This window comes from Solea solea, chromosome 9, assembly GCF_958295425.1.
Source record: "Solea solea chromosome 9, fSolSol10.1, whole genome shotgun sequence".
Lineage (NCBI taxonomy): Eukaryota > Metazoa > Chordata > Actinopteri > Pleuronectiformes > Soleidae > Solea > Solea solea.
Genome location: NC_081142.1, coordinates 26371233 through 26443321, shown reverse-complemented (window position 1 = coordinate 26443321; position 72089 = coordinate 26371233). Strand labels below are relative to the sequence as shown.

Below are 72089 nucleotides of genomic sequence, written 5' to 3'. Positions count from 1 at the left end.
GGGTTAGTCACTTAAGATCCTAAAAAAGAAGTCTAAATACAGAAGTTTTCAGGTTCAGAACATCATAAAATCACGATTTTGTGAAATATATATTTAAATACAAGCATTTGAGTGTGGTCGACAACGGACTTTCAAGTCAAAGAAAGTAAATGAAATAATGTTTTAGCTCTTCTTTTGTCAGAGATCAGTAATAGGGCTCATAAAACTACACTTAAAACAAAACTGAATCGTCCCTTTAACTAATGAGGCATAACCATAAGAGCTTTATTGACTCCTTAAATCAGCAAACAAAAGGTGAGCTGGAACAGCTCTCAAAAAAGGCTAAACGCTAAGCTAAACTTGACCTTTAACTGAGAAACAAACAAAAACCTTAGCGAGACTATCACAACAAAAGATCTCTTTCTTTGTTGGGAACCTGAAGTGGCACAAACGCTGACAACACACGTAAGACACTCTGGCAACAGGAAATGGGAGCAGGGACTATATGTAGGGAGTGAGGGTAAGGAGCACCAGGTGAAACCCCTTACCAAAATAAAACAGGAAGTGACACTGAACTAAAACTAACTAACACAACTGACGGTGCATGACAAGTCTGAGAGTCTCACTCGAGAAAAAAAGCACTTCATATTTAAGTTTTTTTTTACAATTAACTGCAGAATTATAAATATAAAGCAAAAATAAAGAAGAAATAAATGTTTTTTTCTCATGTTGGCCTCTACACTCAAAAAAAGACTCAACAAAACTATCAAGTGGAGGATAAAGTGTTAAAAAACCAACCTTATCTGTCCCTGAACTAACGAAGTATAACCATAAATATAACAGTCCAAAAACGGCAGAGACTAAACCTCCTAAACTCGAGGATTTACCGTTGTTTTATAAACAAAATGAGGCCGAGGACGAATCCTTGGGGAACTCCTGTGTTAACGAGCAGCGTTTGGTTCAGTCTGAGATTCTCAGTCCAGCGTCAGTGTTGTTGTCTTTGACTTTGAGAACATGTGGGGGGCGAGTGTGTGATGACAGACGTCGACTCGGGGCCAAACAGAACGGACACGCGGCCCCGGCTCGTGACACGGATGAGAGGATGACAGACGCTGACGGCGGGACCTCGTGTAGACACACTCGTCGAAGACAGTGTCAATCATCGCGGCAGATTAGAGCCGGGGCTATTAGTGGACTCAGAGATCCTTCATCTCTCCTTCAGCAGCAACTTCGGCTCTAATTGAAGAGCCGCAGGACTGAAGCGACCCGCGCACAACACGCCGATAAATCACCACAGATTACGAGAGACACTGGTGATGTAGAGCCGCAGTAACTCAGAGATAAAAGTTTTAATGAGACAGCGCTCGGCAGAGAGCAGACCAAGGCCAAACAGTTAGCCTTTAGCTTCACTTCCATTATTGCTCTGAGTGGATGACAGAATATTTTACGGGAGGGGAAGACAGAGTTTGTTCTGACACCACAGGAAACATGGAGTCATCAACGCGACATGAGCAGACATAAGTTTTCTGTGTTTGTGCTCACAGTCAAACATCATGACATTCCAACTGATTTATAAATGACACGCTGAAATCCTGTGATTACAGCGGAAAACAGACACTTAACAAAAGACCAAATCTACAATATCTTAAGAACAATTTCACGTGTTTATCTCACTGTTAGACACACTTTTCAACAGGAAACTGAAGTTTGTAAACCACTCACGCTCCCACACCAAAGTCCAGAGACAAAACCAGCGATTTTCACATCACACACACACACACACACACACACACACACACAGAATCCTTTGTTCAGATTGACCTCAGTGACACAAAGTGACCACACGAGGCAGCAGAGAAGCAGCAGCTGCTGTATCCCCGCAACTTAAATCACTGATTTTCTCTGTGGACTGGTGTGGGAGAGTGAGTGGTTTACATAGGGCAGCCTTTTTCAAACTGGGGGGCGAGCCCCCCTGGGGGGGCGTGGAGACTCTCCGGGGGCGCGAGTTCTGCGGAACTTTTGGTCTCGCTGTAAGCTGGACTCATTTAAGTGACGTACCACAACAAAACCTACACTGGTGACAAGGTTTGGATAATAGAGAAGATTCTGAGGGGCAAAAAGAAAACTGTGCAACTAACAACAAGCCAATGTCAGCAGAAACGGAACAATGATTCACGACGACCAAAACCCAAGACCAGAAAATGCCATCAAAGACCTCTGTAAGTGTTGTGTCTCAAAACATTGGCAGGGGACAGCATTTGTATTGTTAAAACAAATAAATTAATTGCACAGCAAATGATTGATATTTGTAAAGTATTCTTTGTTATCCAAATGTATTTATTGTTTAAAAAATGACGCTATTATAGTTATAATTGCACATTTCATATTTTTATTTGAAAATTGCTTTCTCACAAAGCAATATTGAGGTTATTTGTATTGCTAAAGCAAAAATGTCAAGGGGCCCCCGGGAAATGTCTTCCTCCAAAGGGGGGCCCAACAGAAAAAGTTTGGGAACCACTGACATAGGGACATACAATTTAGTTAAATGTTGGGAAATTATGCAAGAAAAGTGTTTAAAAACAAAACAACGGTTTAAAAATGTTGATGGCTGGACAATTGTTACCAAGGTGACTGCATCTTTCCCTGTGTACAGACATTTGCAGTGAAAAATATTCACATACATGCACATAAATACGTAATAAAAATATATATGGTCATCCTGACAGTGACAGAACACGACACAAATTTAACTAATGTTTCGGGATAAACATGGGACTGGACACAGGTAAGCAGAGGTAAGCAGAGTCACAGATTCACACACGTGCAGATAAATCCACTGGTCAAATAACAGTACGAGACGAAGCGGCGCGCTCAACAAACGCATTAACTCAGTGACGGACAAAGATGAACTCACAACCAGACAAAGGAAGAGGGAGTGGTTATATACACTGAGGAATAAGGAAGACGACGAACAGCTGAGATGAACAAGACACAGGTGTAACAGGTTGAGTAATCACAGAGGGGAAAAGTAAAGTGCACACAGACAAGGGACGAAAAGGACTTCAAAATAAGAGGGAATTTCACAATAAGATGACACGGACAACAGAACATGACAGTTTCTCACATTAGTTTGAACACGACTGCAGGTTTGTGGCAGGTCTGGACGAGCGTCGACTGTTCACAAGGAACATTCTGTGTATTATGATGTAATGGTTGAAAAGTCACGGCCACAGTGTGTGTGTGTGTGTGTGTGAGTGATCTTATTTCATGTTGTCACACATCACATCCACCAAAGTTTAAATAAAACCACCATGTTTCTGTGTTTCAGGGAAATTCCACCCCCGCAGCTTTTTGTGAGTGTTTCGCTGAATTAAATCCCTTATTTTTGTTTCACTCATTTAATCTGAGCGACAGATTAGATGCTGTGAATGTTGGGCCATGAAATCATGCAGGCGGGTTGTGTTGTTTTTGTGACGTGAGCTGCAGCTCGTGAGTGTCCGCTTTGTTTTAATGTCGGGTAGAATAAACTGTTCATGTGTGTGTGATGATGTCATCACAGCAACCGCCACCACAAACCAAATGTGAGCCCACATGACAGTAAATAAAGTTAAATGATGTCAAAAGGTTGTTGTAATCACATTTGGTTTGATTATCTCGATTTTTATTGCTGCCATGCGCACACACACACACACACACACACACACACACAGTTATTCTTCTTGACTTCCATTCATTTGAACAGAATAAACAAAGTCTTAACGCTAACGTAACCACAATTCAAGTCCAAACTTAACCATCTCCACGAGGACAGGTGGTCCTGGTCCTGACAAGGCCAGTGTTTCTGTAAGGTCCTGAAGAGATGACAAATACAAGCAGATGGATAACAGTGCAGTACCACCAGAAATCATAGAGGGGCAGTGTGGGCAAAAGTTTCGGGGAGACGACCTCTTCTGTATTTGTTTTCAGGAACTCGTGACTCTGCACTGCCCTCTAGTGAAACAGTTCTCAACCTTTTCAAACTGAGACCCATCAAATCAACCAGTGTTGGTGGATGGGACGTGAACATGGACGTGAACGTGGACGTGGACGTGGACGTGGACATGGATGTGGACATGGACATGAGAACATGAACATGAGCGTGGACGTGGACGTGGACGTGGACGTGGACATGAGCATGGACATGGACATGGACATGGACATGGACATGGACGTAGATGTAGATGTAGATGTAGACGTAGACGTGGACGTGGACTTGTGTTTGTCAGTGTGATGATTAAGCAGTAAACAATGGATGTTTCTGTACTGACTGTAGGGGGAGCTCCAGAGAGAAAAGGCAAAGAAGCGACCAGACTTAAGCCCGTGGTACACTTCTGCACACGTGCCACATGCGCGTGTCTCACTTCACCATCAGGTGGCCGTAAAGGGAATAGGACACAGAAGAAGAGAACAATGCTGCAGCTCCCTCAGACACGGGTGTCCGGGTGTCAGCCAGGTCGAGGCTCGGATGATTGTCTTTGACGACTTCTTCTTCTTCTGCTCGGTGAGCGGAGCTTAATACTCCACCTGCAGGAGGGGTGGAGGTTTACCAGGGCCTTCACAAACAGTGATCAGAACAACAGAAATAATGTGTATCGTGGGTCGTCATCATCGTTTTAAGGGTTAATGATGAAAACATCTGCATAAATTAGTCTTTATTCTCTTGACTCTTTGCTGCCAAATTTCCACAGAGTGGAGCGAGAGTGGAGTCAGTGCGGCAGCGGCGCGTTTACGTTCAAAAACAAACACTGACATTCCTGAGCCTCTGGAGGTTCCTCTCTCCTCCTCTGTAGATATACGATCCAGTGCTTATTAAACAGAGCTTACTTGTAATTAAGCGTCCCAGATGGTTCTGCTTGAGGTTCAGGCAAAGCCTTGCTCCCTCTCTCTGCTCGTCCATGTTAGATGATGAGGAGAAGAACAAATGACAGACTGTTGAAAAACGAGAGCGTGAGTACAACATGTGTGCTGCTGTCCTGAAATCACCACTGTCCTGAAATCACCTCTGACCTGAAATCACATCTGACCTGAAATCAGATCTGTCCTGAAATCACCACTGTCCTGAAATCACTTCTGACCTGAAATCACCACTGACCTGACCTGAAATCACCTCTGTCATGAAATCACCACTGTCCTAAAATCACCACTGTCCTAAAATCACCACTGACCTGAAATCCCATCTGACCTGAAATCACCACTGTCCTAAAATCACCACTGTCCTAAAATCACCACTGTCCTAAAATCACCACTGACCTGAAATCCCATCTGACCTGAAATCACCACTGACCATGAAATCACCACTGTCCTAAAATCACCACTGACCTGAAATCACATCTGACCTGAAATCACCACTGACCGGAAATCACCTCCGACCCGAAATCACCACTGACCTCTGACCTGAAATCACATCTGTCCTAAAATCACATCTGACCGGAAATCACCTCCGACCTGAAATCACCACTGACCTCTGACCTGAAATCACATCTGTCCTAAAATCACATCTGACCGGAAATCACCTCCGACCTGAAATCACCACTGACCTCTGACCTGAAATCACATCTGACCTGAAATCCCCACGTTCCGGTTGGATTTCCACCTGTGTGTGTGTGTGTGTGTGTGTGAAAACAAGACTCGTTGCTGCCTTTTGTTCGACTCACGCCAACATAAGAGAGAGAGAGACGAACACGGCGCAGCGAGCAGCTGTGACGCAGTGAACGCCAGGTGTCCCAGCGGTGGCGGAGCGGGCCAGGAATGTGACGCACCAGGACTCTGACACCTCGCCGTGGAACTGCAAACATGTCAGTGTCTGCACTCTGTGGCCAATTAGTGTTCACAACACACACACACCGACACACAGAGACACACACTCACTCACACACACGCACACACACACACACACACACACACACACACACAAAGCGACATAAAAACATGAAAAGAAACCAATTTAAAAAAGTTTTAAACATGGAGTTTATTTTAACAGTCTCCAGCTGGAGAGAGGGAGAGAGAGGAGAGGAGAGGAGAGAGAGGGAGAGGAGAGAGAGGAGAGAGGGAAAGGACAGAAGAGAGGAGAGAGGGAGAGGAGAGAGGAGAGAGTGAGAGGAGAGAGAGGAGAGAGGGAGAGGAGAGAAGAGAGAAGAGAGAGGGAGAGGAGAGAAGAGAGGAGAGATGGAGGAGGTGCGGGTGTGCTTTGATCAGCGGCAGCGTCTGATTGGCCGACAGAGCGGAGATAAAACAAACCGTCCATGTGACCACAGGAGATAAAACAAGGCTCATCTTCACAGGTCGTACATCAACATTATACCAGCTGACGCCAGGAAGCAGCAAAGCATGCTGGGTGGATGACACACACACACACACACACAAATGATCTGTGTGTATATTTAAACACGTGGGAAGTTCAGAGGAGAAACCAAAGATTGTCTTTAATCTCATGTTGTATGGTCACAGTGTGAGAGGCGGGGTCACAGTGGGAGAGGCGGGGTCACAGTGTGAGAGGCAGGGTCACAGTCATCACATACACACTCAATGTGAAGTCTCCTTAACCTTGGACTGTGTGAAGAACCTGGAGGACCTGGAGAACCTTGAGGACATGGAGGACCTGAAGGATATGGAGAACCTGGAGGACCTGGAGAACCTGGAGGACCTGGAGAAAACCCACACGCACATGTGGAGAACATGCAAACTCCATATACATATACAGTCAGACAAGGTCATGAACCCAGGTCTTGCTGCAAGGCAGCGGTGCTGGCCACTACTCCCCCGTTGGACAAGGTAGTGTCTATAAGATGAAGGCAGTGATCGTTTTATTTCAGACGTTCATCGAGGCGAAAAACAAGCAGAGAAAACAGGAAACGACCGAGCGAGGACAACACGAGTAAACGTCACAGCAGGTTTTTGTAAATGACGAGAACTGCAAAACAGAGAAGCATGAAAAAAGGATGCCGACCTGCATGGACGTGGACGTGGATGTGGACGTGGACACGTTTGAATTAGTTTTCTAAAGAAAATGACCAAAGTCTTCACCTTGTTTGCCAGAACAAATCTGTCAAAGACCTGTGTTGATATGCATGTTAACCCCTTAACCTAACCTTAACCACCACAACTAAAGACTTAACCCTTAACCTAAATCTACATCTAACCCTGAAACCAAGTCTCCCCACTTTTTGGGGTTTTGGGGGTTTAACCCTAAAACCCCTAAAAGTGCTGAGGACCAGGCTAAATGTCCTCACACACACACACACACACTCTGAGTGAATGAGACAAACACTTGACATCAGAGTGGATCCGTCTCTCCTCGGTTCCTCCTCCAGTTCTCAGCCCTTCAAAGGCGATTAAGCGTGATTGGTGTGTTATCCTCACAACATGCCTGAGCCACCTGTCATCCCTCTCTCCACTTAACTCAATGTGGTTTTCATCTCTAACGTGGCTTAGGTTTCTCCTCTGAGCTGAAGCCGCCTGCCTCCCTCTCCCTCCCTCTCCCTCCCTCTCTGTGCTGACGGTGGTGTTTGATGCCCTCTTGATCAGGCTGTTTATTTGGAGACTCGGCTCAAACTGTCTCAACAACCTTCCAGTCAAGTGTGTCGCCGCCGCCGCAAGCTTTAATTACTGCAGTCTGAAATGAGGCTCCATTAAAATGAATGACCTTCATTACAGCGGTATTAAGGGACAGATGCCTGGGACGGTGGAGGCGAACGCACTTGACCAGACGCACAAGTGCCTGAATAAACAGCTCAGCAGGTTTTTCTGCGACCGCCAGTGAGATTACAACCACCTGGCTGCTGTCCCGCTCGCCCGCTGCCCCAAACATTTTAATCATGGATGAAATTCATTTATATGTTGCGATAATTGTGCCTAATTGTTTCTTTGAAGGCCCGGCAGCATCTGGACCACATGTGTCCTGATTGTTGTGAGAGTGACTGTGTGCACAGCAGGAAACTGCGGCCCCGATCGACTGCCGATCGCCCGACAGCGCTGTGGTCCCAGTGGTGCTTTCTGGGTAATGAGGCTGAGCCGGCGGCTGAGATGGAGGAGTGAGCGAGAGGCCGGAGCCTCCTGCACACATGTTCCATCCCCACTGAAGGTGTCGCAGGTTCCTTGTGCAGGAATTCTCCAGCTGGGCTGCCAGGTTCTCTTTGGTTGCTCAGTACAAACAAACATGTGTTCCACAGACGCTGGGATGTTCAAACCCACAGAGATGCTCACTTTTACCTTCATTAAATAAAACACTGAAGTCAATTTGACTGAACTTGTCCAGAGGGATTTATGTGAGAAAGCTGCTCTGCACATTTTCTTCTACACTCAGAAAATGAGTTCATTTAAGAAGAAAAACCTCAGTTCTCCTCACACATGAACATGTCAGGTCCAGAAAACAGATGAACACTGTTGATACATTTATGTCGCGACATGATGAGGAAACAAACTCATTTACTCAACACTTTCTTTCTTGGACTGATTTGATTGGTTTAGTCATTTTTGCAGAACATTTACCGTCTAAGGTTCAGCACTCACCGAAACCTAACTATGGATCGTATGCAGGAACTACGACCCACAGGTACGTGTTTTTAATAAGCGCCCCCTAGTGGTAGTATAAATACCAGCAATCTGGTACCGTGGGTTTGTCGTCATCAAGCAGCTTTGAAGTTTCAGTGAAATAGAAAAAGAGTCATAAATGAAAAAGGGAAACCAGAAGACGAGTTTTTGAAAGTCCACATCAGGAAGAATGAGTTTTTGTTTGCTTCTCTTTCTCCGTTTGGTCCTAGCTGTCACAGTTTGTATTTGTGGACTATGCATGTTAGCATCAGGCTAACATCTTGTAGTAGCAGTGTGTTGTTTTTTTGCTGATTCATTGTCTCTAAAATGTCTGTAGATTGGTCAGATTGTTCAAAAGACTTCTATGACTTCTATTCTATGCTTATAACTGTGATACATTAGCATGCTGCGCTACTAAAGTGCTACGTGGAGCCTGTAGAGTCCCGCCCACTTTAAGACCGTCACATAAAAAAATGAAACCAAGCTGAAATAAAAAATGTATCAGGTTTTCCAACAAAAATGACCCCACTTTGTATTTGCATGTGTGCAGAGAACAGTGTTGACGTGTTTCAAAGCCCATTTTTAAGCAGTTTTATTATTTAAATCCTGGCTCTTTTGTAGCGGATATGCATCGTATGAAGCAGAAGTTCTCTGAGGACGGTCATCGACCGCCTGATCGTCGACCGTCTCTCCAGAACGTTGGAGAGATGAGTGAAAATGTCTTGTTTTGCTAACAACCATATTTCCATGAATATTTCAAGTACTTTTTGAAGCTTAACCGAAACCAAACACGCTTCATATCTGACTCTGGCACAGAACACGGGCTGAGGTTTCTGTGGAGCCCATGCTGGTTTCATTCCCAGCGTGCACAGACGAGCTAAGAAATATTCTGCTCTCCGGTGATTAAAGGATGCACATACATGAGCGAGTGTGTGTCTCTCTCACACACACACACACACACACACGTCGACCACAAAACACATGTTGTCACTGAATCATGAACCCGAGTGAAGTCAATTCACACGTAAACACAAGCTGCTCTCAAAGTGTCTGAAGACACAAACACAGGTCCCATTGAAAAGATGATTATTTTTTCCCATTGCGCTCTTGAGTGATGTTCTCATTCACGCTGAGAGCCTGTCAGTCAGTCAAACCGCTGACCCCGCCCCCCGTCCAAACATCCCCATGTCTTCACTGAGTGTCGTTGATGCTGACATGACACATCTGGAACCTCTTCCCCTGCAAATGCTGCATAGACATTTGTGTGTTCGCTCTCCTGCGTTCCCAGGAGACCTGATGCTGAAGCTCCTGTAACCATGTGAAAAAGGAGACTGAGATTTCAACACAGCAGTTCTGGACTAATGAATGCATTCTGGACACTTTCCACCCCCGATGTTACGGGATCAGTTTCTGCCAAACGTGGAGAATAAAGCGCAGATTTAAATGGGAGCAATTTTCTGCAAAGTCCCCGAGTCTTTAACACCTCGTTTGTTCTGAGAGCTTCTTTGTGTGCAGTGTCAGAAAAGAGAAGTCTGGTTTGAGCTGACAGGGATGAGACGCTCTGTGGTGGAGCTCCACACGGGTGCAGAACTTTGTGCCCAAAACCGCAAAGACCATGAAGGTTTCTACCCAAACTGGACCCACCTGGACGGAGGAACCTGACCTGAGCAGAACTGAGAAATGCTCGGTCCAGGCCTCTTTTTATATCAGGACAGAGTAAATATGAAAGAGAGAGACATTTAGTAAAAGGCAACACAACAGAAATCATGGACAAACGTCATGGACAAACATGTGACTTTGCTAACTCTGCTGTCAGTCTATTGTAGAAACCAAATTTGTTCTTCTCATGTGCAAAAACGTTGAGGCCATTGGGGGGAAAAATACTAATAATAAATCCAAGAAGAACAAAAGATGTTCAGGCTACAAAACCTGGACTATTAACGATAACATGTTCAGACTTGGAGAAATTACTATAAAGATGGTTTTGAACCAGTTTAGGTCTCAGATCGGGTTTTGGGTCTCACGATTACAGGATGGACCCGGCATCAGGTGTCCAGCAAACATTTTCGAGCTCTAACGATGTCCTCAAAGACGTTTGTTGGACACTTGGCGCTCGTTGGCGTCGCCTCCTGCGTTTCCTGTGGAAAATATATGCTAGGTTTGCTGCTGCTGCTGCTGCTGCTGCTGCTGCTGCTGCTCATTTTACAGGCCAGGGTGTTTCCTTGGCAGGAAGTGAGAATGAAATAATCATTAATATGTCTGAAGGGTAAATGATGTCATGCACGGTGGATGTTCTGTAAGACTGTGTGCAGAGAAAGTGACACTTTGGGCTATTGTGTTTCACACACACGCACGCACACACACACACACACTGTAACACACTGTAATACACGCAGCAACACACACACACACACACACTGTAACACACTATAACACACTGTAATACATGCAGCGCAACACACACACACACACACACACACACACACACACACACACTCACACACTGTAACACACTGTAATACACACAGTAACACCCACACACTGTAACACACGCAGTAACACACACACACACACACACACACACACAGTTAGACACTGTAACACACGCAGTAACACACACACACACACTGTTACACACACACACATGCAGTAACACACACACACACAGTACCACACTGTAATACACGCAGTAACACACACACACTGTAACACACTGTAACACACGCAGTAACACACACACACACTGTAACACACACACACACACACACGCAGTAACACACACGTACACACTGTAACACACACACTGTAACACACTGTAATACACGCAGTAACACACTGTAACAGACTGTAATACATGCAGTAACACACACACAGAGTAACACACACACACTGTAACACACACACACACACATGCAGTAACACACACACACACTGTAACACACTGTAATACACGCAGTAACACACACACACAGTAACACACACACACACTGTAACACACTGTAACACACGCAGTAACACACACACACACACACACGCAGTAACACACACACACACACACACTGTAACACACGCAGTAACACACACACACACACACACACAGTAACACACACACTGTAACACACACAGTAACACACACACACTGTAACACGCTCAGTACCACACACGCAGTAACACACTGTAACACATTGTAACACACTGTAACACACACACACACACGCAGTAACACACACACACCGTAACACACGCAGTAACACACACACACACACACACAGTAACACACACAGTAACACACACACACTGTAACATGCTCAGTACCACACACACGCAGTAACACACTGTAACACATTGTAACACACTGTAACACACACACACACACACACACGTGGCCGTTGATAAAGCTTTGGGCGATCTGCTTCCAGTTAGCTTGCGCGCTGTTCCTGTTAGCCGCGTGTACAAAGACGTGGCTCTGATTTCAGAACATGTTTTTAATGAAAGTCAAAGTGAAACACGTTGTGATTGAGAACAAAGAATGAAAAGCCGCTGCAGAGGTGACCTGAGCGAAACAACAGCACCTGACAAACACACACACACACACGCTCTCGGTTTGTTTTGAAAACTGTGACATATGGATAAACTACAATTTAGTCTCACTTATGACTTCCAGAGGAGTAAAGAGCAAACACTGAGGCTACTGAAGCCATGGAGAGCTTTGAAGATGAAAAACATCTCAATTTCAAACATCTGCCGTCTTACGTAGGAAAAACCATGAGAGTCAAAAACACCAACATATATACTTCTCTGTTAAGAAATAGTTGAATCCCATCGACCATTATTTATCCTGCATATGCTCTGAGGTTAACTTTACTGTTGTAGTTACTACTTTAATCGTTACACTGACAATAAAGGAATCTAATCTACAATTTCACTATTTATACGTGCAGCTACTTCCTGTCACAGCTAATGTTTGACAACAGTTGTGAAATGATTTTATATCTCATATCAAATGTGTATTATACTATTTACAGGGTGAAAGGAGTGGTTATGTCAGAGAGAAAAGATAAACGTTATTTTCTAGGCATAACTACGAAAAGTGTAATAGTATTTTATTAAATAATACCAAAAGCTGTCATAAATCTTTCAGACAGGAAGTAGCCTGGTAGCGACACAGCTGTTAGCTTAGCCGTTAGCCCCACTAAAACTAGCAGTTAAGATAAAATGATCATCAAAAACATGTTGAGTCATAGAGAATAAACCAGACTTTAATTTTGGGCTAATGCTAGTATTTAGGGGAGAGCAGGATACAATATTACTAGTTTTAGTTTGTTGCCGATTTCCTTTCCAAAAAAAACAATATATCTGAACTCTTTTCAAAATAAAAGCACTGAAATGTATCAGTTCCTTGCTTCTGAATGCTTTTATTATGAAACCTTTGCAGGAGCAACAGATGTGCAGCTTCACACTGAAGAGTACAAAGGAGTACTTGAGATACTTAAGAGTTTGTTTTTAAGATCATTTTCAAAGGCAAATCCCAGTGGGAACAAATAAACCCACGCTGTGGGGGGCGTGGCTACAATCAGCTCCAGTCAAACAACGGCAAAATTGCTTCCTCCTTTTTACATTAACTCAGAACACAGGGCCACAGTGAGAGCACAAATCGCCTTCAAATGGTCCGCGTCCAGGACGACCAGGTGGAAGGTCCATTAGTCTCCCCACAGGACGCCAGTGTTCGGTGGTCAGTCACCCGGAGGTCTCTGAGCCCTGGCCTGCACCTGTGGACACTCGCGTCCGCGGCTACAGCAAAGAAAACAAACACAGTAAATAACTGGCCCTCTGCTTAATGGAGCCTGAGAGCGCCCGCGCTCATTCGCCGTGAATAGCAGCGAGCCTTCAGAGCACAATGGCTCCAGAGCAGCGAGCCTTCAGAGCAGAGAGCCTTCAGAGAAGCTAGCCTTCAGAGAAGCAAGCCTTCAGGAAAGCAAGCCTTCAGAGCAGCGAGCCTTCAGAGCAGAGAGCCTCCAGAGAAGCTAGCCTTCAGAGAAGCAAGCCTTCAGGGCAGCGAGCCCTCAGAGCACAATGGCTCCCAGATAGAGCTTCAGAGCCGCGAGTCACCTCAAGCTCTGTGTGCATGAGTAACCGCGTGATGGTATCAGATGTGAGAGCAGCCACTGCAGAGGTTTGGTGCTGAGCTCAAATATACGGGTCGCCCACATTTACCAGGAGAAACGAGCGGAAAGTCCAACACAAACATCATTGTGTGCTGGTGAAGCACAACGACACATGGAGGCGGACTGTCTCACAGCCAACACCAGCAAACCTGCTTTATCTGATTCAACATGTAAAGCTTCAATATTAGAAACGGTCCTAACACTGAGCCCTGTGGGACACCAACAAAATAATAAATGGTGGAATCTTATTTGTAACTCGGTTGCATTGTCTTCTTAACATGAAACAATGGACGATTTTGAATAAATATCCAAGAGTTCAGGAAGTCACACTTTTCTACGATATTATACATACAGTAAATATAAATCATTATTCCTGCATTAATAACAACTGTCTAAGAGCCTGAAACAGTCAGACAATAAATGCAACAAAGTATAATTATAATAATAATAATAATAATAATAATAATAATAATAATAATAATAATAATACTATATATAATGTATAATATAAAGCCTTTCTTAGATAAAGCAGGTCTGGTATTAAATTCAAACCAGTTCCTCATTGTTTAATAAGAGAAGTCTGGACAAACAGCACAGTCATTGATTATTGTATTACTTTCATTCTAAATCAGAAAATGATTTATGACGTCATGAGACTGTGAGAACTCCAACTCTAACCTCAGCTAATACAACGATTATCGGCCTTAAAGTCTGGGCTCACTTTTCTTCACCTCCTTCTCTTTCTTCTTCAACTCCTTCTCTTCATTCTTCACCTCCTTCTCTTTGTTCTTCAACTCCTTCTCTTTATTCTTCACCTCCTTCTCTTTCTTCTTCACCTCCTTCTTTTCATTCTTCACCTCCTTCTCTTTCTTCTTCACCTTCTTCTTTTCATTCTTCACCTCCTTTTTCTTCATTCTTCACCTCCTCTTTCTTCTTCACCTCCTTCTTTTCATTCTTCACCTCCTTCTCTTTCTTCTTCACCTCCTTCTCTTTCTTCTTCACCTCCTTTTATTTCTTCTTCACCTCCTTCTCTTCATTCTTCTTCTCGTTCTTTCTTCTTCATCTCCTTCTATTTCTTCTTCACCTCCTTCTCTTCATTCTTCTTCTCGTTCTTTCTTCTTCATCTCCTTCTATTCCTTCTTCACCCCCTTCTCTTCATTCTTCACCTCCTTCTCTTTCTTCTTCACCTCATTCTCTTCTTCCCCTCCTTCTCTTTCTTCTTCACCTACTTCTCTTTGTTCTTCACCTACTGCTCTTTGTTCTTCACCTCCTTCTCTTTCTTCTTCACCTCCTTCTCTTTGTTTTTCACCTCCTTCTCTTACCTCTTCACCTCCTTCTCTTTCTTCTTCACCTCCTTCTCTTTGTTCTTCACCTCCTTCTCTTCATTCTTCACCTCCTTCTCTTTCTTCTTCACCTCCTTCTTTTCATTCTTCACCTCCTTTTTCTTTATTCTTCCTCTCCTTCTCTTTCTTCTTCACCTCGTTCTCTTTCTTCTTCACCTCCTTCTCTTTCCTCTTCACCTCCTTCTCTTTGTTCTTCACCTCGTTCTTTCTTCTTCACCTCCTCTTACCTCTTCTCCTTCTCTTCATTCTTCACCTCCTTCTCTTTGTTCTTCACCTCGTTCTCTTTCTTCTTCACCTCCTTCTCTTTGTTCTTCACCTCGTTCTCTTTCTTCTTCACCTCCTCTTACCTCTTCTCCTCCTTCTCTTCATTCTTCACCTCCTTCTCTTTCTTCTTCACCTCCTTCTCTTTCTTCTTCACCTCCTTCTCTTCTTCCCCTCCTTCTCTTTGTTCTTCACCTCCTTCTCTTTGTTCTTCACCTCCTTATCTTTCATTCTTCACCTCCTCTTTCTTCTTCACCTCCTTCTCTTTCTTCTTCACCTCCTTCTCTTACCTCTTCACCTACTTCTCTTTCATTCTTCACCTACTTCTCTTTCATTCTTCACCTCCTTCTCTTACCTCTTCACCTCCTTCTCTTTCATTCTTCACCTCCTTCTCTTTCTTCTTCACCTCCTTCTCTTACCTCTTCACCTATTTCTCTTAATTCTTCACCTCCTTCTCTTACCTCTTCACCTCCTTCTCTTTCATTCTTCACCTCCTCTTTATTCTTGACCTCCTTCTCTTTCTTCTTCACCTCCTTCTCTTTCATTCTTCACCTCCTCTTTATTCTTGACCTCCTTCTCTTAATTCTTCACCTCCTTCTCTTACCTCTTCACCTCCTTCTCTTTCATTCTTCACCTCCTTCTCTTTCTTCTTCACCTCCTTCTATTACCTCTTCACCTCCTTCTCTTTCATTCTTCACGTCCTCTTTCTTCTCCACCTCCTTCTCTTTCATTCTTCACCTCCTTCTCTTTCTTCTTCACCTCCTTCTCTTTCTTCTTCACCTCCTTCTCTTCTTCCCCTCCTTCTCTTTGTTCTTCACCTACTTCTCTTTGTTCTTCACCTCCTTCTCTTTGTTCTTCACCTACTTCTCTTTCATTCTTCACCTACTTCTCTTTCATTCTTCACCTCCTGCTCTTACCTCTTCACCTCCTTCTCTTTCATTCTTCACCTCCTTCTCTTTCTTCTTCACCTCCTGCTCTTACCTCTTCACCTCCTTCTCTTTCATTCTTCACCTCCTCTTTATTCTTGACCTCCTTCTCTTTCATTCTTCACCTCCTCTTTATTCTTGACCTCCTTCTCTTAATTCTTCACCTCCTTCTCTTACCTCTTCACCTCCTTCTCTTTCATTCTTCACCTCCTTCTCTTTCTTCTTCACCTCCTTCTCTTTCTTCTTCACCTCCTTCTATTACCTCTTCACCTCCTTCTCTTTCATTCTTCACCTCCTCTTTCTTCTTCACCTCCTTCTCTTTCTTCTTCACCTCCTTCTCTTACCTCTTCACCTACTTCTCTTTCATTCTTCACCTACTTCTCTTTCATTCTTCACCTCCTGCTCTTACCTCTTCACCTCCTTCTCTTTCATTCTTCACCTCCTTCTCTTTCTTCTTCACCTCCTTCTCTTACCTCTTCACCTACTTCTCTTAATTCTTCACCTCCTTCTCTTACCTCTTCACCTCCTTCTCTTTCATTCTTCACCTCCTCTTTATTCTTGACCTCCTTCTCTTTCATTCTTCACCTCCTCTTTATTCTTGACCTCCTTCTCTTAATTCTTCACCTCCTTCTCTTACCTCTTCACCTCCTTCTCTTTCATTCTTCACCTCCTTCTCTTTCTTCTTCACCTCCTTCTATTACCTCTTCACCTCCTTCTCTTTCATTCTTCACATCCTCTTTCTTCTTCACCTCCTTCTCTTACCTCTTCACCTCCTTCTCTTTCATTCTTCACCTCCTTCTCTTTCATTCTTCACCTCCTTCTCTTTCTTCTTCACCTCCTTCTCTTTCTTCTTCACCTCCTTCTATTACCTCTTCACCTCCTTCTCTTTCATTCTTCACATCCTCTTTCTTCTTCACCTCCTTCTCTTACCTCTTCACCTCCTTCTCTTTCATTCTTCACCTCCGTCTCTTTCATTCTTCACCTCCTTCTTTCTGGTGCTCTCTGTGGACGAGACTTTATTAATAAGGAGGTCAGTGTATGAGGAGAACGATGGGGCCCTCAGTCGTGGGCTCATTCTTCAGCGTGACAGCGCTGCTCCTGGTGGAGTCGTGGGATCAAGGCTGAAGTCTCCCGGAGCAGAGCTCGTGCACGTCTTTATTTAATCAGCTATAAATCACCAGCTGCTGATGACAGCGCAGAGTCACATGTGCTCTTTTTTTACTCATCTTTATAGAAACGTAGCGTGACGTTAGCTCGCCGCTGCACCTGCACACTCGCCACTAATTGGCTGTTCTCTGTCTCCTGTCTCGTTGCTCTGGGGGTTTTTCCTTTTCCTGCACCTTCCACAAGCTCAGCTGATATGTGTTGATCGTGAAGACCCAGAAACATCTGGAGCTCAGTGAAAACATGAGAAACAATCGAGAAAAATCAGAGTTCATAAAATCTCTGTCAGTTTAAGTTTACCACTTCACCGTTAAGACTCTTTTTTGACTGGTTTTTAAGCTGCTTACTTTCCCACACCAGAGTCAGTGATTGGATCATCACAGCACACAGGAGTTGTTGATCCACAAAGTGACCACACGAGGCAGCAGAGGAGCTGCAGCTGGTTCAGAGCGGTGAAGAGAGAGTGTTTCTGGTGGTTTTCTGGTTCAGGTTTTTGCAGCTTGTTTGAAACACAGCGGTGAGTTTAGTTTAGTTTAGTTCAGAGAAAGCAAACACCACAGTGAGGGTCTGTTTCCTGTCAGAGCACCAGCACCACAGAAGCACCGCGCAGACACACACCTTTCATGTGCTGATGATTTAGGCCTCGCTCCAATGAGCAGCCACACACACACACACACACACACACACACACACAAGGACACTAAGGCCCCCAGTGTCTGAAGTGTGAGGTGGGACCAGGATTTGTGTCTGGTCCTGTGAATGAACCACGCTGAACTTTCTAACCTGGACCACACACACACACACACACACACACAGACACACACATGCTCTGAATGATAATTTCCCTCCACACACAGGAGCATCATGGGAGGAGCCACCGTTGTCAGAGCGAAGAACAGCTGCTGGAGACAAACACGCCTCCTCCACAGGAAGTTAGTGTTCAAACAACCTGTTGTTTTGTTGACTGTCACACACACACGCACACACATGCACACACGCACACACATGCACACATGTTTGAAATCCAACGTTCAGATTGATGACAGTGACACAAAGTGACCACACGAGGCAGCAGAGGAGCAGCAGCTGCTGTGTTTTCTCAGTGGACTTTGGTGTGTGAGAGTGAGTGCTTTACCGACGATAAAGTCTACTTATTTTTATTGCATAAAAAATATTGGTGTGTTCCAACAAAAAAAAGTAACTGAGTCATTCACCTATCATGTCCGAAAAAGTGTTGGACAGTTCTATCTTTAACAGACAGACAGTCAGACAGACAGACAGACAGACAGACATTAGCTGATATGTTTGTCCATCATCTTTCCATTTAATTTCACTCAGCTGGACGTTGTTTTGAGCCGAGTGTAAAACACAGTTCTGCAAACATGAGAGAGAAGAGACAATAAGAGGAGGAGGAGCAAGACGAGGAGGAAGAGGAGGAGGAGGACGACAATGACACCAAGAGCAAAGACACAAGCAAGGAGCTCTGTCTCGTCTCTCGTCACATTTGTCCAAATGTTTTGGCAACAGTTTAGTTCAGTCTCCTCTGTCGTCACTAATCACAACACAGTAAATCAGACGCTGACTAGTTTATGTGAGAGATGAGTTTGGATGAAGCCTTCACGGCCCCTCATACTCAAGCATTTGACCTCTTGTTGGTTTTCTGTGTCAGAGTTTGTTTTTTTTATTTAGGGGGTTGCACAGACTCCACCGTCTGTTTCCATGGAAACGTGGTTTTAAAGGCAGCGTCCGTCACCGCTCTTAGCGTAAAAAACCCCCCAGAATACCCAAACACACGGACACACCCAGCCGCTCCGGTCAGTCGTCCTCCGGGCACACACTCCCCTCGTTACTCCTGTCAGGGGGAAAGTGAATGGAGAGGCTGGATCTGTTGCCACGGCAACGCCGCTGCCAAACACGGAGGTTCGGACAAGCGTGTCCGTGGCGTTCCTAACGTGACAGTGGTTTGCCACAGACCCGGGGGCCGGGGTGGTAATGATACTCCTCATCGTGGGCGTGGCCGACGTTTTCGGCTCAGTTTGGTCACACTCACACAACTGAGGAGGAAACACAGGAAACTGAGGCTGCCAGTAAAAACATGTCATTAGCAACGCACACACACACACACACACACACACACAACACACACACACGCACACACAACACACACACACGCACACACAACACACACACGCACACACAACACACACGCTCACAATTTGGAATTTTGTAAAGGAATGGTTTACTCTGTGAAACTCGAGCGTCCTCTGTGAAGACACGAGCGTCCTCTGTGAAGACATCAGCGTCCTCTGTGAAGACATCAGCGTCCTCTGTGAAGACACAAGTGCCCTCGGCCGAGGTCGTACGACAATGAGGACGTTTGATTGACGTCAACAGCGCTTGACAAACACTAAATGAGAGCGAGCAGAGGAAGTGGATGTTTGCTCGCTGATGAAGGTTCATGTGTTCATGTGTTCATAATTCAGACGTGTGAAGTGATGACTCACAGTCGACAAAGCAGCGGAAACAACGCTACACTCAGTAAAACTGCTGCTCTCACACCTGCACTGGAACCAGAGCTCGAGTTTAAGTTACGTCTTTGAGCTTGAGTTTAAGTTATGTCTTTGAGCTTGAGTTTAAGTTACGTCTTTGAACTTGAGTTTAAGTTATGTCTTTGAGCTTGAGTTTAAGTTACGTCTTTGAGCTTGAGTTTAATTTACGTCTTTGAGCTTGAGTTTAAGTTATGTCTTTAAACTTGAGTTTAAGTTATGTCTTTAAGCTTGAGTTTAAGTTATGTCTTTAAGCTTGAGTTTAAGTTACGTCTTTGAGCTTGAGTTTAAGTTAAGTCTCAGGTCTTTGAGCTTGAGTTAAAGTTACGTTTTTAATCTTGACTTTAAGTTACGTCTTTGAGCTTGAGTTTAAGTCTCAGTCTTTCAACTTCAGTCAAGTTTTTTTGAGCTTAAAGACTTAAGACTTAACTTAGCTCAAGCTTGTTTAACGTTAAGTCCCTTTTGTGTTTTTGCTAACATTGATACAAACGTTGGTTTTATTTTTTTACATCAGTAAAATAGTGTCAGAATGAACAGTTAAATAACAGTTAGTAAAGTTTAACACATTTTTAAACATTACTAACATTAGTTTTCTGGTTACACATGTTTTTTAAACACTAGTTACATTTTTATTTTATTACATTATTCTCCAACATGTGTTGGTAAATTGACTTACTTACTCAACCCGTTTCTGTGCATTAATGAGCCATGAAGCTGCCGGCATGTCAGTGAGTGATCGACAGACAGGTAATTATCAAATTTTTGTTTATTTTACTTTTATTGATCGAAGAAATGACAAAAATCAGAAAAGCAGTAAACAAAGACAAACTGGGATGAATGATGATGAATAAAGAACGATGTAAACGTGCACAGCAGCCATGTTGACAGCTTTAAATAATGACATGAAGAACGACTGCGTTTCATTTCATCCTGGAACGTTAGCGTGATCACAAACACCGCGCGTCTCCTGCTGAAACCAGTTAAAATGGCTGCTGTGGAAAAGGAATTTTACATCAAATAATAAACAAAAGTCATTTTCTAAAACCGTTAAATGAAAAAAGAAAAATATGAAATGATTCCATGTGCTGAGGATTTTCTGGAACAAGGACGAACATTAGGTCAATAAATAAACTTGTGGTTTATGAGTTTTCAGATTCTTTAAAAACGGTAAAACACATTTTTAACGTACGCTTTCAAAAAAACACACAAAGAAGAAGGAGGAGAAAGAAACGTGTAAACGTGTTTTTGAAGGAGAAAAAGTGCAGAAAGTTTTTCTCTGTTTTTTCTTTACAGTAAAATGACGGCAACTAAAGTCCGGACAGTAACAGACAATCGTAGCCTCATGTAGCTTTGTGTCAAACCTTCAAATATTCAAATTAAAGGAATAATTCAGTTTTCTTCAGTGTTCACTTCCATCTCAGTGAAAACTAGAAAAAAAACAACTTTAGTTACTAAACCAAAATCTACGTCATTTTAACTTTACAATGTCTTTAGAACATGTTCACACACACACACACACTCAAATGTCTTATTTTGTCACTTCAGTGTTTGAAATGTTCAGATTGACGTCAGTGACACAAAGTGACCACACGAGGCAGCAGAGGACCAGCAGCTGCTGTGTTTTCTCTCTGGACTTTGGTGTGGGAGAGTGAGTGAGGTCTGGTTGCGGGGGCCAGACTTCCCTCACCCTGGCCACGTCGTCCAGCTCTTCCAGGACAAAACCAAGAGACACTGACTCTCCAGTGAGTCCTGGTTCTTCCCCGGGTCGTCCTCCCAGTGGGACGTGCCCTTACCAGGGAGGAGTCCTCACCAGGTGCCCGAGCTTCACCCTCTCTCTCTCCCAGACGCTCTGCAGAGGAAACTCATTTCAGCTGCTTGTATCCACAGCTCGTGACCGCAGGTGAGGATATGAACGTAGATCCAGCGCTAAACCATGACAGAGCATCACTGCAGACGCTGCACTGATCCCCGAGATACTCAAACCTGGGGCAGGATCTCACCCCCCACCTACAGAGGGCACTCCACCCTTTTCCAGTTGAGGATCATGGTTTCAGATTCTCATCCCAGCCGTGTTCAGTGAACCGCTGCAGTGAGAGTTGAAGATCTCGGCCTGATGAAGCAAACATGACCGCATCATCTCACCAAACCGGACTCCCTGCGTCTACAAATTGTGTCCATGCAGGTTATGAACAGAATCAGTGACAAAGGGCAGAGTCCAGTTCTTCCCCATTCTCCTGGAGAACTCCCCACAGGATGGAACACCTGCTCCAGGTCCTCAAAGCACCATCCAGAACTCTGCTGAGAGTGTGGAGCGTGTGACGCAGACATAAACTTATACTGACGTAGATTTTATTGTTTTTTTTTAAGCAGTTTTACAAACTTCATTTTCAAGCAACGTGACACACTGTGGAGGCGGAGCTCCAAACAAATGTTTTCAAAAAGTTTCAAAAACAGTGACGGGAATTACAAATGTACAGTGTGTGTGTGTGTGTGTGTGTGTGAGTGTGTGTGTGCATGTGTGTGTGAGTGCGGACATGTGTGTGTGTGTGTGTGTGTGTCTAACTCTCCGTCTCCCCGTGAACGTTCTCCATGTGAACTTTGAGGTAGTCGTTCCTGGTGAACTTCTTATGGCAGAGCTGACACTCGGCCATCGGTCGGTTTGGATTGTGAGTGAGTTTGTGTCGACTGAGCATCTTCTTCAGACTGAACGACAGGTCACACACCTGTAACACACACACACACACACACACACACACAAAGGTCACACACCTGAAACAATCTTAACCCTTATGAGAAACATATACCTCAATATCATCTGGTCTTGGTCTTGGTTTAGGCGTACTTGACTACAAGTCAAGTTAATTGGGGAGTTCCACAGGGCTCAGTGCTTGGGCCTATACTTTTTACCTAAACGTCCTTTAGGGAACTTTATTAGAAAGTACAACATACACTTTCATTGTTATGCAGATGACACACAACTCACTCACTCACTCACATCATTCACTCAGTCACTCACATCATGCATTCACTCACTCACATCATGCATTCACTTGCTCACTCACATCATTCTCTCACTCACTCACTCACTAACATCATTCACTCACTCACACGTCTTTTCATTCGACATTAGGAGAAAGGTGGGGTTAAGTGTTGGGAATCAAACCCACGACCTTCCAGTTGAAATCCATTGCGTTGTTTCTGGAATGTTATGAACGTAAATATTTACAGATTTATCGGATTTTCTGCTGTTTTCAGTCAAATTAAACGCAGCTCTGATGATTCACAGAAATGGGCATCGAGAGCGCGGGGCCCCCCGGTGAATGTGGGCCCCCCGTGTGTCTTTGTGAAACCCAGATGTTTGTTGATGCTCGACAACATTTTTAATCCAGTCATGACTGAGAATCCTTGTCTGACTCACACAAACTCACTGCACATGTTCCTTCTTTGCTCTTTGACACATTTTAGGGCTGGAACGTTTCCTCGGAGTTAAAAAGAATCCAGATGAGCGCAGCTCGACCAGCGCTGACAGCGAGCGCGACTCGTAAACAACAACAACAACTGTGGATGATTCTCAGAGGACAGCGACGCCGTTTCCCGCAGACTGGAGCTCATTCAAAATAAAAATCACAGAATGATGATTTCTAATTCAGAAGTATTTGTTCTTCTTATTCTTCCAACATGAATCGCCTTCCCATTCCCCAAAACTTGTGGATTTTTGCGACACCATCAGACCTGGTGAAAATTTACGACGTTCAGCGAATGCGTGTCAAAAATGGGATGTGGGAGGGGCAAATAAGTGTGCCGCCCACTGTCTAAATTTGCCCTGAACAGCAGGTTTATTGTACATGCACGAAAATCGGTACACGTGTGTAGAACGTGGAGATGAAGAAAAAAATAACCCAACAGGAAGTCAGCCATATTGGATTGAATGTATACTTTTTTGGCGATTTTGCACCAATGATTATTTGAACAAACTTCTCGTCGTTGTGTTTATTTTGTGACTTCATCCACACAGAAGCAGAAGAACTGTCTTCATACACCGCACACTGACTCTAAACACTGTAGTACATATGTCAGGCCTGTATGTGGCGCTGTAACACTGCCACAAAAATACTTTTTATATCTATTTAAATAAATCTTTAGTTCAAACAGAGACCAAGAAGGAAGGAAGTGTTGGACGAATAAGGAAAGAAGAAAGTTTTACGTAAGAAACACACACAATGAAGAGCGAGAGAGAGGCGGAGCTATGACATCATCTTTTTCCCAAAAGAAGAGAAATAAAACTGCTGTAACGATATTATATAATAATGTAATTATTGTTCTAACATTTCTTCAGAGGTGAAATGACTTCAACATGAAACACACGCACACACACGTATGCACACGCACACACACAAACGCACGCACGCACACATGCACTGCTAATGCAGAAAGTTACCAGATGGTGGCATGTAGCGTTTTGGGGGCGGAGCATTTTTGTGTAGCATTAGCATGTTTTTGTTAGCTTTTCGAAACTTACTGAGCCAAACTTTAAGTAACTTTTTGTTTGTGGTAACTTCTCCTTAACTTTACTTTCATACATCACAGTTATTATTATTATTATTATTATTATTATAATAATAATTATTATTATTATTATCATTTTCATTTATATAGATGTTTGTGTCTGTCTGAGGAGAATTATAAACACTGAACTATTTCTGCTGCTGATGGTCTGTGTGTTTACGTGAGATGAGTCTGCTCGGCCCCTGAAGACAAACAAGATCACTATCACACTCACAACTCTCAAACCTCCACGTCACAGTGAAGATGTCTCTACTTTTATAAACTGCTGACATTTAAATCAAAAACAGGTTACAACCAGGATATTTGTTTTATCTTAAATAAATGTCAAAATAAGTTGTACGTATTGTTTGTATTTACGTTGTTTTTTTCCCAAATATAAATGACAGCATAAGCAGCAGCAGCAGTAAAAGCAGCAGCAGCAGTAGTAAAAGCAGCAGAAGCAGTAAAAGCAGCAGCAGCAGCAGTAACAGTAAAAGCAGCAGCAGCAGTAAAAGCAGCAGCAGCAGCAGTAAAAGATGCAGCAGCAGTAACAGCAGCAGTAAAAGCAGCAGCAGTAACAGCAGCAGATTCATGAAATCCACTTGCACACGTCAGTAGCGTACTCCCATCATGCCTTTCACTGTTCCTGGACGCGCCGAGCAAGTCGAGAACGTGGACGGCTCGTTCACATAGATGAAAGGCATTATGGGTAACACGACTGCACATGCTCTATGGACCGCACAACCCGGAAATAAACCAGGAAGTCAGAAACTTTTTTTGGCATATGAGCCGAGTGAGCAACGGAGCCAAAGGGGCGGAGCTCTATCCAGTTCTTATAATACATCCATGGTATTATGGGATGTGACTCACAGGACACATGGTCCACGATACAACGGGACAGTCATAGAACGATAAATCTGTCTAACTGAAGAGAAGAAACATTTCTGTTTATTCAGAAAGGTCAAAGGTCATAAAGTCTGTGTATTGAACGTGGGCGGAGCATCTCTTACCCCCTCATTCATTTGAGCAGCGCCACCATGAGGAGACATGAAGTAGTGAAACTGACAGAGACTTCATTTGTTCAGATTCGTCTTTGGTGAATCGATTATCACGTGGAAGCTCACTCGAGCAGATGTCACGTGACACGGGGTGGCGAGGAGGAGGAAGAGGAGGAGGAGAAGCAGGAAGGGGAGGAGGAGGAGGCGGCAAATACTTACGTCACACTGGAACGGCTTCTCTCCTGTGTGTGTCCTCATGTGCTCGTCCAACCCTCGTTTCTGACTGAAGGCTTTGTTACACTCACTGCAGTTATATGGCTTCTCCTACACACACGCACACACACACACACACACACACTGACAGTTTAAAGAAGGAACTCTGAATCTGACGATACATAAAACAAGACTTCCTGCTTTTATCACATGTGGACAAAACCTGAAGGAAAAGTGTGTAATCGTCGACATACAGTGTGACCACACACACACACACACACGCGCGCGCGAGTGTCGGGAGGAAGTGAGCGGTGCAAGGACCATCAGAACACACCATGTGCGACTGTCCGTCACATCACTGATACGTTTAACACTGAAGTGACAAAATAAGACATTAGAACTTAGTGATGGAGGCAGCAGTGTGTGTGTGTGTGTGTGTGTGTGTGTGTCTCAGAGTCGGAGGGGAAACAGCGGCGACACCGAAAACACAGAAACCAGCAGAGTGAAGATAGTGTGGAGCTGTTTCCCTGTGTGTGTGTGTGTGTGTGTGTGTGTCACTCTTTGTGTGGCTGTTTTTGACAAATCTGGCTGATAGCAAGCGCTCTACCCATTTAAAGCTTAGTTGTCATGGGAACGGGGTGAATGCAGGAAGTAAGGGTCCTGGGAAAGGCGCTATCATGTGGGCGGGGCAAGGAGCGCCCAGTGACACACGATACAAAAGGAAGTAGAGATCAGGTTCACTGTGTGTGTGTGGTTTCTGTATGAAACAGAAAACTATGAGGGGTCAAAGTTCACAGGTCAGAAAACACATGGATGGATTTAGGTGATGCCAGAATCCCAGAATGCATCACTGTGACCCCTGGTAACATTGAACATCTGTACCTGGAGACCCTCGATCCTCAGCAGCTGTTCACCCCCACTGACCTCTGACCCCAGCGCTCGCCACAATCTGACCACAATCTGTAAACCCACGAGAGTGCGTTTGTTTGTTTTTCTGTAAAACAGCTCACAACGCTCACGTCGCCACGGAAACATCACACAAAACCAACATTGGATTCTGAAGATACAATGATGTGTTTTAATTCACTGGCGTGTGTTTGAAATGGAAACTTATTTTGTGATTTATTGAGTTTTTCCAGACTTTGTCTAATTGTGCTGCTTTAACGCAGCTGAAAACAGGGACATCCGAGGAAACACAAGAGTAATCTGCTGAAATCTGTCAGCTTGTATGCTGGACACCCTTAAATGACTGCAAACTGAAGTGATTTTGTTGTTATTTTGTCGACCGCTCACTCTCCCACACCAAATCCCATTGAAAAAAAGACAATTTTCGCTCCCGTGGACACAGGATCTCCTGGTCTACTGCTGCGACCTTTGGTAAGTTTGTGTCACTGATTTAAAACCAAATGAAGAAATTCACACAACTACACTTTAGAAGTTACTGGTGGAGGCAGCAGAGGAGCAGCAGCTAAAACCACTGATTTTCTCTATGAAGTTTGGTGTGGGAGAGTGAGTGCTTCACAAACGTCTGTCTCACACTGAGATAAAGACGTGAACATGATACTGTAGATTTAAGTGGATTGTTTTGAATTTTATTTTAAAGATAATGATAAAATAATAACATCAGGTGTCAGTATTTGTCCAATAATGTGGTTTTAAAACACTGTGAGAGTGAGTACATTCACGGTGACATCATCTGCGTCTGCTGTGTGTTAATGTTCAGCTCCCGGGAACATGAGACTAAAACATCACTCAGTTAAATGTGCAGGTCTCTTTGAAACCTGTCTGCTTCCACTGAGAGACGTGGAACAGCGGCGGCCATTAGCAGCGGCATGTAGCGGTGCAGCGCTGTGCTCTGGACAACATTAACGTCACCGTCCATGATGGAAATCTGTGATGAACCTATATTAGGTCTCATTTATCAACAGTGACGCTAACGTTGGCGTCCAGATGCTCTGGAAGGAGCTCAGAGGAAGTTTTCTCCAGCAGTGACGTCAGGAAAACTGGCCAGGAAATGACCTCATGACGTCATGGAGGAATCCTACCTGTCTCTCTTCACCCTGAACTCATGTTTTCCTGTGTTTGCATCTGAGCGTCTGCAGCAGCAGGTCATAGAGTCTGGGAATGTGTGAATGTGTGAATGTGACGCAGAGCCAGTTCAATTAAGCTAATTTTGCAGGTACCTGCACGCTGTGTGTTTGTGACAGAAGCTCTTTAAACTTTTACAAGATTCCACAAATTACCTCACAATTAAACAGACAGGGAGGGTCACACACACACACGCACACACGGGGCAGCAGAGGAGCAGCAGCTCCTGTGTTTTCTCTGTGGACTTTGGTGTGGGAGAGTGAGTGCTGTACAAACTTCAGTTTCCTGTTGTAACAGTGAGATAAATACATTAACGTGTTCATGATCCAACCACAAATAAAACAACCTCGTTTACTCATTTAACTCTTTCCTCACAGAACAGCTGCCTGAACTGAACCCTCATAAAACATCTGATTACATCAAACTAATAAACACATGGTCGTGTTTACATGAACGACACATGAATGACATACGGACGACACATTAACGACATACGGACGACACATGAACGACATACGGACGACACATGAATGACACACGGACGACACATGAATGACACACGAATGACACATGAATGACACATGAATGACACATGAATGTTATACGAACGACACATGAACGACATACGAACGTCATACGAACGACACATGAACGAAACATGAAGGACACACGAACGAAACATCAACGACACACGAATGACACATGAACGACACATGAATGACACATGAACGAAACATCAACGACACACGAATGACACATGAACGACACACGAACGACACATGAATGACACACGAATGACACATGAATGACACATGAATGTCATACGAACGACACATGAACGACATACGAACGTCATACGAACGACACATGAACGAAACGTGAAGGACACACGAACGAAACACGAACGAAACATCAACGACACATGAATGACACACGAACGACACATGAATGACACACGAATGACACATGAACGAAACATGAACGACACACGAACGACACATGAACGAAACATGAAGGACACACGAACGAAACACGAACGAAACATCAACGACACATGAACGACACACGAACGAAACATCAACGACACATGAATGACACACGAACGACACATGAATGACACATGAACGAAACACGAACGACACATGAACGGCATACGAACGTCATACGAACGACACATGAACGACACACGAACGACACACGAACGAAACACGAACGAAACATGAACAACACACGAACAACACATGAACGAAACATGAATGACACATGAACGACACATTAACGGAACATGAATGACACATGAACGAGACATTAAAAACTTACTCGAGTGTGTGTGCGGATGTGCATCTTCAGACCGTCGTTCTTGCTGAATGCTTTGTCACAGTAATGACACTGGTACGGACGCTCACCTGCAGGACACACACAATAACACAACAACACAACACATCACTGACAGAGACAAAGTATCCTTCATTTAGCCTCACAGATTCCCAACACACACTCAGTGACACAAAGTGACCACACGAGGCAGCAGAGGACACGCAGCTAAAATCCCAGTGAGATGAATGGTAAACAAATAAAGACTTTAGACTAAAGCAGGATTATATTTTATAAGGTTATTAAGTGTTAAAATCTAAGTGAATAAAATCTCTACTCACAAAATGAAATAAGATTTATTACAATAAAAAGTGACTTCAGTCTCTCATGCGTCCTGAGGACAGACAGCATTGATGCTGAGGAAATTTGGACACATTTGTCCTCAAACCTGGTCTGAATTCACAGATCTGATCACAAGAAGCTTGTTTTCAGACCTGAACCTGAGTCACTGAAGACAGATGTACACAAACTGTGTACATCTGTATATAAGAAAGAAATCAACAGTTGTATTGACGGAGACGCGTGACCTGGCGACTGCTCCGTGTCACATCTTTCACTCAGACGCCAACGCGTCGCTGACTGAACACCGAGCTACGACTGGACAACGGTTCAGGAAGCACATCAGACGCAGCGCGGCGGCACGGCACCGTATCCTCGGCTGGATCAACAATGCAGCCAAAAACCTGATCCAAAAACCTGCTCCAGATCTTATCTGAACCCGCTGCGCTGATGACGGAGAGGAAGTGACAGGCTGTCAATCAAGCGGCTCAGCCGACACATGGATCTGTTTACGGCATGTGATCCACGGGCCAGATAACAGAACCACAGCAGATTACTAATCTACAGAAGAGACGTGAGCTCACGTTTATCACAGAGCTGAGGATTACACATTCAGACGGCGACTCAGGAAACAGAAACCTGACCGAGAGTTTACGTCATATCTGAGGACGAGGACGACCAATGACGTCATTCTGGATCCAGACCTGGACCTGGATCCAGACCTGGACCGCTTAGCATTATCAACACATAATTAATGCCATGTTTACACATTATTCTTTCAAAATAAAATATAAATTTACATGTTATTCTTTCAAAATAAAATACATGTTTACATGTTATTATTTCAAAAGAAAATATAAGTTTACATGTTATTTTTTCAAAATAAAATACATGTTTACATGTTATTATTTCAAAAGAAAATACAAGTTTACATGTTATTCTTTCAAAATAAAATACACGTTTACATGTTATTATTTCAAAAGAAAAAACAAGTTTACATGTTATTATTTCAAAAGAAAAAACAAGTTTACATGTTATTCTTTCAAAATAAAATACATGTTTACATGTTATTATTTCAAAAGGAAATATAAGTTTACATGTTATTCTTTCAAAAGAAAATACATGTTTACATGTTATTATTTCAAAAGAAAATACATGTTTACATGTTATTCTTTCAAAAGAAAATACATGTTTACTCACGCACGCACACACACGCGCACACACGTGCACACACTCACTCTCACTCACACTCACACACACACACACGCACATGTGTGGTGTTATTGATGGGGGAGATGTTTCTGCTCCTTTAAGTCAGAAGGTTAATTAGCTGCGTTTCCCTGGGATTGAAAAGGCAAAGACGCTGATTATGAAATCATAAAATGTGTCGGGGGAAACATGAGAGCAGGAATATTATTATCACCACGCTGTGCTGGAGGAAGCTTTGATTGAGCTGTAAAGTCTTATCTGTGATGTGTTGTAAAACGTTGTAAAAGCAAGCGTTCAGACGTTTATTTTGGCAGGATTGCGTGCTCTCGTTTGAATCTGTGGATTTTTCACATATGATAAGACTTTTTTCTTGATTAACATTTATCAGCTCACACATACTTTTCCACTTGTTACAGTCTGCTCTGTGTCTCATGTAAACTCCTGTATGTGTGCTTTTCCACTCCACTCCACTCTATCGTTTTCCATGACTTCATAGCTCCTCCTCTACGTGGGCGGAGTTGTGGCTGCGTGACCGTGGTGTGACGTGGTTTTTCTCCACGACACAAACACAAACTACTGACTTGTGAAGCAGTTGTTTTCGAGGATGCAGGACACTGGCCAACTCTCCTCTCACCTCTAGGGGGCGCACCTCAGAGCTAAGGCCAGACTGAACAACCACCATTGTCATGATTTCCTTCCACTTATTTGGGATTGGATCACGAGTTAATGTGGCCCCAAAAAGTCACCGTACAAGGAGACTGAGAGGAAACAGACCACTGCGTCTGAACGTTGTGCAGAGTTTGAAATGAGATCGTGGCTATTGTTAACGTTCCTTGCTCCTTCAAACTCCTGGAATCTGAAGCACAGTTCCTTCAGTTTAAAGCTCCCGTGTTGACATCAATTCCTCTCAAGGTCGATCGCTGAGAATCATCCTGAGAGACACGCGTGGACACATTCCATACGGCCGGTAAATCGGTCCTAAAAGCCCCTTCTGAGCAGTTCCTGCCCCTTCACGAGGTTTTGTTGACAAACAGGAAAATCTGAATCCCAGATGTGTTTGTGTTTGTTTTCTTTGAAACTGAGAAGAGAAAGTCCCGTGTCTGGTGTAGCATGTGTGGTGTCAGGTTAAAGCCTCCTGCAGAAGGCACGAGGTCACCGCACCGCCAACGTCTCATCCTTTTACGGGAGCTGGCGATCGTCAGCGACGACGCACATCGCGCAACAACTTCATAATAGCTGCAATTTCTCCTGCTTGACCTGTAGACTGTGCTGCTGCTGCTGCTGCTGCTGCTGCTGCTGCTGCTGCTGCTGCACACGTGTGCGTCATCTGGAGGAGAAAATGATTGGTGATGACTTACAGTTCAGAGCGAGCCATCGCGAGACAAACAACTGCTACTGAGAAACCCCAACAACCAACACTGTGTTGTTTGTGCACGAGGACTGGAACTAGAAACCTCCACTTATTCTCCAGATTGAGGCAGATTGTTTGGGGATTACGAGCTCGGAGCCAGGGCTGCACACGTGTGTGTGTGTGTGTGTGTGTGATGGTAACTGATTTAGCATGTGCTGAAACCGTACACCGTCTCTTTGACCCCGGGTGTCTCCCCCCTGCGTCCCCCTGCTGTGGCCCTCACACTTCTCGTCTGCTAATCGATCCGTTTGGCACCCCCCGTGTGTGTGTGTGTGTCTGGTTAGCAGATGGTCGGTGTTGTGGTTTTTTTGCAGCGCCACAGTTTGTGTTGCAGAGAATGCTTTGTAGCTCCGGGGCTGCGCGGGCTGAGAGGCATTAGTGCGGCCCTGCACAGATTAATCCCCGGCTTCCTCCGGTTCGGCACGACAGTGGACGTCCACTGTTCCCCCGCGTGCCACCACATGCCGACAGAGGCCGCAGCGGTAACGTGATATGACTGCGTGAGACGATAAGAGACGGCCTTTGATGAGGAACTTTACTTTACACTTGACCTCGCCTTCACGGTCCAGGTCTCGCTCCGTTTACTCGTTTACACACACAACACTTTCTTTTTAAGTGATCGTTCAGCAGACTGCAGACACACGCTCAGTCAACACCAGCAACAAGGAGTTTAGACACTCAAGACTCACCTGATAACATCTACATCTCCATCACATGATCACGTCTTTATCTCACTGACGTCTGTAAACCACTCACTCTCCCACACCAGAGTCCAGAGAGGAAACACAGCAGCTGCTGCTGCTCCTCTGCTGCCTCGTGTGGTCACTTTGTGTCACGGAGGTCAATCTGAACTTAGTGATGGAGGCAGCAGTGTGTGTGTGTGTGTGTGGGAGAGTGAGTGGTTTATAAAAGTCTGTCTCACACTGAGATAAAGACGTGAAACATATGTGGATATCGTAGAATGAATCTGATTTTTTTTAAATGCTGAATCCAGAACTACAGCTTTTACAAAAAAGAAAAGAAAAAACTGCAAAACTAAATCGTTGTTCTATCATATTTTTATCACATTCATCCTATATTTTGCCTTTATTTTGTTTCTATTCTTTTTTATCTGATCTTTCACTGTTTGCCAGTTTGGTTCTTGCAGGTTCTTGACACACAAAAGTCAGCTGTGTGTGTGTGTGTGTGTGTGTGTGTGCGTGTGTGTGTGTGTAAGTACATTACATGACCACATTTTGAAACAAAACAAAAGCTGAACTATCCCTTTAAACTCTGTGATGTATGAGACAAGCCCGAGCTGGAGTGTCACCGCACACGCAGCAGATCTGCACGTGTTTCACCAACACAATCCTCACTGCAAGTCAAGCGTCGTCGTCGCCGCCCACAAACATCCATCACAGCGGCAGACCATAATTCAGCGCACCATCACCATCACCATCACCATTCCCTTTCTTTTTCATCTTTACAAGATTGTAACCATGACAACAGTCACGACAAACAACATCATGTGCACAGGAATAGGCTCCGAGTTCTAGCAGATGTCCAAACGTGCGGTGACATCACTCAAACTCTAACAAATGACAACATGAAGGAATTTCCTGTGAAAGTGTGAGCCACACGGAGCGACCTCGTTACAACACGTCAGCGTACAAACACACGCACGGACTTAACGTCTCCCAGCGTGATCATTAAAGGGAGTGATTATGTGATTAAGTCAGATTATACTGTGTGCTTTGCTTGCGTGATTTATACTGATGTTAAAAGGCTTTGGATCTATTTGAGTTGTCATGTGAAGTGAAAGCTGAACACAGATCGTCCTCACTCTGCTTCCTCGAGGCCTCGTTCTCAGGGAAACCTCGCCGCTGTTTCGTTACCTCGGGGCGGTGCAGTGTTTGTGTAGATGATATAATGCTCAGCTGTTATTACTCAGTTACTTGTGTCACATTCTTAAAGCTATTTTGTTTCTAAGAACCTTTTTTGCCCAAATGGAAAGAGGTTTGTAAACCACACACACACACACACACACACACACACACACACACACACCAAACCACGGAGAGAAAATCAGTGATTTTAACATCACACACACAGGAGTTGTTGATCCACTGCTGCCTAATGTCTGATTTTGTCTCTTCAGTGTTTGAAATCCAACGTTCAGATTGACGTGAGTGACACAAAGTGACCACACGAGGCAGCAGAGGAGCAGCTCCTGTGTCCCTGCAGCTAAATTCGATGATTTTCTCTATGGGGTTTGGTGTGGGAGAGTTGGAAAAGTCTGTCTAACAGTGAGATAAAGACCTGAACATGTTCTTAAGCTCTTGGAGACTTGGAATAACAGAGATTTTATTAGTTGAGTCATTTGGCCTGTGGTTAAAATCTGTGTAAAATCCACTAACAACAGAACGACTGTCAATAATCCAGCAGCTGAGGTTCAGACACTTAGAATCGACAGTTTCTCAGGATTTAGCGGACAGGAAAGCTTGATCCTGTTTGTCTTCCTGCTTCACAGGAACAAGTCAGCATTGATTATTTACCTGCACACACTCACACACACACACACACACACAGGAAGTCATGAGAGAAACAGGCCGAGCGTGAAACTGATTAAAGAGGAAACGTGGACCTAAATGAGTGGAGCGGTTTGGCAGGACATGTTCTCTGTATATTTGACTTGGATTTAATTAAAGTTACAACATCATGTTGAGCTCAGACAAATTACCCTGAGCTGCATGAAACGTCAGCTGTCAGAGAGCTGGAGCACAGCCATCGTCTCTGAGACACGTCTCTGAGAAGCAGCAGCAGCAGCGGCAGCAACAACAGCAGCAGCAGCAGCAGCAACAACAGCAGCAGCAGCAGCAGCAACAACAGCAGCAGTAGCAGCAACAACAACAGCAGCAACAGTAGCAGCAGCAACAACAACAGCAGCAGCAGCAGTAGCAACAACAGCAGTAGCAGCAGCAACAACAACAGCAGCAGCAGCAGTAGCAACAACAGCAGTAGCAGCAGCAACAACAGCCGTAGCAACAACAACAGCAACAACAGCAGCAGCAACAACAACAGCAGCAGCAGCAGCAACAACAGTAGCAACAACAGCAGCAGCAGCAACAGCAGCAGTAGCAACAACAACAGCAGCAGCAACAACAGTAGCAACAACACCAGCAGCAGCAGTAGCAGCAACAGCAACAGTAGCAGCAGCAACAACAACAACAACAACAGCAGCAGCAGTAGCAGCAGCAGCAACAACAGTAGCAACAACAGCAGCAGCAGTAACAGCAACAGTAGCAGCAGCAGCAACAACAGCAGCAGCAGCAGCAACAACGACAACAGCAGCAACAACAACAGTAGCAACAGCAGCAGCAACAACAACAGTAGCAACAACAACAGCAGCAGCAACAGTAGCGACAACAACAGCAGCAGCAACAGTAGCAGCAGCAACAACAACAGCAGCAGCAGCAGCAACAACGGCAACAGCAGCAACAACAACAGTAGCAACAGCAGCAGCAACAACAACAGTAGCAACAACAACAGCAGCAGCAACAGTAGCGACAACAACAGCAGCAGCAACAGCAACAGTAGCAACAACAGCAGCAGCAGCAGCAACAACAACAGCAGCAACAACAACAGTAGCAACAGCAGCAGCAACAACAACAGCAGCAACAACAGTAGCAACAACAACAGCAGCAGCAACAGCAGCAACAACAGCAGTAGCAACAACAGCAGTAGCAACAACAGCAGCAACAACAACAACAACAGTAGCAACAGCAACAACAGCAGCAGTGAGAGCGGATTTTTCCACTAAACGTGTGTGTGCGTGTGTGTGTGTGTCATAATGTGTGAGTAAATTAAAAATAAAGAAGTCAGTGCCGTGATGACATCACTGCTTGAACGTTAGTTCATTGTTGGCGTTACGCCGTCGTGAACGACGACAGCAGAGCTGCACACGCTCAGACACGAGCAAAACAAAAACAACAAAGTAGCAACAGCTGTTTGACATGAAATGAATCAGAAGCATTAAGCGTCGAATCAGATCAGGGGAAAGTGAAAGTGAACACATGAACATGAACAGAATTGGATTAGATTCCTTTGAATAAATCAAATTAACACTTTCAAGATGACTTTAAGGCCGTTTCAGCAATTTAGTGGAGCAGTTCCATGAAGCTGGTCGGGAAAGATTCAAAGAAGAAGCTCCAGAGTCTGTCCGCACAATTCATTCTTTTAGTCTTTGAGCAGAAGTAAAATGCAACATCCCTGAGATATGGACGCTCACCGGACTACAAACATGGCTGCCACAAGGAAAAGAAAGGTTGATATCTCACTGTAAACCACTCACTCTCCCACACCAAAGTCCAGAGAGAAAATGAGTGATTTTAGCTGCAGGGACACAGGAGCTGCTGGTCCTCTGCTGCCTCCATCACTAAGTTCTAATGTCTGATTTTGTCTCTTCAGTGTTTGAAATCAAACGTTCAAATTGACCTCAGTGACCCAAAGTGACCACACGAGGCAGCAGAGGAGCAGCAGCTGCTGTGTCCCTGTGAGCTAAAATCACTCATTTTCTCTCTGAGGTTTGGTGTGGGAGAGTGAGTGCTTTATAAACGTCAACAAGAAACCTTGTATATTTCATCTCCTGCAAACACACGTGAAGTCCATGGACTAAATGTTTGCTGCTGCCACCTAGTGGAAATAGATGTGCCACGACTTAGATGAGTCATCGTCGTAGAAATAGTAGAAACATTTTAATGCGATCATTGATAAAAACATTGTTTTTATATCATTATCTTACATAATGTACCTTTAAATAAAAAAAGTTAGTCGTGCGGTCGTAGCTTTCAACTCCAGGTGTGTGTGTGTGTGTGTGTGTGTGTGTGTGTGTGTGTGTGTGTGTTCAGTACAATGGCCCATTGACAAACCCGACCACACTTTGTCAACAGCGTCCTGTGTGTCTGTGTGTACACATGTGTGTGTGTGTGTGTGTGTGTGTGAAGGACAAACTAACAGAAACACAGAGTGAACATATACCAGTGAGGGCCGCGTTCCACTCTGATTGTATTTATATAGAAGAAACAAAAGGGTGGAATGCTGGGGGAGGGGTGGGAGCCGAGGAGACACCTCAGAGGAAGAAAAGAGAAAGAGAAAAGAGCTACTCCAAGAAAGCATCCAGCCACGCGACCTTTGACCCTGACCGGCTGTAAATCTGTCCTCTCTGTGTGTTTGTCGTGTTTTTGTCTCGTCTCCTTTTCCCGAACACTGGAGATTCAACGTCCGATAAACGCGAGAGTACGAGTCAAACTTTAGCGACAGTTCAGGGTTGATCTTCTTCTCTATTATCTGTAGATCACACACTTAGGACCAGGTTTACTTTATTATCTGAGGCTAGGGCTGAGCGATATGGACCAAAAGTGATATCGCGATATTATGACGTGTAACGAAGATGGTTCAGAAAAACGTATCAGAGTAAAAGTACACATTTTATTATTCTTTTTCTGCTCACTCTCCACCGCGTCTGCCACGTTTTCCTTCACATGTCTGTTGTGATGCGTAGCGCGGGCGGGAGAATACTACGTCGTATGTACATGTAAGGGGCGTGGCTGAGCAGCTGAACTAGGCTTGAAGCAGTCGGCTTTATTAAATAGCGTTCGCAAAGGCAACATAAAAATAATATATAATATACCGGCATGGCGATATTGCCTCAACTACATAGCTCTTTCAAAAATATACCGCCCAGCCCTCTCTGAGGCCCAAGACCACTCGTCTCGTCATGTGACTCAGTTTCCCGCCATGTTGGCAGGAAAACCTCCAGAAAAATAAACGACAGCAGTTCACAGAGTTCAGAGTCACATCACATTAAATCCGCGGAGATCGAGCAAATCTGTCGCAGAGCCTCACAGACTGATGTCTGATGCTTCTACTGCCCCCTGGTGCTTCACATGACTCCACACAACTGTCCCAAAAACAACTTACAGGTCACAATAAAAGCACAAGATTTAAGTTAGTTACGTTCTAGAAAAAATGAAAGAAAGCAGATATTTGGTCGTGTGAGAGGCTGAACATCAAGAGTTCAGATTAACTGTGATTTTAAACATGATTTCTTCTCTTATTTCAAGCTTCCACCTGGATTAAATTCACAGATGATAAAACATGCGTGTTTTCTTCTGACATCACGAGGCACATGTGTGTGAGTGTGAGTGTGTGTGTGTGTACATACATCTTTGTGAGGACCAAAGAAAACTGTGAGAAAAGTGAGGACATTTTGTCTGTCAAACCTTTAATGGTCTGTTTATTGGTTAAGACTTAGGTTTATAAGGCCTAGGTATTTAGTTGTGATGGTTAAGGTTAGGGTCAGAGGTCACAAGTGTCCTCACTAAGGATGCTGTACAAGAGTGTGTGTGTGTGTATAAGAGCGAGAGAGCGAGAGGACAAGAGAGAGGGAGACATAAAGTTTAAGTGAAACTGAGGGAAAAGAGAATGAGAGACAGCCAGGAGGTGTGTGTGTGTGTGTGTGTGTGTGTGTGTGTGTGTGTGTGTGTGTTGTGTGTGTGTGTGTGCGCGTGCGTGCGCGTGTGTGTGTGTGTGTCACAGCCCTGCTCCAGTCTGTTGGTAAGGAAACACACAGGAATGTGTGGTTTTCTATAGTTTAAGGCGTTTAAAAAACATTCAGAGCTTTAACTGCATAGAGAGACGCGACATGTCGGAATTTTAAATATTCCTCACACGAACAAACGCAGCTTAACTGTATTTGTATCTTAAAAAAACAATGATTTTTGAGAGCAAAGATTCAGCTACAGTCGCAAACATGACGTTAACATGTTTGAGAATCATGAGTTCAGATTTGAACGTGGTAAAGATGGTGTCGTCTCTAAATCCACCACACCACACTCCTCTGTTCATGTGAACGCATGTTTTCAGCATTTTCAAGTCTTTTTTACTTTGATCTACAGTTGGACTTTGTTGTCTTTGACGTCGCGCTCATGACTCGTTCTATCACTGATGGAGAAGAAGAAATAAGATGTCTTACCTGTGTGACTACGGATGTGGACTCTCAGCGTCCCATTACTGGCAAACTTCTGTCCACAGTACGGACAGATCTTCTCCTTCTCCCCCGTGTGTGTCTGCGTTACAGAAATGACATCATGGACACGTGGTTGACGTTAAGAAGAACACATGTAACCTTCATCCTCACATCCGTCCTACATTACAAAGTAAAATGTGATTATAGCTGCACATGAGATACTGGACATACTGGACATGTATGTGAAAGTCACAAAAACACTTATCTTACTAAAGATATTGAGTAAGATAAGTGTTTTTGTGTCTTAATCTCTATGCACAGATTGATGTGAATGCACAGAACACACTACAGTTTAAAGCTGCAGTACGTAACCTTTTGTTTGTTCTTTGTGAACAGAAACAACGTAATATTATTTGTTTGCTACATTCTTTATATGAAATCAGGCTCTGTGAGGCAAAACTATCAGACCTGACTGAGGGAGCGTTTGAGTGTACACAGCAGCAGAGCAGGGGCAGGTGGAGACAAGAAGAATGAATTAAGTCAAACTGCTGATGAGGAGCAGTCTTCACTTCTGTGTAATGTGAATTTCCCTGTGTGGGATCAATGAGGTCCAATATAATCTAATCTGATCTGATCTACTCCACTCTAATCCAATATAATCTAATTTTCTCTGATCTAATTAAACCTAATCTAATCTACTCTATTCTCATTAAATTAAATTAAATTAAATTAAATTAAATTAAATTAAATTAAACTAAATTAAATTAAATTAAATTAAATTAAATTAAATTAAATTAAGTTAAATCTAATTAAACCTAATCTAATCTAATCCAATATGATTTTATTTCCTCTGATCTAATTAAATGTAATCTAATCTAATCTAATTAAATCTAATCTAATCTAATTAAATCTAATCTAATTAAATCTAATCCATTTCACTTTAAAATTGGTTTTTGATTAGTTTAATAATTGATTAATAATCAATGAATCAACAGATAAAAAATAAATGAAATTACCGTGTTAAAAAACCATTTCTGTCCAAATCACAACAGCTGTGATCCAGAAACTCAGTGTGTGTGTGTGTGTGTGTGTGTGTGTGTGTGTGTGTGAGTAGCCTTTTGTAAGGAAACACCTGAGGAGTCAACGGGACACACGGGGGATCAGTGAATGGTTGTCGCTCTGAATTTGTGCCTCATTCATTCTCACTGTAATTTTCAGGGATTATTAAAAATCAACACAGGAAGTGGAATTCAGACAAGCGTGTGTGTGTGTGTGTGTGTGTGTGTGTGGGGGGTGGTGGAGGAGGAGGATGAGGAGGAGGAGGAGGTGTCCACTCTTCTCTCCACACGCTCCTCGACCACACAGCTGGACCCATGAGAACCTGTGATGTTTCTCTGCATCATCTGTGTTTGTTTGATCGTGCCTTCAGGGCAGATCAGTCGATCCGCCGCTGTCATGTGAACACGTGCGTCTCCTGTTACTGAGTCTGACATCGCCTCACGTGTGCTGCATTAGAACCTCCACCATCACACGCTAACTCACCGTATGACACGACGATGAAACAAGAACATTCACTTACATCAGAAGACAAAGAAGTTTGGAACTGGGAGTGAAGTCCGACCAAACCATGGACCCACGCGTAAATGCTCTAAGAATTGTTCGCAATGCCAATCGACAACAACACAACAACTACACAATATTACGTACACAAACATCATGTGTAGAAATGATTTACTGTGAAAACTAAAGTAGCTAACTAACTAAGCTAACTAACCAAGTAGCATTGCAAGTAGCTAACTAACTAAGCTAACTAACAGGTAGCTACCAAGAAACATCTGGATCTACAGAACAAACAAATATGCTGCCTCAGCTGTAAGCTTAGCTCAGATCTGAGCTCCTACAATACAGCCTGGCCAACTCTGCTAGCTTTTGTGTTAGCTCCCGAGCTAACAGTCCGTCAAATCTGCTAGCTTATTTGTTAGCTCCCAAGCTAACAGTCTGTCAACCCTGCTAGCTTAGCTGTTAAAACTGTGTGCCTTTTTTTTTGTTTTCATGTCTGTGGAGACACGCTGGTGTTTTACGTCACGACTGATGAGTGAAGGCAGAAGAATAAAAGTTACGCTAATAAAACAAGACAGCAGTCAATATAGGGTTAAGGAAATAACCCTAGGTTTCTGAAATATGACCGAGTTAGTAAGATTAAAAAAATGTAAATTATTGATTGATTACTAAATTATTTTGATAATTTAAGCTACACCAATTTTTCTTTAATGTGAATATTTTCTGGTTTCTTTGCTCCATAAAACAAAGAAATCATTATTTTTTGGACCAAAAATCGATTTATTGAGTACGATAAATACTAAAAAAACAGAAGTTACACACTGCAGCTTTAAAATCCCACATGAACTTATTTGTATAATTAATATTGACAGTTTTGTTGCAGTGATTTGAACCAAGAGAGAAAACATGGTTTGTTTCCCTCTGTTATAAACAGGAAACTCTATTGATTTCCCATCGTGACAGGAGTGGAATTCACGTGCAGATGTGTGTAATTATCAACATGTTTTATGTATAAATACGTGTGTGTGTGTGTGTGTGTGTGTGTGGATTCTCCTGCACTGACTGAGGTGAGCGTGTAAATACATGCTGTAACACACACACACACTTATGTAACACTAGAGTCAAGGATCCTTGTTTAGTGGTGAGGATCCTAGATAAAGGAGGAAAGATTCCTTCTGGGCTTGATTTCACTTTACATGACTCAGCTAAAATAGTTTTGCCTCCTCTTGCTTTGTGCTATAGAAAAATAAAATGTATCTTTTAGTAACGTGACATGGTTTTTATGAAAAAAGTAACCTGAATTCTGAACATCTTTTACCATAATAAAAGATGGTGTATTTTAAACATGAACAGCCTGACACTGAACCTCTGGGTCACGACTAGAGCTGCAAATCACGAGCTGATTACTTTCTCAATTAATCGTTTGGTCTTTAAAATATCAGAAAACCTTAAAAAATCTTGATCGTGTTCGTCAAACCTGGAAACGATGATATTCTCAAATGTCTTGTTTTGTCCACAAACCAAAAGGATTCACTTTTAAAGAAATGAAGAAAATAGTCACATTTAAGAAGCTTAAACAATTGGAAATCTCGTTTTATTCATGAAAAAAGCTTTGAACCGATTAATCGATTATCAAAATAGTTGTCGATTAATTTAGTAATTACCTAATAATCGATTAGTCAATTAATTGTTTCAGCTCTAGTTACGACAGGACCTTCTTTTGTTGGACCTTTATTCCCGTTTTGTTGTTGTGTTGTTGTTAAACCTTGTTGACTTTTACTTCCTGTGTTTGTCCGAGTTTCCCTGCGCTGTGATTGCCGGCTCCGCCCTCTCCGTCTCTCACCTGTGTCCAGGTGTCTCTGGTATTTCTAATGTCTTTGTTTTATTCTGTTTCCTGTGTTTAACCTTATTTTTATGTTCCGCTGTATTCTCTCTATTTTTCTCCTCCTGCTTCAGACTCATTTAGATTTTGTTTGTTTGAAGACTTTCCATTTAGCACTCGTGTGTTTGAGTCTTTAATGTGACTGAAGCAAAAGCACCGTGACATAAACTCATTTCAGTTCAACTCAAAACACTGTGTGAAAACTCACCTCGTCCATACACTGAAGCATTAAAATGGACGATTGTTTCAGGTTTGTGTTCATTTCTAACAACTTTCTCTACACTCGTATGAGGCCTGTTTATATGACAGCACTAATATAGAGAGAGTGGAAATGTCCTGAAGTCTCTTCTGTAGTGAAATTATAACAGAACATCGTGCATGCTTAATATCAAACTGTTTTCTAGCAGTTACACACATGTGTTTTTCTCCTTGTCCTTCACACATTCTATTTATTATCTACAGCTAATCTTAATCCATATATCACAGGATTAAATGATATAATCCTTCATTTTTGTAGTTCAACTTTTGCTGATCTGTTTGAAGTTCTGATTCTGAAAACAAAAGTGGGATTTTTTTAAATATTCTTTTTCAGTGACAGTATGTATACATATATATACATATGTATATATACATTAAATCTATGTTTCATGAAAACAGAGATGTTTATAAAGTGTTTCAAACAGATGATGTTTGTCTGTGTGTGATGCTTCACAGACAGACAAACATCAGTGAAAACACAACCTCAATAATCATCTGGATCGCTCCAGTTTCCACAATTCTGGAAAGAAAGCGTTCTGACGTTTGATTTTTAACAAAGTCAGACATTCTGCAATTTCTCCCCTTAACAGAAAAAAGGCCTGTGAGATCCACTCCTGATGATCTGAGGGTCAAAGTTCGCCCGCACAAACATCTCCAGAGTATCACATGAAACATTAAATAAGTCTTCAGCGACAGTCCGAGCCAAGAGCGTGGCTCACTCCGCACATGTAAACACAGCCGCAGAGTTGTCGTCTCCGTGGTAACGTGACTTTGATCAAGGCCAGATCTGCAGAGCGCGTCAGCAGCGGGACGCTCCTCCAGTCCTACTGTTTCTGAGACTCTTTTCTTTTGCCTCGTGCCAAGAAGCTGTTTGGTTTCAATCTGCGTCCGTAACCGCGCCGGACGTTGTCAGTTTAAGGCTCATAATCTGCAGCCAGATCAGTCCGGGGCTTTGAAACCCCGCCGAGCTAATGGACTAACTGCCATTTCTAATCAACGCAGGAATTGATTTCCCGAGCTCGCAGCCCCCGCGCGCCGCAGCGGTCGGGACGGACGAGTGCAGCACGTCTGACGAACTGAGATAGAAGCGACATCACTTTCATGAGACGGGAACGAGACTGGACGTGAAAACGCTGGGAATGTTTTACAAATCGCACGCCGTCTGAGAGAACGACGGGAATCGCTCACCATTCACGCTTCATCATTTTAGTTTGAAGAAACGGGCAGATTTGAACGTCTGATTGGTCCAAAACAGTTGTATAATCCTGTCAAGCAACTTTTGCTCTTGAAACATAAATTTAATTTAAGAAAAGCTATGTAGCGTTGTCTTAATACAGCTCACTTACTAAGTAACAAGCTAATGCAACGGCTAATGTAGCATTGGCGCTAGTAATAATAATAATAACATGCCAGCACTGCTGCCACGCGGTGGTGCAGTGGTTAGCCTTGTTCATAATCGTACCAATGATTTTCTTTCTCTGTTGTTTGTCATTTTAAGGTTTGTTCACCAGCCCTTGGCCTGGCAAGGATTTGAACAGCAACCCTGTGGTCACAAGCCCAATTCCCTTCTGCATTACCTCGACTGAACTCTAAATACAGGTCGAGTCATTTCAAAGTTGCAGAACTTCATCATTTCCTCAATCAAAACATCATTTTTGTCGCCACAATTTTGTCTGAAATGATTTCCAGACGTTAGAATGATGGCGGTCGTCCATCACTCACCTTCTTGTGGCTCTTGAGGACGGACGGCGTGACAAAGGCCTTCTCACACAGGTCACACTTGTACTTCTTATGGCCGTCGTGCACCACCTGGATGTGGACGTTGAGCGTGTCCTTCCTCTTGAACGTGGCGTCGCACTGGTCACACTTGAATGTGCGCTCACCTGTAAGAAGAGAGGTCGCTGCCGTTTACCCGCTGTTGTGCCTCTAAACACAGTCATCATGCCCAGCAGGAGGGGACCCAGTTTCCAACAAAAGAACTCGTGTTTTATCACACAGACTAAGTCTTTACAGAGATCTCTGTGAGGCCACGTGTTCCTGCTCAACAATACACAACAATACACACTTTTCATCATCATTGAAACAAAGTGACAGACAGACAGACAGACAGACGCACACCTCCACCGTTGCACAGTAGTTGCTCCCATTACAGGATCACAGGACAGACTGTGTGTGTGAGTGGGTGTGTGTGTATACTGGTATTTGTTGCCTCTTTAGGACCTCCGCTGTCATAAACACTGTCGTCCTCATGGAGACCAAAACCTGGTCCTGATGAGGCTGAACCTCATTTCAAATCGTTTTTTCTTTATGAAACTTGTTTTGTCTCTATTATTAAACTTGTTTTGTCTTTATTATAAAATGTGTTTTTTTTAACTTGTTTTTGTCTTTATTAAACTTGTTTTTGACTTGATCACATTTCTTTATAGAATGTAAAGTGTTTTATTAGCAAAGGTTTTTACTCCAAAAAGAACGTATTGATGTCCTGGACCTTTAAACCACAAATGTTTGAGTGGTCATCAAAGTGACTTTTAAACTAAGAAGGGAACTCATGACACATTTGTTGAATTTGATTTAGAATCCTGACAAACAATCGTGTAAATAAAGAAGTAACAAACTTTCCTGAGCTCCTTTGAGTTCTGACCTGATAATCCCACAACAGCTGTGCTTGATTTTCTGTGTGTGGCCTCACACACACACACACACACACACACACACACACACACACACACACACTTACTCAATGGCATGTCTATTTTCTCACCTGCACTAAAGTGAAATCACCGCCCCACACACAACTGTCTCCAACGTGACACAGAAGACATGTCTCCTGAGACGCCTTCAGCTCCACAATCTCTTTGTTATCAGACTCAGTTTAAAGCTCAACTGTCCATCGGAAGACTTTCTGACGTGAGACTGATTTACCATGACTTATATAAATAAAGGAATACCATTGACGTCAGTGCTTCCCAAACTTTTCTATATCGTAATAATGTAGCCAATCAGCCAGCCAGTTAACGTTAATTACATGTAAGAAAACACTCAAAATCACAGAATTTCACATTTAAAATCACAAGGTTTTCATCATTTATCCTCACTGTAAAAAGTTTTGATATAAATATTCACTCAATTCAACTTTTTCACCTCCCACAAATTTAAATCGAGCAAAAGAAACAGGATGAACTTACTGTTGTGTATCAGTAGGTGGCGCTGGAGAGAGAAGGGAGTGCGGAACAGAGCTTTACATTCTTCACACTGGAACGGTCTTTCCTCAGAGTGAGTCTGCACACACACACACACACACAGATACAGGGACACAGTAAGACACAGAGACAGTGAGACAGAGACACACACAGTGAGACAGAGACACAGTGAGACAGAGACACAGTGAGACAGAGAGACACACACAGTGAGACAGAGAGACACACACAGTGAGACAGAGACACAGAGACAGTGAGACAGAGACACAGTGAAACAGAGAGACACACACAGTGAGACAGAGACACACAGAGAGAGACAGAGACACAGACAGACACAGTGAGAGGGAGACACACACAGTGAGACAGACACACAGAGACACAGTGAGACAGAGACACACAGAGAGAGACAGACACACAGACAGACAGACAGTGAGACAGAGAGAAATAGTGAGACAGAGACACACACAGGGAGACAGAGACACACAGAGAGAGAGAGACACACACAGACAGACACAGTGAAACAGAGAGACACAGTGAGACAGAGAGAGACAGAGACACAGACAGGGACAGAGACAGATCTGCAGTAGACGCTGTGATGAGGCTTCATGAGTTGATGTGAGGGATCATGACTGAGGCTCCGCAGCTAATTTAGTTTGTTGAGTTGATGAAGACAAAGCAGCTCAAGGGGCTTTAAGTTCAAAGTGCTTCTGTTTTTCTGCCCCCCACCCCCACCCCCCCGTCTGTCCGTCTCTCCATCCGTCCGTCCCCGACATATCTGTCTGAGTGACATCTCAATCCCAAAAGTAAACATGGGAGGAACCTCCGGGGAGGAGGAGGCCACAGACCCCACAGATAACGGCCACCAACCAGAGCCTGATTGATCACAGCTTAACTAATAACTCCACCTTTGAAGCGTCCGTGTGTCTTTCAGTGTGTCTTTCAGTGTGTGTTTCAGTGTGTCTTTCAGTGTGTCTTTCAGTGTGTGTTTCAGTGTGTGTTTCAGTGTGTCTTTCAGTGTGTGTTTCAGGGTGTCTTTCAGTGTGTGTTTCTGTGTGTCTTTCAGGGTGTGTTTCAGGGTGTCTTTCAGTGTGTGTTTCTGTGTGTGTTTCAGTGTGTGTTTCAGGGTGTCGTTCAGTGTGTGTTTCGGTGTGTCTTTCAGTGTGTGTTTCAGTGTGTCTTTCAGTGTGTGTTACCAAAGTCAGAAAAGTTTAGACTGAAGAACTTTCTTCACCAAAATTCTATCTATCTATCTGTCTGTCTGTCTGTCTATCTATCTGTCTGTCTGTCTGTCTATCTATCTATCTATCTGTCTGTCTGTCTGTCTGTCTATCTATGAGGGCCAACATATCTATACATGCGTATTTTCTACTTCCTATGTAAGAGTCTTGAGTCGATCATGTGATCACCTTCTTGTGGTTCTTGTAGACGTTGCGGTGAGCGAACTCCTTCCCACAGAGCTTACACTTGTACGGTTTGTCCTCGCTGTGGATGATCTTGTGAGCCGTCACCTGATCCAAGCGCTTGAACGAGCGACTGCAGATCTCACAGGTGTACGGTCGCTTCTCTGACCAAACAAAGACACAAACACACAAACAGACACACAAACAAAGATGAGTTCAGGTGAGCTTCAGGCTGATCCTAAAGAGCAGCAGGTGTTTTTTGGTACCTGAGTGTGTGATCATGTGACGTTTCAGCTGATTCGTAGAGATGAACTTCTTGTCGCACGCGTGGCAGTCGAATATTTCATGTACCTGCAACAAAAGAGTCGACAAAAAACACTCGTCTCATTTTATGGGACAAAAAAGTGATGAAAAGCTTCGAAATCTTTTCTCTGCTCCATAGTTTTCAGAGTTTTCACTCCAATCTCTTCAAATTCACTCAGTCCCCGATGCACAAATCTACAATAGCATTATGCTAATGCTAATGCTAAGCATCTCCCTCCTGTCACAGCTGCTTCTGCAGACGTTAGCTCTGCTAAATGATAACAAAGGCAGCTTTAAGCTGCTTTGGATCTTATGTGTCATGATGGAAAGTGTTGACTGCTGTTTGGAGAGAAAAAGACTTCAGTTTTGACCCAGTTTTGAGTCAAGCTACGAAGCTACAGAAACACACTTGACATGGACTGATAGTGGATTATTAAAGGCTGATTGGAAAACGTCAGTCAAATATTTTAAACATTTATTCCAAGAACATTTACAAGAACAATATTTATGACAATATTGAAAAAAAGCACAATAAATCTGACTCGGGCAAAGAACAAGATTTTGTCTGAAACCGTGTTAGCTACACAGTGCAGTTCTCAAAAAGTAATGATGGTAAGATGATGAAATCAATCAGGTGTGTTGGAGCAGGCAGGACAGGGGTCCACGAGGACCAGGACTGGGAAACGCCGTTCTAAAATATGTGTTTTTACCACAGACGGACAAGGAACCATATCTGTGCACCTTCATGAAAACATGGGTTTCAGTGAGTGCCCTTTAAAGCTGAGTTTCTCAATCCTGGTCCTCAGTGAAATTGTGCTTGTAACCAGAGGGTCGCAAGTTCAAAACAAGGGCTGGGCTGCTCCTGAGCAAGGCACCCAATCCCCTTTGCTCCCCAGGTGCAGATTAGTGCTGCCCACTGCGCATGTGCAAAAATAACTCATTCTAATTCTACTGACGACTTAATCGGAAGTGTACTTGGTTATTTGGTTGACTTGAATTGAAAAGGGTCCTTGAATGCATCTTGTTGCTGAGCACAAACACCGTGGACTTGCATCATCACATCAGAGTTTTCAGACTGGCATGTTTACATGACTCTTTTTTTTTTAGCTATTTAGACCACAGTGAAGTCGGCTGCTGTATCTGAGAGGGTCAGTGTGTGGACTTGAAATTAACTTCACAGTCAGGTTTGAGTGACGGGAGAGAAGTCGAATGACCTGGTTATTCCTGAAAGGCTCCCAGGCTAATATTTTACCTTAGTGTTTGGTGTGATGGCTCTTTAGTGTCGTGATTATAACACAGTGATAGAACGTGATAGAATTGAATCTTCAGTTCCAAACATCCACCTGTGAATCCACGGGATTCATGTGGAGGTCGATGTGAAACAGGAAAGTGTCGGTGGTTTGTGTGAGTGGGTGGACTGAACTTTCCACAGCAGTAAAACCTGTGTGTGTGTGTGTGTGTGTGAGATCAGCATTTAAACACATTTTGTGACTCCAGCAGGAACTCCTCTGATTGTATTTCATTTGTCTCAGTGGGACTTTAAAAAGTCCGCCTCCACCAACAGAGCCTGCAGTTTTCCACCACCCTTCACACCAGAGCATAAAAGCCAGGTCAATCATAGCTTGATTTGATTTTAGTACAATGGCACACAGTCGCAATGAAACTCCATCTTTAAATGGAATACTCATTAGCCAAGAGCTCACCCCTGACAAAGTCAAACTTTTTTATGAATAGTCCGACGCTGAGAGAACACAGAAGTGAAACATAGTCGGACGTGGTTTATGTGGCCAGCGAGTATCGTTCAGGAAAGGTTAACTGGCAGAAACAGAAACTACAGAATGAGCCAGACCTACGGCGGAGAACCTGACGACAAGTTTCTGCTGACAGAACGTCTAGAATTTCACAGGACCCGTGGGACGAGCGAGAGACAAAGAGACCAACCCTGTGTGTTTAGTCGCCCAGAATAAATATGTAACTGTTCTGTCGCTATCGGTCCTCATTCTGAAGTTACTGGTGACTCTCGGGCTGCAGGATCCAGAACCAGACCTGATGCAATGGTTTTTATTATTAATACTGTTTCCATCATGGTCTGGTTCGGTGTGGAATGGTAAAGTCCTGGGTCCGGTTTGCATTTGCACTGAGAACAGTACTTTTACTGGCAGGTGGGTGTGGACTGAGCCTGCTGACCATTTTACTGTGGTGCCCCGAGGGAAGGGTGCCAAAGAATGGAACAGTCAGGGCTAGTTATTTTGGTTCAATTCCTGATGGAAATGACTTGATCTCCAGATGCTTGTGATTACTCTGTTATGCTATCATTGTTAGAAGTAGTAGGGTAGCTCAGGCCAAGAGGAAAGGAGTTCAGCTAGTAACCAAAGGGTTAAAATCCCTTTGGTTACTAAGTCAAAGGCTCAGGTGCCCAATAGCAAGGCACACAATCCCACATTGCTCCCTGGGCACTTGTGTTCACGACTGGTGTGTAATAAACACGCAGAGAACAAATTATCACCATCACGACTTGGTATGTGTGCAAAAATAAATACTTAGTAGTAATAGTAATAGTAGCAGTAGTAGTAATATTAACCTCCCTGTATTCACTCTGCAGGTACCTGTGAGTCCTGGACTGCAGGATCCAGATCCTCTTGTGAATGTATTATTACTAGTTGATCACAATCATCATGATAAAGATTGTTGTATGTTACTGCTTGTGTATAAAATGATACAATTATAATACTACAAAAATATTACGACCTGTTAAAAAAACTATTATGAACTTAATACAACTGTTACTGGACTCTTTCACCGCAACCGGGCGAGGCAGATGCTGCACGTCTGTGAGTCTGGCTCTGTCACAGATTACTCGTCAGGTATTGTAACTAATTATTTAAGTACCTTGAGATAATATATGTTGTGATTTGTTGTTGCACAAATAAACTTTTTATTTCATGTCATTTGATGGCGTGATTGTGAGGTACCTCAAGGTTACAGAGACACACTTTTACAGCCTGTGAAGACGCGTCAGTGTAACACTGTACGAGTAAATCCTCACAGCTCTGATTCAAACCGCCGCGTGGTCGACTCTCACCTTCCTGTGTTCTTGTAGATTCAGAGACGAGGAGCATTTCCTGTTGCATATGGTGCACGTGAGTTTCCGTCGTGCGCTCCCTGTAAAAGAAAAAGGACAAAAATGTCCAAACATCAACTACAGTGAGGACAACAAAAGACAACATTTTCATCACAGCCACAGAAGCGACAGCGCTCTGCTCTAATAAAACTGACCTTTTTATTTTATATTATAAATATATGGAATATTTTTATTCCTGCAGGAACAGAAGGAATAAAAAGCAGATTGTGACCACACGAGGCAGCAGAGGACCAGCAGCTACAATCACGGATTTTCTCTGGACTTTGGTGTGGGAGAGTGAGTGGTTTACAGACGTCTGTCTAACAGTGAGATAAAGACGTGAACATGTTCTTAAGCTATAGATAAAATCCGTGTTTCCATTGGTTTTCCACTCTGTGCTCAATGAAAGGCTTGGATCTGGACTCCATGAGGCTCACAGGTGAGTGTCTTAATCTCGGGTTGGTGCTTCAGCTGTGCAGGTCCCTGCTGCCCTACATCCCGTCATAAATAGCTAATGGAAGTCCAATTATCTGACAGAACACACAGGTCAGCAGTTATGGAGCACGAGTAATTAGAGCCGTGTCTCAATATTGCAGAAATCCTAACTGATCGAGGTCGAGCATCGTTACAGCCGCTCCTCGAGTGCTGAGCCTGCGAATAGAACAATGTTCTCCTGCATATGAATAAGAGTGAGACGCAGAGAAGCTGGTGTGTCCGTCTTACCTGTGTGGACGTTTCCTTTGTGCTTCTTCAGCGCGTCCTTGCTCTTGAATCTTTTACCGCAGCTTTCTGCTTTACAGATGAACCTGGCGTCGCCTTTACAGGCTTCTTTATGCTGCTCATAGCTGTGCTCGCACCAAACAACAGCAAGAGGTCATTCAGTGACAGAATAACATGAATAATGGTCCATAAAAGCAGCTTCTAACGCTGGTTACCTCGACTCTGAGCTGAACGTGTTGTGACACAACGAGCACTGGTGAGCTTTGGAGTCGCCCGAAGGATCCGGCGACTCAGAACAATGTAAAACACTGAGGGAGGTTTAAACAACAACAGTCAGGTTATTTATCACAACAGCACCCTGCACTGATCTGATGAAAGATCAACACTCACACAATTATAGATTATAGATGAAAAACAATCTAAATAACTGTGGTAATGACTCAACTATCAATATGTAACTATTATTTTTATATTATATCAATGACTTTTTTTGTCCATCAAATGTTGTTTTTGTTTAAATAGAAAAATATTATTAATAATTGACATCATTTACATTTAAGAAGCTGAAAAATCAGAGTAATAAAAAAAAAGCACTGAAATGAATGAATTGTCATTCATTTAGTGATGGATTAATATTCAATTCAATGGCAAATCGCTGCAGTCCAAGAGTATCCTTCATTTGTCATTGACATGCACGGTGTCACAGCAGCAGTGGATGAAACAGTGGTTGTTTGGTAAATTATGGGATGGAGAGCCGAGTGAACTCACTGTCGCTGCAGAGCCTGTTTGACAGGAAACTTCTTGCCACAGTTCCTGCACTTGAACTCCTTCTCCTCTGTGCTGGCTCTCTGGTGCAGACTCTGCAGGTGAGCGGCCAGAATCTCCTCACTGGGGAAGCTGCTCTCACACAGCAGGCAGGGGTGATCCTCCTTCTTTATCACCAGTTCTAACACACACAGATTTGAAAGATAAATCATTCCTTGTGTTTTTCTTCTTATCGCACAGACTCTGTAAAGCTTTGGCTTCACTGCATCGACCACCATAAACTATGATGAGGGAGAGTGTGTGTGTGTGTGTGTGGGGGAGACTGAAATGAATAAAGGAATATTTTCCCGTTACCCATCTCTACGAGATGTTTGGCCTCTTTGCTGTTCTCGTCCTCGTCTTTGATGATCTCCTCCTCTTCCTCCTCCTCCTCTTCCTCCATGTCACTGTCCAGGTAGCCAATCAGGAGCTCCGTGTCTGTCTCGATGTCATCCACCGCCAGGTAGAAGATGTTTTCTCCATCCTGACAGATGAGGACATAACAACAAGCCTATGACTGAGGAATCGCACAATAATAATAATCATCATGATGATAGTGAATCATCGATGAAAACCATGATAGAAAGTAAACATTGTTCGGCTAAGTTAACAGATACTTTATGACCTTTGACCTTTCTCTATGTTGTGAATAAACAGCGAAATCCTGCACTTTTAACGTTTTCTTTTCTTCAGTTCAGACAGATATCGCGATGTCTCGCTATATGATTGTCTTGCGATATACTGATGATCACAGAATCATTGTATCGTGGAGCATGTATCCCATAATAGGCTCTCAATGAAAACAGATTTTAACCAAAAACACTCACCAAATAAAATCTACATGATATTAACCCTATAATATTTTAATAACATGTTCTCGTCTTTGTCTTCCAACAGGAAACTGAAGTTTGTAAAGCACTCACTCTCCCACACCAAAGTCCAGAGAGAAAACACAGCAGCTGCTGCTCCTCTGCTGCCTCGTGTGGTCACTTTGTGTTCACTTTCTGAACAGAATAAGACATTAGAACTTAGTGATGGAGGCAGCAGTGTGTGTGTGTGTGTGATGTTAAAATCACTGATTTTCTCTCTGGACTTTGGTGTGGGAGCGTGAGTGTGTGTGTGTGTGTGTGTTGTGTGTGTGTGGGAGAGTGAGTGAGTGGTTAATAAAAGTGTGTCTCACACTGAGATAAAGACGTGTTTGAAATCCAACGTTCAGATTGACCTCAGTGACACAAAGTGACCACACGAGGCAGCAGAGGAGCAGCAGCAGCTGCTGTGAGGTTTGGTGTGAGAGAGTGAGTGGTTCACAGACGCCACTTTCCTGTCAGTGGAGCTCTTATTATACTTATTATTGTATTTAAATACAGCTCCAACCATTAATGGTAATGACACCGAGGCTGAACTCATTACACTGTGACGTGACCTCACACTGAGGTCAGAGGTCAAGACTCCAAACCCCCTCAGAGGATGCTCATGAACTCCCCCGTCCTCAGAGGTCAGGCTAATAAAATCAAAGCGCCATTTTGTTTTAACGATGGGATTCTAAATGTACATAAATAACGATTAAGAGAGAGGAAAGCTGCACAATAAATGTCAGCGCTGATGGAACGCAGAGCTTAAACACACATGCACGACCTTTGAACGACCAATCACTGCGGGCGTTCACGTATTCATGGAGGGAACTCGGCCCCTGAACGCCTCATCTTCTCCTCATTTCACTTCTATTTTTCTTCCACAGTGAAGGAGCAGTTTTTTTATCTGAGGTAACTCGATCACCCAGATGTGTTTCTCTAAAGTTCACACGCAAACTAAACTTTAATGCACTTCCTTGGTCGGTTTAAAATCGACGGTTATTTATTAAAAAGTACTGACTGTATTTCTATACGAGTAAACACTAGGGTGCATTATTTACTGCACTACACTGCAGTTATTTGATAAAATGGTATTAACATGACGTTTTTAAGGGTTTCTGAAATTCAGCGGCTCAAAATTCTTGCTCTTAAAATGAGGAAATGTTTAGTTTGTTGAAAAACTCCCCAAAAAAATAAAATATCATACTTTTAATTCATCTTTTTTGTTCTACCAAAATAATCACATTGTGTGATTATGAATACGTTGACATGACAAAAAAAATCATAATAACTTTGTTTCTTAAACTGAAAATATAAATAAGATACAGATTGTTTTTCTTGAGAGGCCACAGTTTAAATGTTTCAATATTCATTATAGTGTTGAATTTTAATAGGTTATATTATCGTAAAAGAGATATTTAATCTCAGTGATGTCCTGGTTAAATAAAATAAATAAAATAGCTTTTCTCCTTGTGAAAATATCATAAATATTCATTTTTATCTGACACACACATGAAAATAAGGCATTTTCCTCACGTAAGCTCATTTATAGCACTGTCCGTCATCGGTCCACAGAACTCCTGCTGTGATGACTTTCACGTCTTTATCGCCTGTTTTCTTCATAAAAATCAAACATTAGTCTCATGTCATTGTGACATCTTTCATATTCCTGTCATCTGTGAAACTCATTGTGGACGTTTGAGTCATTGACCCTTTAGTTTCTTTCTTTTTTCTTTTAAACTTGTGCTACTGTAACGAAGTCACTTTTCAGATGTGGCTTTGAAGAGTTTTTTTCTCCACGACGAAGAAGAGGCAGATGAAAGAGTCTTCATTAACCCTTGGTTGTCTCACCTGTATCGCTGCCAGGTTCTTCTGCTCCTGTGACGGCGCCTGATGCACAAAGCGCAGCCAGTTGGCGTGACGCGGGTTACTGGCATCCAGGATGTACAGAATGTCTCCTTTACTGCCTCGAACCTGGAAACAAAAGAACAAAAAGACAGCGTGAGTTCCTGTTTGTAGTTGGAACATGGATACCTAACACAGAGCAACCTGCTTTAAATGATTTATTCTCATATTTCCTTAAAAATCAGCTTAAATCTACGATGTCTTAAAGAGGCCATAGCATGGTCCTATCTCACTTATATGTGAGATATGGAGGTGTACTTACAAATATGAAGTCGTTTTTATGGTAAAAAACCTCCTAGTCGCTCTCAGCAGTGGCTGATCTGATTGTTATGGACTTTTAGGGCTTCATAAACGAGGTCATGACACAGATACATACAAAAATGCAGCGTTAATAGGCACTTCCGGGCTATGTCCTCTTTAAAACTACGTTCACATCTTTATCTATTTGACAGACTTTTCAACAGGAAACTGAAGTTTGTAAACTGTAAAGTCTTCCACACCAAAGTCCAGAGACTTTGGTGTGGGAGAGTGAGTGGTTTACGCGATCATGTTCTTAAGATATCGTAGACTTAACCTGACGTAGGTTTTATGTAGATTTTTGTGTTACGTGTCTCTTGTTTTTGTTTTGTCTTCATTTAAAAGGAAGAAGTGTTTTGTCACTATAGTGTGATAGTGTAGTGTGTGTGTGTGTGTGTGTGTGTGTGTGTTCACCTCCCACATCAGCCTGGTGTCTGAACTCTCGTCCAGCTCGCTCGGCAGTTTCTTCTCGCCTGTGAATGGGCCAAACTTTTCTCCCTTTAGGCCAAAAATAAAAACAAGGAAAATAAAACTTAAGATATTAAGACATGATTCTATGTCCCAGTGGACAGCCCATAATATGTGTATGTTTCTATGGTGACAGGGGGCGTGGTCAGAAATAGATTTATGATCCTTTTTCTGTGTTTCTCACTCATTTTCAGACGCTACATTAAAAACACTTGTGACTCAGTCATAGATTACTGTAAGATTATCAACTTTGTGATGAGTTGTGTCAGGGATTAGGATTATTTATAAAATGTTCACATCAATCACTTCAGCTCTTCTTCATAAGAACATTGTAAATAATGTTAAAGCTGATGTGAGTGGACACTGGTGTGATTAACAGCTGGAATCGTCCAATAGAACTCTGGTAGACGACGTTGCTGCAGTTATTAAAAATAATTAAGATGATCTGTAAAGAAGTCGCAGACAGGCTAATGACACAATGTTTACAGAATCACTAAAGATTCCCAGAATGTCAGAGTTTGGTCACTGACAATAAACACATTAAAAGTGAGCGTAGACGACGAAAAGATCGGAATAAGAGAGAAAACCGATTCCACTGGTGTAATGATCATAGATCAAGAATAACTTTTATTACACTTTCTAAACAGAGTACGGTGGAGGAAAGCTTATTTCCAGACGTGTATAAAACTTTGCTCGATCTCCGTGGATTTATGGCGTATTTCCACCAGCTCGCCTCGGCACGGCATGATTAGGTTGCATCTCTACTACAATAAAAATGACCTACTTAATGTGGGCGGAGTCTCGCTGCGCGGCTGCATGAAACTGCGGTGACTTCGTTTTATACGGACACACACACACACACACACACAAACTAGTGACTTTACACCAGACTCCTGTAGTTGTTGGAGATTAACCCACGTTTTTAGGATTGTTAAGTAGTTTTAACTGATCTACTGTTCGGCTTGATGTGTGTGTGTGTGTGACGTCTCTTCCTGTGACACCAGTGGCCGGCAGTCTGACCAATCATCACATAGTTACTTACTCAGCACGCTTTTGGAACCTCACCTGGTACCAGGTGACTATGCTGGTGGAAACTAGCTACGTAAACCGTGGCGAGGCGAGCTGGTGGAAATGCGCCATTAGAGTTGGTGGTGAACTCTGACGGATTGAGACCAGCACGACTGAGAGCGGTTTTCCTGCCAAAATGGCGCAGTAAACAAACCAAGTCACATGACTCAGGGGTTCTATGGGAGGAGCCTGGTAGCAGGTTTCATAGCAGGAAGAAGACAACGTTCATTCTTATACACAGCCCCCCCCCCCCCCCCCCCTCCCCCCGGCCCTGGAACTGTCCTGACACGCCTCTGCATGTTGAACTCATTCATCTGTTTGTGTGTGTGTAAAAATGTCTTCACGTTCCTAAAATGTCGCAAAAAGAAGCGAAAGTTATAACGTGAACGTTAAAAACAGTTGGGCGCGCGACCCTCCTCCTCCTCCTCTCTGCTACACTGTAGCGCAGTGTGTGTGTGTGTAGCTACGTGGCACTTCACGTCACAGCAGCTGAGGCTCTGAGATTTGACAACACTCAAGTTTCCACAGCGCTGTTTGTTGCAAACTTTCAAACGCGGAGTTTTTTTTTAAAAAAAAGAAAGAAAAAGAAGTCGTGTCGCGTGAACTCGGTGAGAAAGTGTCGCGTGAGAAAGTACAAACCTTTTTAACTCGCCGCGCTGTGAACAGACCCACTCCATCCTGGACCTTTGACGCTTTCAGAGAGAATCTGTCCGGCACATACATACCCAACATGGTCACGAGAGGGACAAGAAATCACTTCACTGACACATGACGTGAACTCTCATGGTCAGCGTGAACGTGGAGATTCTCCTTCTTCTTCTTCGTGAAGAGGGAAAAGTCCAGGTTGAAGTTCTGCTGCTGCTGCTGCTGCTGCAGGAAGAAAAGAAAAGCAGCCTCCTGATTGGTCCAAAGTTTGTAACCAGAAGCTACTGTACCTTTACTTTACCTTTACTTTACATCACTGATGAACTTTAAAATAAGTGACACTTGTAAATCTTGTAACACCACATTATAATACATTCACTAAATAAAAGATAGGGATGTTCACGTCTGTTTATTTAAATGTGTAATCATATTAAAAGAACTAAACACTGGACTTATGTAACTATGACAGAATATTAGACAAACTGAAGTGAAAATTAAGTCCTAATATTAAACAAAACATCACAATATTACGCAAAAAAAGGTAAATATTACGCAAAAAAATCATAATATTACACAAAAAATCATAATATTACACAAAAAGTCCCAATATTGCACAAAATCACAAAATTATGCAAAAAAGTCAATATTACAAAAAAGTCAATATTACGCAAAAAGCAGCAGCTTTAGCAGCAGCAGCTTTAGCAGCAGCAGCTTTAGCAGCAGTTTCAGCAGCAGTTTCAGCAGCAGCTTCAGCAGCAGCAGCAGTTTCAGCATGAAAGAGGGAAGACTTTTTTAAAGAGGTGAAGAATAATCACAAACACAGTGATTACACAGACCTTGTGTGTTTGTCTTTGTTACCTCTGCAGGACCGTGTTCAGATACTGTCCTCGTCAGGACCCAGCATCCTCATCATGCATGGAGACCAAAACCTGGTCCCAATGAGTCAGAACCGCATTTCTGTATGAACTTTAATGTTTAATGTAGTGGTTAAATTAAATTAAATTTGAAAGGTTAGGGTTAGGCCTTAACTAGTTATGGTTAAGGTTAGTGATAAGGCTTTATTTAGACTGTACTAATGAATGGAAGTCCTGAGAAGAATAGCTGTGTAAACCTGTGTGTGTGTGTGTTTGAGTGTGTTTGAGTGTGAGATTAGTTGCAGTTGTGAATGTGTGAGTATAAAACCCCTGATGATCTCAGCTGCACTGGACTTCTCTGAACCACTCACAGCCACAGAGTCTCATCAGACATTTTGAACTTGGTTTTAATAAACTTTTAAAATGGTTTGTTTGATTTATTTTAAGGCTCATATCACACACCCTCACTGACTCTCTGGTTTCCTCTCACAGTCCAAACAATCCAGCTCCCCTTGACCCTCATGTGGAGGACAAATCGGTAGACAATGAATGAATGAATGAATGAATGAATGAATGAATGGTATTTTTGAACCAAACTATTCACATTAACTAATGACTGCAGATTTCCATGTCTCGTCTTATTAAGTGATGACAAAAACGTTGACGTGCACAAACCTGCTCCAGAAGACAATGATGCATTGATGTTTCTATAATAATCACTAAATGAAGACATTGGGATGATCACACTGTGACTTTGAACCTGAAAGTACTCAGTGATGGAAGTGAGCCTCTCACTGCCACTGGAGTCTCTGAGGGCCAAAAACTACACAAACCACATTTAGGACATGTTGAAGGAAGAGATCGCAGTGAAATAAATACTTTCAGAGTTTCTTCTCTCTGAGTAAATATTTTCACTGGAGGAAAACCTCAGTTTGGCAAACACACAAATGGTTCCATACAAGATTTTCCAAATGGATGTGTGCATTTTTCTCAAATCTCCCAAACTGGATACTGTAGATTGAGGGGTCCAGACCACCTTTTGTTTCATGTTTCACAAACCCCCGCTGTCCCTCACCACAGCTCCCTATTTCAAGGCTGTCACTGCCGAGTAGCCGGCAAACCATTTCCTGAAGCTGCGAGGTCACTGGATAAATGATGTTTTCATTTGACGAGGCTGGGGTCGCCGCTGGAGGAGGGGCTTCAGAGGGGAAACCTTTTCAAATGACTGTACTGATGAAGCGTGAGAAATTACTGCCACTTAGAGGCGATTTCAGCGACCGCCAGAGAGACACGGGACCACACACAAGTACACTACACAAGTACACTACACAAATACACTACACTAGTACAGTACACTACACAAATACACTACACTAGTACAGTACAATACACAAATACACTACACTAGTACACTACACTACACAAATACACTACACTAGTACAGTACACTACACAAGTACACTACACTAGTACACTACACTACACACGTACACTACACAACATAAGTACACTACACTACACAAGTACACTATATAAGTACACTACACTACACAAATACACTACACTACACAAGTACACTACACAACACAAGTACAACACACAAGTACACTACACTACACAAGTATACTACACAACTACACTACACAAGTACACAACTTGTCAGAGTTAGTATTATTAGTAATATAATAGAATTAGAGTTAGTAGTATTAGTATAATAGTAGGGTTAGTAGTATAGTGGTAGGGTTAGTGTTAGTAGTATTAGTATAATAGTAGGGTTAAAGTTATATATATAGCCTAAGTGTTCATATCTTAGTATATTGTAATGTTCTTTTTTTGTAATGCATGTTTATTACTTATTATCTTTATCTTTACTGTCTTGCTGCTGTAACAATGCAAATTTCCCCACTGCGGGACAAATAAAGGACTATCTTATCTTATCTTAGTAGTATTATTAGTATAATAGTAGGGTTAAAGTTAGTAGTATTATTAGTATAATAGTAGGGTTAAAGTTAGTAGTATTATTAGTATAATAGTAGGGTTAGAGTTAGTAGTATTATTAGTATAATAGTAGGGTTAAAGTTAGTATTATTATTAGTATAATAGTAGGGTTAGTGTTAGTAGTATTATTAGTATAATAGTAGGGTTAAAGTTAGTAGTATTATTAGTATAATAGTAGGGTTAGTGTTAGTAGTATTATTAGTATAATAGTAGGGTTAGTGTTAGTAGTATTATTAGTATAATAGTAGGGTTAGAGTTAGTAGTATAATAGTATAACTTTGTCACACTTTTTGTGTTAGTGGTCAAAAACATCCGCCACAGTGAATGAATTGTGTAAGACTATTTCATGTTAATCTAACTGAGGGAAAACATTCCCATCACACACACACACACACACACACACAGCCACAACCCTTCTACATCCCGTCCTCGTGCTTAGGTGTCCATGCCCCCATGTGAGCCACATGTTTTATAGAATTTTATACATTTTTCTTAAACCTCAGCCTCTCCACTTATAATATGATATATATATAAACACAAATCTGACACTAGATACGAGGACGTACCTGTTTCTCATGTGTATTCACCCATTCACTCTGTGAACTGCAGCCTTTGTGAAACTTATATTATAGATATATAATACTTTCTTTGTCCCTTGCAGTTAAATATGTTCAACATAATATGGTATAACTCCTTGTTTCATAGTTTAAAAAGGTTAATATAAGTACATATAAAATAAGGAAAGGTTCAAGGAACTCTTGAGGAAGGTTAAATGGAAGCCATATCCAGGAGCCAGTCATTATGTGTGTGCGTGTGTGTGTGTTTTACTGCTTGAGTTATCCTAATGGAGATCGGCTGAGACGGGCAATGCCCGAGGGCCGCTGGTCCCTCTCCACCCTTCCTGGGAATGGGCTTTTGGTCAGGATGGCTTTAGAAGGAAGCCTCTGATTTCTGCCTCTGCTAAAAATCAGAGTTATGTGGAGCTGGTTTGGACCAAAGCCTCCACAGTGACGCGTCCCCGGAGTCGCTTAAGTGGAATCGTTTTCATCGCGGTCTACTCCCCTTGAGCCGGGACTCCCATTCTCTTTGTGCTTGTGTGAGATTTCAAAGCGCCATAATTTAATTTCACACTGTTTACACTGGAGATTTGTGAGGCATGCAGTGCCACCAGTGTACGACTGCATCATATATCCAACCTCAGCCCCACCATTTCATCCTTCAATGGCAAGAGTCCTGAGCTTTTTACACAATATTGTTTGATCCCTACTCTGACATCCCTCCTGTCTGTCGTCCATCTGTGTTAGGATTCTGTTTGAGTCTCCACGTCTTTTCCACGATCTCCGCCATTGTTGGTTCACTTTAGTCAACAAAAACCAGCAGCACCGTGGAGAACGCCCTTGTCCGAGAGCTCGTAGTGTTTGAGCTACATGCATAGATGTGATTGGATTGGGCAGCACCTGTATGGTTATGTTTGCATAACGTGTTTTAATTAACCATATGCTATACAACACTTCCTGGTTTTGAATAAACAAGCCTGACTTGTCAACAATGTTCTACAGTTGGTGTGAGCAGAAGTTACCAAGAATATTTAGCATCAAATCGACCCGACACTGAAATTTAATCATCTTTTTCATTGTAGGCCGTGTTGAATCTGTCAGGGCTAACTACTAAAACAACTACTAAAAGATAACGTCAATGTTTAATTCGCTAACGTTGCCTTAAAAAGTTCCAGTTTCCACTGTGATCACTTATCAGTCATTTTTAATCAGTAGATTTATTTTTTTAGGGCCATACCTAAAGCGTCCTCACAAGTCTTTTAAGCAAACCTTGGTTTGTGTCGACGACTCCACCGTTTACATGTCAGTCGACCAAAACAGCCTCAGTTATAAAAGAGAGGACAGTGGTCCAAAATGATTACCATGTTAACTTTTACGTCTCTTAAGATAATAGTTACTTACATGTTTACAGATGATGGTATAATTTTCGATAGTGTTTAAAGCATCACAACGCTGTGACTTTGACGTCCCTTTTAAAAGGCTCCTTCAAAAACAGCCCACATACCCAGCGGTCACCCTCCTCTGCCATGGACCTGTCTGACAACAACTAAAGAGTATTTTACCAGCAAAATAAATAATCTAAATCACTTCATAATGTAGTTGTTATTACCATCATCGTTTATTTCCATGTACTTTGGCTGAATCTGAATGTGATCCCCACAGTTTTGAGTCAAATGGACCAAACCTGGAAGCAGGACCAGCTCTTCTCTTGATTTTGCACCACTTACCCGAGCACTACATGTCTGTCTCCACTCCTCCATGTGCACACATGTAAACAAAACTCATACATCAAAGCTCTGCACTCATTACCACGCTAAGATAAACACATGCAGAACCCTGCAGATGTTAGCTCTAGGATACAAGGGTTTCTCTGTAAATGTATGTTTGTGAGGCAATCTCCTGGAGCACGCTGGCAAAATACACACGTCTGTAGATTTTTTTCCCCTCTTGAACCACTGGAGTTAACCAAAGAGCAGGAGATTTTTTTTTTTAAAAGCCCACAAGCCTCACAGCAGAGCTTCTTCACATGTGTGTGCAGGACAAAATTGTCCAACAGAGCTTTATTAGCACTTAACAGGGATGTCCCGTATCTACACCTCGCTTGCAGAACTCTCTGGCAGCTCCACCGCATTATTTCAGGGCAGCGACAGGTTAATGGAAGCCAGGTGGAGCCTCCCTGCATTTCCTCGGACCAGGAAAGCTTGATTGACAGTGAGTTGTGGCGATGAATGGGAGTGCAGCTACTCACAGAATCAAGGTCGGCGTGGAAACGCGGCGATTCATGAGCAACATCTGCTTCTCTCGACCACAACAAAGACAGCATTTCCATCCACCTGAGACGATTCTTAATTAGAACGTGTGGATATGTGCGCCGATGTGTGTCTGGCTTTTCTCTTGACTTGTTTGTGGTTAACTGTGTCTAATGGTTAAATAGTATTGCAAGTCACCCAATTCTCCCAAATTTGGTGCCTGGTTTTTTAAAAAGGGCAATACACTTAGAACAACATGAGGTTGGCAAACGCAACAATCACTGGAGAGTGGCCTGTTCAGTATCACCTGTTTTTCTTTTCTCTTTTTTTTAAGTTTGAAAGGTTGTCATTTATAAAGTTCTCCTGAACTTTGACTGATTGAGGATGGATGTGGTTTCTTCCAGAGTGGTTGGTAGTGCCAGGAGATCATCTCCTCTACTCGCCTGAATCAAAGAAATCTATGAATAAACCAGAGACCATCACCCCTGTTGGCTTCTGTACACTGGCTCCCAGTCTATTTAAAGAAGATCTGAGGATTTTCTCATTTGCTTTTAAGGCTCCTCGAGGTTTCTTGTACCTTATGCAACAGTAAGTACTTTGAGATCCTTATGGTCAGAGGTCTCATGGCTGTTCCAGCGGCTCGCTTGAAAACCAAAGAGGGCAAAGCTTTTTGCATCAACAAAACTTTCCAGAGTTGCAGGGCATCGACTAATAAAAGCATGTGTGAGAGGTATAGTCTGTACTTGGAGGTCAGAGCACTGAAACTCTGGAGAGTTTCTGGAGGCTCCGACTTACAAATTCACATGATACCTTAAAGAAATACTTTTATTAGAAAGCCTTTGTTTGTACGAGTCAAATTCGTCCAGAAGCACTTTGTACTCTGTCAACTCTACATTTAACCATGGCAACATTTCTTTTATATTGTATGTAGTATTTAAAATGTAATGTGTAATAAATAATTGATAATACATTCTAAACTGCTTTGGAAACTAAATATTTTTGATCATAACAATAAAGCTATTTCAAATTGATATTTGGTTAGCATGCTAACTGTAGAAGAAAAGAAATTGAAAAGATGGAAAACATTTGGAAAATATGAAATAAACTGCACTAGATATCTTACTCTGGCTAATGTCTAGTTAGTAATAGTTAACATTTTATTGATATTATAGTTTTTAAGATTAAAATGTCTTTACCAATTTGTTACCATGTTTGAAACTGAATTGCAATGGATTATTTTAATAGTTTGAAACTTTTGTCTGTAAAATGTTTGTGTGTTATTAGCATCAGTTACACAACATCACGTTTTGCAAAGTTTAACAAACATATGCTACCTAGGGCGTCTGTAGAGACAAAGTAGGTTGTACAGTATATAGAGGACATTAGCATTATACAGCATTGCGAATGTTAGCTACCTTAGGCTAACCAAAGTGTGTTGTCTGTAAAATGCTATATTTTTATGGTGTTAACATTAGCTGAATTTAGCTAACCAGACTATGTGGTGTTAACATTAGCTACCTCGACTAAACTGAAGACTAAGCAGATTATGGGCTGCGGCGGCAAAACCCTTGAATGTACTGACATTAGCGAAGTGTTCGATTAGTTTTATCTTCTCTCACAGTATAACATAGTTGCTCTCATAAAACGATGCTAATCACAACTAATGTTTTATATTTGGCACAAACCAAACCCCCGAAATTCAATATACTTACAAAAACATGCTAATGCTAATTTCCAAATCAAAAAAATTCTGTGTGGTAATATTTGTACTTTATTTGAGGAGATTAAAAGTAGGAGTGGCATCATTTAACTATGTGATGGAAACAAAAACAAAATGTTAATGTACTACCACTTTAGCATTTAAACAGATAAATCGTCCCCATAAGAAATATTAAATTGTTTTCAAGCCAATAAGATTAACTGATTTATTACAGTACGAGAATTTACATCAACCAGACACTGATTTGACTGTAGGTGTAGGTGCCACGGTAATAGTTTACTGACTTAGTAAAGTCTGGAAAAGAAGTAAAGCGAATAATTGGTCCTCTGTGTCTTTTCCTGGCACAAACATTTCTTTAGGATCAAGTTATATGTAACCCTAATATAGATGCCTGAGTCCATAAACACTTGGTGTCCTCTTTCATGTCGGAGCCATAATTGTGATGTTAACAGCTTGGCAAAAGAACATGACACCCAGGGTGACACAGGGATTACTTGTTCTATATTTAGTGTTTATGTACATGAATATTGGCAGGACAACTCTGTACATGTGACACACACACACACACACACTCACACACACACACACGCATACACACACAGGGATACAGTGATAGTAACACAGATCTCCAGTACAGAACACATTTACAAGGTGGGCTCTGAAGCAAACACTGGCAGAGATACACAAGGGAATGTCTGAACAGCGACAACCTCCTCATACAACTGGAACTTCCTCATTACAGTTATTATTGTCATCAATAAAAAAAAACCAATAATGATCGAAAAGAAGACAAAAAAAGTATAAAATAATTTAAATTCTTTCTAAAAACATATATACTGGATATGCAGTGAGAGATTTACACGATACAGGCAGCCACTGTGTCTCCTCTGGTCAACGTGACTTGAAACTGAAAGAACAGACAAATATGACGGACAAAAGCGAGTGTCATGCAGCAGCAAAGAAACATACAGCGTGAAAGATTATCCTCTTTGTAGTTGCGCCTCCCCGGAGGCAGCGTGATGTCAAGACGACAAACCTGGGAACAAAGCAGCTCACACTATGGGCCACACAAACCATGACATGTAAACATAAATATACAGGTTGATATCGCTCTCTTTCTGGAAACAGTTCTGCCACAGGCCCATCAGCTGTGTGAGTAGTCAGTCTGTATACACTCCTTAGTAGAATATCACTTAGAGTTAAATAAACTTATTTAATATATATATTTATAATAGATTTATTCTTTGCAGAGTCATTTAGCAGTACTTCCTTGTTTTCACCAGTTTGCTCTGGTATTTCACTGAGTGACCACTATGTCCCACCACGTAAACGTCCAGCAGGTAGGTCTTCCCTGGTTCCATACCTGTGATGGTCTCTGTAGTCACAGCTTTCTGCAGGTTCGGGCTGTGGAAGTACTTGCACAAGACCTTTTCTGACTTCCTGCGGGTCTCTGGTCCAGCGCACTGGTTCTGCTCCCGCCGCCTCTGCTCCTCGCCGTAATTATCAGCCACCTCCTTGCGGTAAATGCAGTATTTATTGCGGTCCTGCGTTCCCAGCCAGGCCACTGTGACGGAGGAGCAGGTGCGCAGCTTGTCGAATGCCTTGATGCGAGTATCCTCTGGGAGTGAAGGGAATGGCTGCTTGCTGCTGGGTCGTGTGGTAGCTAGCACCTTCAGCGTGGAGGCTCCTTTCCTGCTGCCCCGCAAGCGGATCAAGTACTTGGCTTTTGGCTTACCCCGCAACTGGAACTGCCGTACACCTTCCACATTCTGGGAGAGCAGCAGTTTACCATCGCGCCGCACCTGCACCTGCACGGTGTCGAGACACGCGTGGACAAACAGAGTAACCCTCTGGTGGGAAGACACCGGAGCGAAGCGCAAAAACTTGCTGCCTTTCCTCTTGATGAAGATGTCCGACACTTTGCCGTCTTTCAGTTCCACCGTCTTCTGACGAGCCTCCTCTTTAGTGCGGGCGAAAGTTCCCACGTAGGCTGTGCTGGTGTTGGTGGCAGAGTTCAGAGCAAACACATCAAAGTAGTACTGCGTGTCGGGTTTGAGATCTGATATAGTGAAAATGTTTTTATTGCCAATGCACAGCTTCTGAATATCTGCTGTTTTGGGTTTGGCTGTGAACGCCCGTGAGATCTTGTTACTGGTGAGGCCTCGATCTTTTCCAAAACCATTGTCAGAGGGAACAAAGCCAAAGTGCATGAAGTCAAAAGGGCTGAAGTCTCTGCCAGGCTTTGGAGCCGTCATGAAGGCATCGTCGGTGCTGATCTTAGCTTCAGCAGCACACATGCTCTTGAAATTGTGTTCCTTGTTGATGACTACACAGTACTGCACAGGCTGGCCCATCAGAAAGCCTGTGGGAGTAGGTTTCCAAGCCAGAGTGACAGTGGTACGGCCCAGGGCGGTCACGTCCACGCGAGGGTCGTTGGGCAGCTCCGGGTAAGGCTGGTCAGACTCTGGAGTCGTGGTGGCGTACACCTTGAAGTTGCTGTCTTTCTCTGTGGACAGCAGCTCCAGCTGGTAGAGGCCAGAGGGCGTGCTGGTGGCCACGTAGGACTCCACATCGTTGCCCTTGTAGGTGAACAGCTCAGTTCCTTCATCTACAGTCACCTGCTGCTTCTGCTCGTCCAGAGGTTCAGGCTCTCCTGGAAAACAAAAACAAACACGCGCCATATGAGGTCTTTGCTTGACATCACATCTAACAAGGCAAACTCATTTCTGAACACGCTGGCAGAGCTGTTTGAAGGACATGTTTTGGCATGACCTTTACAAGGGTAATGGTTCAAATCTCTATCTACACAATGGGACGCCCCTTTTAAGAGCCTGACATGTTATCACTTCAGCAGACACAACATGTTTTGCTAAATATTCAACATGCTGGTGCCACAAGAACCAAACCAAACCATGTTGTAGTTGGCTGTCATGATATCACCCATGTGGGCTACAGATATTCTTTTGTTCTGCTCTTGCACAAGGTTCAATCCCGGGAGTGGCCAAAGACTGGGGTAGCACTAAGCAAGACACCCAGTTCCCCACTGATCCCCGGGTGCAGATAAGTGCTACCCGGGGTAGAACCATCCTTGTGCATGTTCACAACTGGTGTGTAACAATGGGTTCAATATCACTATCACTAATTAGTGTGTTACGAATTAATAAATAATTATTTTGCACTTTTCTGCAGCAAAGAGACAGAGACAGAAAATGTCCCCACACCTGTGAATACTCGTGGAGCAGTTTCTAAAACATGTATAACTGTAAACATGCCAACCAATCTTAGCTTTAGCTAAACTAATCTACAAGGCTATCTTGAAAGGCCTCTTAGCTCCTACATCGCTCTTCTTTTGTGTCAAGAATCAAAACACACCACTCAGGAACGTGAGGGGTAGGAGTAGGACTAAGTTCTTCTGTGAGGTTATGCAGCTCTGCAATCCATGTGCACGATTAGCACCTCACATGGCAGCCATGTTTTCACTGAACACATGGCCAAAGATCACAGGCCAGCATTCACTCCGCCTGTGGAGGAAGCGGCACAAGAAAGAGCCGCATTATAGCTCCGACCTGAGAGCTGAGCTTCAGCCAGACAGCGTTGTCAGCGCTCACAGACCACCAAACACACTCAGCAGAAAAGAGGCTGAACTCGTCTCGTGAAGTCACACTTCCACTCACTCACTCACAAAGTGCACGTCTGTAACAGCGCGACTACCCAATAAATCACTGTGCAGTGTTTGATTTGACAGGATCACACACACACACACACACACACACACACACACAGGTGGTTGTGTGTTGACATTCAAATATATGCTACACATGATACAAAGAAAGAAAAGATTCAGTCATCTGGCTGTTTCTCTGATGTTTAAAGAGCCGACTCCAGATGGAGAAAGTTTTAATGTGAGGCAGGAGAAAGAATAAAAGAAAGAAAGAAAGAAAGAAAGAAAGAAAGAAAGGAATGAAGTAACAGAGGAGGGCAGGCAGAGAGCAGCAGGATTTACCTTAAGAAGACCAGGACTGCTTAAATAAAGGGACATAACGGCTTTGATTCAGTCTGCTCTGAAATTACAGACGTCAGCCTGGGTCGAGTCAGACACCATAAGTGGTCAGACGAGACACCACGACTGTGACTTAATTAAAACTCACCAAAACACAAAGCCTAACATCACGGTGTGAGTTAATTGTGTGTGGAGGATAGTGATATTCCCCTCAAAGCCCGTCATTAAGCTCTCGCACTGCTGTACCTGATCCCTCTCCACTGGCCTCCTCCGGCAGCTCCTGCAGCGTGAGTTTCCACTCCAGAGGCGCGTCACAAGGTGTCACCGTCACAGACAGGGGTGTGTTGTCTTCTTCCACCACAAAGTAGTACCTGTAAATAAAAAAATGAAAGGCCTGTTCATGTTTCATCATGGTTTGACATTATTCTAAACAATGTGTGGAGTAAATCTGGACTCAGACGTCCGAGTCCTGACACTGAAGCCTGGCTTTAGGGAGCTAGAAATAGAGTTGCTAATGTTGCTGAGATGGTGACGTGGTCACTAACATCTTTGACTGAGCAGAAACAGTCTGGGCTGACACAGAAAACCAGAACGAGGCCGTGCATCTCGTCCAAGATGCTACTCTTCCACCTGAGTGTGGGCCACCAAAAACTGAGAAGTGTGAAATCCTTGAGTTTATGTTTTTCCAACGTTATCCAGAGAACCATCCACACACAACCCTGAAACACTACTTGTTTGTACACATACAGGCCTGGTGTATGTACCACAGTGTCGTTCTCGGGGGTTCAGTGTGGAGAAAGTAAACTTTTCCTTTGTCAAAGCGACAAAGGAAAAGTTTATTTCCATTTGTGAACATGCCTGGTGTTCCTCGTGTGATATACGTATGTTTCCAGGTGTGTTGGTGTGGATTACTGCCGGTATGAAGCTGAAATGAAAACATAACCGTGTGGATGCAGCAGTCACGCATGTTTCCACGTCCTCTCTTAAGTGAAGTGAGATCCGCTCACAGGTTTTGAACATGTCCTCAGAGACTGTAGCACTCTGTGATGTTGTTCCACTGACCTTTGTCTCTCTCTCCCTCTGAGCTTAGACACACAATTACTTTCTCATCCATTATTCAGTTTTCACATCAACATAATAGATCATTTTACGGATCAACATCCAGTGTTCCCGATCCGCTTACACTAAGTGGCCATCGTGCAGTCTTTAAGCCATTGTTGTGGCTCTGCTTCAGTCACTTTTTGTGTTCAGTTTTTAAAGAACTCCTTCAGCCTGTGTTTGTTTGGAGAGCACTCACCTTTTGGGCGTGTCCCTGAAGAGGTAGCCACTGATCTCCGCTCCGTCCGGGATGACGGAGGAGTCGTGGAACAGCGTCTTGTCTCTGATCTGCATCTGGAAGAGCCCTTCGTCTCGCGTGGGCAGTTTCTGGGACACGGCTCCGAGTCCCAAAAGCAGCAGCAGCACCGCACTCCAGCTTTTACACTGCCTCATTCTGAAAGACAGAGACAAACGACTTCAGCGGAAACGCAGATGCAGCCGCTGAACTAGCACTCACTTTGTTTTCAGTCATAATTCTTTGAGTTATGTTTTGATTTTCTGGGAAAAGATCCACATCCACAGGAAAATAGCTTATTTCCTGGCCAAGAGTTAGATGAGAGGATTAATATCCTCCTAAATATGATGGTACAATAATCAGTCGGTTGGTTTATCTTAGCGTTAAGCCTGGAAACGTTTAACCCGGCTCAGTCCGGGGTTCAGTCTAACAGCACATGTGTTGTTAACGAGGTATTAAAGATAATTGGGGTAAAACGCTTTGAGCATTAAATAGTGATGACATTTAAATTCAGTTATTTTCATTCAAACCGAGAAACTACAGTGACCTTTAAGGGTCTGAAAAAATGCCGACTTTCTGAGCTTCTGTGGTCGATTCCATGTTTGTGCTAATGTCGCGTTTTCCAGGGTCACAACACGGTAATATGTCGCATAAATGTCGCTTGATGCATATTTTAGTCTCTGGTGACTCAAATGATGTGTGGAAAAGGTAGTTAGCTAGTTATTAGCATTTCCGTTGCTCGTGGCGAATAAAGAGTATTTATTTTCTTTTTCCTTATTTGGACACAGCCAAGCTAATTAGCTTTTATTTATCAGTCTTGAAGCTCTTGGTATTTCTCAAATGATTAAAGAACACTATGAGGTCATTCACGTCACGTAACACGGTTTTCTTATCGCTCGATGAATCGCACAAATTGCACGTAATGACTTTTATTTGGCTTTGCCTCATTCTGGCATCAGAACATAAACATGTTTTGGAAAAATCTATCTAAAGTCTACTTTATGGATGAGACAGTAAAGGCAGAGTGAAGGCACGGGCAGACCTTGTCAGAGGAAGGGGGCGGGTCCACTTTGAACACAGATGCATGAAGGAAAAGACATTGAAACCACACTGTTTCATAAAACCCTTAACCTAAAAACCCCTCAAATCCCTGTCGTTTAACTTTTACTGCGGCTAATATAAAGAAAGTGTTTGGCGGTGGAGGCGGAGAGGACGAGGTGCTCAGACTGCGGCTCAGAGCCTCTCGTGTATCGCCCTGTCTATTGATTTGTGCCCCATTGATCGCAGCTGATGGGAACGCCAAATCCCCTGTGATTTAATCAGCGTAATGACGGCAGATTAGCCAGATACTTTACTGCCATTTACTGCAAGCGAGATGGTGTCCTTTTAATGACCCTTCTCTCATTCTCTGCTCGCCCTCCCTCGTCTCTCTCTCTTTCCTTTGATCTTGATTTTGAGAGGAAGGGAACAAATAATCCCTTCCTCTTTCACACATACAAACATATATATATATATATATACATACATATGTATGTATATATATTTATACACAGATTTTCTCTTCCCTTTGTAAACAGACAACCAGAGGACAAACATTCACACCAGAAAACGTCTTCATTTCTTTTAAATGTAGACGTCCAATCACGTATTAGGGATTACTGATTTGTGGAGCCACTTATCATTCAGTCAAGTTAGTTGTGTGGGCCTGATGGTTCGTTCCATTTATGGTCAGACATCAGAATTTCTAACTCAGAAACTTTTACTGTTAATAGCACTTCTGTCACATTTATTGTCATACTGATGAATGTTGAACCGTAGATGCGT

General features: G+C 43.0%; 2 protein-coding genes across 2 annotated transcripts in view; both read right to left on the bottom strand.

The window, feature by feature from the left end:
- Nucleotides 1–20739: 20739 nt before the first annotated feature.
- Nucleotides 20740–57808, bottom strand: prdm5 (PR domain containing 5). The gene is made up of 16 exons (XM_058639353.1): nucleotides 57549–57808; nucleotides 55788–55871; nucleotides 55023–55145; nucleotides 52636–52804; nucleotides 52285–52462; nucleotides 51732–51824; nucleotides 51520–51641; nucleotides 50758–50837; nucleotides 47639–47723; nucleotides 47379–47536; nucleotides 45961–46054; nucleotides 44498–44658; nucleotides 39082–39175; nucleotides 29117–29202; nucleotides 25715–25819; nucleotides 20740–22675 (listed from the first exon to the last, which is right to left on the bottom strand). The coding sequence occupies exons 1-16, from the start codon at nucleotides 57639–57641 to the stop codon at nucleotides 22511–22513; spliced, it is 1890 nt and encodes a 629-aa protein (XP_058495336.1). The 5' UTR covers nucleotides 57642–57808; the 3' UTR covers nucleotides 20740–22510.
- A 7603-nt stretch (nucleotides 57809–65411) lies between these two features.
- The window catches only part of ndnf (neuron-derived neurotrophic factor), an 11714-nt gene continuing 5036 nt past the window's right edge, over nucleotides 65412–72089 (bottom strand). The window contains exons 2-4 of the mRNA XM_058639173.1: nucleotides 70230–70424; nucleotides 69179–69303; nucleotides 65412–67585 (exon numbers count right to left, since the gene is read on the bottom strand). Of these exons, the coding sequence (XP_058495156.1) occupies nucleotides 66189–67585; nucleotides 69179–69303; nucleotides 70230–70423 (1716 nt within the window). The 5' untranslated portion in view covers nucleotide 70424 and the 3' untranslated portion in view covers nucleotides 65412–66188. The remainder of the gene's footprint in view (nucleotides 67586–69178; nucleotides 69304–70229; nucleotides 70425–72089) is intronic.

Excerpts from the sequence above, each read along its gene's own strand:
- prdm5 (XM_058639353.1), bottom strand. The coding sequence starts at position 57,641 with ATGTTGGGTATGTATGTGCCGGACAGATTCTCTCTGAAAGCGTCAAAG. Across the intron at positions 55,872-57,548 it reads CAGCGCGGCGAGTTAAAAAG|GGAGAAAAGTTTGGCCCATT; the intron begins GTTTGTACTTTC and ends TTTGGCCTAAAG. Across the intron at positions 52,463-52,635 it reads CAAACATCTCGTAGAGATGG|AACTGGTGATAAAGAAGGAG; the intron begins GTAACGGGAAAA and ends TGTGTGTGTTAG.